Raw genomic sequence first — 72,089 nt, 5'->3', positions numbered from 1 at the left:
GAAATGGAAAATGCCCTTTATCAGATTTCTATTTGTCTAGTATCAGATGGCAAAAGCACCACAAACAAGCATTCTGAATGTGTTCAGAGTGGTCACATTCAGGTTCACATGGGAGTAGGCAATCCTTAAGGAATGCTGGTCTCAATCCAGACAGGACTTTAATAAAGGTCAAGAGCAGCACCATGAATTGGGCCTCAAAACAAATTAGTAGCCATTTTAGGTGGGACAAAAGATATGGTTGCTATGATCCCCTCCAATTAGAATTCTGGCTGCAATATTCTATAACAATTTTTGACCGTGGACATTCTTCAAAGGTACTTCCATGTAGACCACACTGCACTAGTTTAAGCAAAATATTACCAGATCAAGTGCCAGAGTGGAAAGACTGTTTTTGATCAGAAAAGACCACAGCAGGCTCACCAGCTGATCTTGTGAAAGGTACTCATGACCACCTCTGTCACTTGCTTTTCAAGCAGGAAAGGACCCCCTTTTCAAGCAAGAAGGACCCCCAAGTTACAAGCCTTTTCCTTTAGGGGGAGTTCAACCCTGATCCAGAACAATGCCTGGGTCAATCAATCATGCTGCAAGCACCTCTGTTTCATCAAGATTAAGTCTCAGCTTCAGCTGGGTGTAAGGAATTCCATAGAAGCAGAAATAAAAGGCTTTTTTGGTGTAAAAGACCGTTTATTCAGACATCCTAGAAAGCTCACTCAGCATTACCCACGGCAGGGAATAAAGTCTCCCCGCCAGGCTATTGTAGGTTATAATCTCTGGTCCATCCCATCCTCCCGGATTCCCATAGAACGGGAGTTCTCATCTCTCGCAGAGATAAGGTCTCCCGCCAGAGTCTCCTCCTCGGCCTCGCGAGATGCTGGCCCAACGCCCGGGTTAGTGGAAATGCAGTCATAGGCTATGTTGTAGCGGCAGTCCCGGCCATCAAACACCATTGAATCCTTTACACACTGCCTCCTCTTTTAAAAGACTTCTCCCCTGGTTTGTGCGTGAAAGTGGTGCGCGATGGAAAGCAGAAATTGAGGGTAGGGGCTGCCAATATTTCTCGAATAAAACTCCATTGATTATACCTGGCAGAGGAATATCCTGTTCCACCGAGATCAAGAGACTAAATATTGTGTTTCTTTATGCCACAAAACGAGAGTCCAGGATGGCGCTCAATTTCATATAATGCTTGTGGCCATCAATTATAGTCGGTGGGGGTCTTCTCCGGCGTGGTCGTGCCAGGCATCGGGAAATGGGAGCCTCCTTTGAGCAAACGTAAACTGGAATGGAAGACAGGATGTGATGGTTTACCTTAGAGAATTAGGGCAAGTCCAATCGGGCAGCACATCATTAATCACTTTAGTAATCTGGAAAAGCTGTCCCACCGAATCTTTTGCCCAGCTTTTGAAAATTTATGCATCGCCTCTGAGATTTTTGGTAGACAAATACACCCAGGCTTCCACATCGTGAAGGGAAATCCGAAAGCCGTGCTTATCCGCTTGAAGCTTTTGGGAGTCTTTAGCCTGTTGGTAAGGCTGTCTGGACCATTTTCCACCCCTTCGGCCAGAGATGAAATCCACTGTTGAAACTCCTCGAGGATTCAACGCTCAAGAGTAGTTATGCAACGGAGGGAAGCTGGATCGTAATTCTCAGACAATAATTCTCCCCCGGAAGCGGGCTCTTTTTTTTTGTACTCGCTATGAACTACCGCGATACGTATTATAGGCGATTCTGCAAACGGAATTAACTCTCGCGACCACCATTGTCTTGGTGGTGAAGCTGGTGTAACAACGCAAAATACTGCTCCAGGGTTCTGTCTTCGGCTCTCTGACTCACCGCCACTTTGAATCCGCGGTAGGGGCGCGGTGAATTGCCGGGGCGGCCCTCCTACAAAACCCGCAGAAAGCTTTCCAGAACTCTTTGAAAATGAATTGGGGCTCCAAGCTGGTCGGAGACCACCTTTTAACGGGGCGGAGTGTAGACGATAAATATGCTGAATGAACAGATGCTTAACTTCTTAGGAGCTGAGGGCGGAAGCACATGGGATGAAACAAGCTTTGTTTAGAAAATAAGTCCACCTCCTACCACCCACAAGCATCGGTAAGGTTGCCTTGATCTTCTGGCAAATCCGTAATAAACTATTATTATGGAGATGACTTCCCAGGGGCGGGAGGGCCACCGGGAGAGGCTTCAACAGCATCATGGGGTTTTCCCGGAACGGTTTTGCCTTCCGCACAAACAGAGCACCTTTTAATATATATGTCTCAATGCCCTTGCGCATCGCGCGCCACCAAAATTGACGGCGTGGCCAAATGCAGAGTTTTTTAGGAAGCCAAAATGTCCAGCCGAAGTGGGCATCATGACAGGTCCTCGAGAACCTGGCTTACGCGAGGGGGGGAGGCATCGCACCAACAATCCCCCCCGGCCACAAACACCATTCTCCAGGCTAATTGGGAGTCAGTCTCCTCCGCTGGTGGCTCACATGCTGCGAGCCCCGGCCTCCTCGAGTTCTCGTAGGCAGGAGAGCATCCAGGCTGGGAATGGGTAGAGAAGGAGGAGTGGACGCCTGAGATCGAGTGCGACAGCCAGCCCCAATTGGGAGGGGGAGAGAACACGCGCTGAATATCCCGCAAGGCAGCTCCAACTTCCCGGGCAGGCGCGAGAGCGCATCAGCCAGTTTATTGGTTTTTCCGGGGAAAAAATGGACAGTGAAAGAGAAACGAGAAAAGAAATCGGCCCAACGGAGTTGTTTTGCGGACATCTTGAGGGGGGTGGAGAGGGCGGCCAAGTTCTTGTGATCCGACCAAACTTGAAAGGGGTGTTTAGCCCCCTCCAGCCAGTGGCGCCAAGTGGAAAGTGCTACTTTGATGGCCGCAGTCTCTTTATCCCCTACAGTCCAGTTGAGCTCAGCACCGGAGAATTTCTTTGATAAATAAGCACACGGAACCAGCCTATCATCTTTATTTCTCTGCAACAGGGCTGCTCCAAGCGCTTTGTCCGAGGCATCCACGTGAACCACAAACGGAAGATCTGGGTCAGGGTGTTTCAGGATAGGTTCGGTAGTAAAAGCTGATTTTAAAAGCTGAAAGGCTGTCTGACATTCTTTAGACCAGGAAAGGGGGGCCCCGGGCTTGGCAGCCTGTGGATCTTTACCCTTAGTGCGTAAGAGGTCTGTGAGTGGGAGAGTCAGTTCAGCGAATTGGGGTATAAAGTCACGATAGAAATTAGCAAACCCTAGGAAAGATTGGAGTTCCTTTCGATTGGTAGGGGCAGGCCATTGGAGGACTGCGTCAATCTTAGCAGGATCCATTTTTAGCCCCTCGGAAGAGATCCGGTAACCCAAATAGTCGATAGAGGTTTGGTGGAAACAACATTTAGAAAGTTTGGCAAAGAGGGAGTTGTTGAGCAAGCGTTTCAATACTTCCCGAACCAATGCTTCATGCTCTTCCATGGTTTGTGAATAAATTAAAACATCATCTAAGTACACCACTACTCCCTTGTATAATAAATCATGGAGAACTTCGTTGATAAGGGCCATAAAAGCTCCGGGGGGCCCCACTTAACCCGAATGGCATTATTAAGTATTCATACTGTCCAAATTTCGTGTTAAATGCAGTCAAATGTTCATAGCCTTCCGCAATCCTGACCCTGTAGTAAGCTTCTCTTAAGTCCAACTTAGTAAAAATGCGTCCCTTGCCCAATGCATCTAAAAGGTCCTTGATTAATGGCAAAGGGTATTTATTGGACAGGGAAACCGCATTGAGTCCTCGGTAATCCGTGCAGAGCCTTAAAGACCCATCCTTTTTTTTGACAAACAATACAGGAGCAGCATGTGTGTGTTTGGTAGCCCGCCGTATGAACCCGCGAGCGAGGTTCTTGTCTAAGAAGGCACGAAGTTCCTTCTCCTCATTGGGACTCATGCGGTAGATTCTACCTTTGGGCAGTTGCGCCCCTGGCTGTAATACGATTTTGCAGTCAGTGTCTCTATGGGGTGGCAATTGATCGCATTCTTGCTCCTGAAATACTCTGGCTAAATCTTGGTAAGCCGGTGGAATGCCGGTAGAATCGGGAGCAATAAGAGCGTGCATCGCTGATGAAGCCAGGGGGGGGGTATGTCAGGAGAAGGTGAGTTTTCCCCCCCAATTCATGTGTTCTCCGCAGGGAGGGTCAGTGAATTCTAAGATCCTTTCTTTCCAAATGAATTTTGGTTCATGCAACAACAACCACGGCATGCCCAGAACTATGGAGTGTTTGGCCACCGGCGCCAGAATAAAACTAATTTTCTCCCAATGGTCAGCGCAGCGGAGGAGGACCGGTTGTGTTTTGAACTGGGCCGGTCCTTCGACCCCGAGAGGACTGCCGTCCATTTGGGTGAACGGTATGGGCTTAGCCAGGGGGACTCGGTCTAGTCCAAGTTCCTCCGCCACCTGGGGCCGCATTAAACAATGGGAGCACCCAGAATCTACAAGGGCTGAGGCTATAATACGAGTATGCTTAGCGGGGTTGGCCAGAAACGCTTGAATCGTAATGGGAGCGCTGCCTTCACTCACCGCATCTGGAGTCGAACCCATATCCATGGGGGCTGAAGAGAGGCAAACAGCTGCTTCCCCCTCCTCTGGGTCGCCTTCGGTAACTGCCTTAGACGAACCCGTTGGGGGCGGCCCGGATTTGCGTGGTGGCTTGGCAGATGGGGTGCGCGCGGCCGGAGCGGTTGGCTTCTGTTTTTTCGGGCAGTTGGCGGCTAGATGACCCGGTCCTCCGCAGTAAAGACACAATCCCAGACGGCGACGGCGCTCGGAGGTGGTCTCGGTAGAGGCTGCTGGGCTTGGCTTGGGAGTCGCAGCGGTGGTCGTAAAGCGGGTTTTGGGCGTGGGCGGCCCCCGGCACGAGCGTAATCCAAACGAGACGCCACTTGGGATCCCAAGTCGATCCAATCAGCAATAGTGCGGGGGATCCGAATTAGAAACACCGTTTCACGCAGTTTGCCGTCGACAGCATCCGAGAAGTATTCACATTTCATGCGCTCAGGCCACTCAGGAGGGAGTCGAGCAGCCGCCGCACGAAATTCACGGGCAAATTCTGCAAACGAGCGGTTGCCTTGCTGAATAGATTTGATGGTGCGGATGGCTTCATTTTCAGCACCCGGATCTTGGAAGCGAGCCCTTAAGGCTTGGAGGAACGCCGGCACCGTGCGAGTATCCTCATCTTGCAGATTCAAAAGAGTCACAAACCAGTCGGCTGCCGCTCCATCTAAGACGGAACCGATGTCCCGTATTTTTTCGCGTTCAGACCGGTACAAATCGTCATAGTCCTCCATGTGGGCATCGAGTTGTAGGATGAAGTAGGGAAGTTTGGAAGCGGTTCCATCGAAACGGGCAGGTATTGGAGGTCTGTAATATCCTCTCTCCACGGCCCTTATAATAATAATAATAATAATAATAATAATAATAATAATAATAATACCTTATATGTAATATATAACAAATGACTTAAAGGAATATCTAGATAAATGTAGTGAAATGGTATGTGACTGTAGAAGAAAAGCAAGCATTACGTTTATTTTACCATATTTACTGGCACTGATCTAAGGAATTAATATCCAAGTGAGCTTTAGTGTATTGCATTTTAGGTTATGCATATTTTTTCATCCATCCACTTGATTTCCTTTTGATAGTTGCTGAGCTACATGGTGACAGGTTGGTTTCATCTAGAATGGCAGAAAAGGAAGAAGAAAGGAAATCCATTGTTATCCCAAACATAGGCCGTTTCTGCATGGCCAGATTTGCAGGGCTGCATGGGCATGATTCATGCCAATACCATGAATGGCCCCATGGGCTGCGCAGCTGGCAGAAGAGGCTCCGCACAGCCGCGCAGCCCCCCAAACGGCTTCCTGCCTTGTCCTGGCTTCTGTTACTCTGAGGAGGCCAGGGGACATGCCCCCATGGCCAGAGCGATGGCTGCAGCAATGGAGGCCAGGAGGTGTGTCCCCTGGCCTCCTCAGAGTGACGGAAGCCCATTTGAGCCATAGTTTAAGACAGCCCTGAAAATAACATTATAGCAAAATGTCATAGGGAAGTATTCAGTCTTTAAGTATTTTGCACATCTTTGTGTAAGAATGACTGAATCCAAATATTGCCAAAAAGTCCAAAAACGTCACTATTCATAGTTTGCAAAATGGATTGTGTTTAATTTTTTTAATTGAATTGAAGCTTTGACCCAAAAATTTAACAAATATTATAGAATCAAAATGTGTTCTTTTCAATTTAATCAATGTATCTTTACTGTAAACGAATAATTGAAATTGTTCACAAAACTAACTAAATGACATTTCAGGATTAAGCCATCATATTCTAACAAATGTTGATTGGTATATAAGAAAGACAGAGAGGAAGAAACAAAATCACTCAAAAGGGAGAATGATATAGAGGTAAACTCTTTGGAAATGGAAAAATGCCCCTTTATCAGATTTCTTATCTTTGTCTAGTATCAGATGGCAAAAGCACCACAAACATGCATTCTGACTGTCTTCAGAGTGGTCATATCTGGTGGTTCACATGGGAGTAGGCAAATCCTTAAGGAATGCTGGTCTCAATCCAGACACAGGGACTTTAATAAAGGTCAAGAGCAGCAATTCAAGGAATTAAATTCTCAAAACAAATTAGTAGCCATTTTAGGGTGGGACAAAAGATATGGTTGCTATGATCCCCTCCAATTAGAATTCTGGCTGCAATATTCTATAAATAATTTTGACCGTGGACATTCTTTCAAAGGTACTTTCCATGTAGACCATAATTGCACTAGTTTAAGCAAAAATATTACTGTAGATCAAGTGCCAGGAGTGGAAAGACTGTTTTTGATCAGAAAAGACCAAGGAGCAGGCCTACCAGCTGATCTTGTGAAAGGTACTCATGACCACCTCTGTCACTTGCTTTTCAAGCAGGAAAGGACCCCCTTTTCAAGCAAGAAGGACCCCCAAGTTACAAGCCTTTTCCTTTAGGGGGAGTTCAACCCTGATCCAGAACAATGCCTGGGTCAATCAATCATGCTGCAAGCACCTCTGTTTCATCAAGATTAAGTCTCAGCTTCAGCTGGGAAGCCATTGTGAAAAGCAGGATGCTGGAATAGATGGATTCCTGATGTGATGTATCAGGGCTCCTCTTATAGATTCAGCTCCTTTTAATAAATTATTTCTCAGAAACTGCTGAGGTCTTTTTCTCTTGTTTCACTCACTGCTGCATGTCACATATTGTGAAATTATGAGTGCTCCTGCCAAATGCAATCACATGTTGACAGTTATGTTATACAGATGAGAATGCTTTTAGATGTCAAGAGCTAGATGTTGAGATACTGTCAAATAGTAACTTATACCACAGATCAGGGGTCATATACAGACCAGTAAAAATCAAATACTGTCAAATGTTAACTGCACCTGCTAATTACCATTGCATGTCAGCTGTTTAAGTACTGTCAGATGTAAACAGTAAGAAAAAGAGAAGAAGAGTTTGGATTTATACTCCATTTTTCTCATCCATAAGAAGTCTCAAAAAAGTAACTGTGACCAGCTGCTTGTACACATAAGGCTGAAAATACATATTTAATGTATTTAGAGCTCCTCCTGTTGCAGAGATTGAAATGTGATTTTCTGTACTGTTCAACTTTATTGTAATAAAACAAAAGAAAAAAAACGTCTTTTTATTCATGACCAGCTGTGGACAACTTCCTAAAGGTTTGTACTGATGCATGCCATGATAGCTTGTGGTGTAATAAACACACATTTTCTTATGAAAAAAAAGAACTCTCAAAAAAGTCCCAGTTTGCAGACTGCTTCCCTTCCCCTCCTGTGTGAGGTAGGTGGGACTGAGAGAGTTCTGAGAGAACTGTGACTAGCACAAGGTCACCCAGCAGGCTTCAAGTGTAGAAATGGGGAAACAAACCTCATTCTCCAGATTAGAGTCCACCATTCTTAATCACTATACCATGCCGACTCTTAATTAACATCATGTATAGGGATGTCACACTCTGCTACTGAAATCCAGACTCTGGCACATTCGTATAATATATGCTGTCCATATACTCGAGAATGCAAAAAACATTCTCTGTGTGAATGATGATCAGATGGGTTGGATTCAAATATAAATCCTTGAGAATGATCAATTTTTTATTACTTGTTATTAATCTGTTACAGTTAATGGCAAACCATTTGGTAAATAATTTAGTGGTTCTAGTCTTTTAAGTGAACTACAGTTTGGAGTTAAGATGATTAGTATGTTATCTGGCAATCCCCTATGGAAATGGGTTTACTGGAGATGTACCATAGGGAAATGTTTTCTGAAGTCATTTTGAATTAGCAACGAATGAGGATCTTTGTTCATTAGCCATTTTGGAGGTGGTGCAGCTGAACAAAAATCAACAGGAAGGGGAGCTCATTTAGTTTATCATTAAGTCTGACACTGATAGATTATTTCCAGATACCATAGTGGCTTCTTCAACTGCATAATGTGGAATAGATATAATCAATAGGCCTATGGCACAGTCCTGAGGGCTGCTATGGTGGTGTTAGGCAGCTGCTGACACAAAATCAGCATGACTGGTCCATTCCCTATGGACATTCTGCAAGGAGACGATAATAGCATGTGCCCACCTGCAAGGCACAGACAGCATAGCAAACACACTGGAATCTATAGCAACCCCCACAATACCAAACAATCAGGCAATCAGATGATGATGTTCCTGTAAGGCGGATTCCGCATGGGCCTCAAGAGTGGCAGTGCACTGGTGTACATGACACCGGTGCACCCCCGGGGACATTTGCACACTTCCATGCACATGGCCCTAGAGCCCCTGTGGCCCATGGAGCCGCCTTCAGATGGGGCCCAACACTTTCCCCCCATCTTACCTCTTGTTGCCTGTGTCACTCTGCAGAGATGTGGAAACACGCTCCCAAGGCCGTGGCAATGCCTCGGGGGTTGAAAGCATCTCCCCTTGGCTTTACAGAGTAATGCAGGTAACAGGAGGTAAGAGGGGTGAAAAGTGGTGTGGGGGGAAACAGCGCCTTCCACCCAGTGCCGTTTGCTCAGCTTTTCATTTTTGGAAAGACATGCTAAACTAGTGGGTCCCCCATTGTGGGTGGGGGGGGGATAGGCCATTGCAGCTGTGCTCCAGCAGTGGCAGCGGTGCACCAGCATTGCAGCAGTTTTACCAGCGGCACTCCAGTCTATATGGTCTGTGGGGAATCCACCTAAGTGGCACACACAAGGACAGGCAAGTGCCACTTACTGTTCCTGCTACTGCCCCTCGATGTTACTATACACACAAGGTGAACAAGGGGGGGAAGGCCCAGCAACAGAGGCATGTAACTTAGCACCCCCCCACACACACACACTCCATAGTAAACAACATCTGTACAATTGACTGATCACCCACTACCTTCCTGACAAGGACCTGACTGGCAGCAGAAGTGCTGCCTACACACACTGGGTCTCATGACCACCCTTCTCTTTTTGTGTTGCCATGATTGTGAGCTAATTTATTGGTTTTTATCTCACAAAACAGAAAAATATTTTCTTCTGCTATTAAAATACTGGAGTTAGGTATTACTCGTATCCCAGCGCTTGCCACCAATAATGCACCAACCACCCTTCTCAGTCTGAGGAGAAAACATAGCCTTCAGGAAAAACGGAGTGAAACTCTGTTTATGGCAGATGGATTTTCAATTGTACAGGTGCTACCCCTTTCTGACAATCAGTCACACCTGGTACTTGTTAAAGTTTGAAACAAAACTAAATTTTATTTACAGACTGGTTTAGCTTCTCAGATGGAACAAAGAGGTTTCAAAAGCATTTTAGGTTTCACAGATAGATGTTTCTTTCTTAGATGTTACAGCACAGTTTTCAGAACAGACTTATTCACCCACGGGTGCCTCTTGAGGGAAAACTTTAGGAGGGCCCCCATGTGAAGTTTCCCTATTCCAGAGATCCAGGCTATCTAGCCTATAACAAACACTGTTCCTCCCTGACTTTAGAGGAATCTGGCCTCGCTGCCACTAGACGCAATCTCAACTGAAGGAACTGTGAGCTGATATGATTTGTGTCTGACTCCTGAATCTGCGTGTCTCTCCACTCAGACTCAATTCCTCAACCAGCAACACTGACAGGCTTCTTCCTGCTTTTTTAGCAATCAGCGCACCCTATCTGTGGCTACCAGCTATAGCATTACCGCCTAGCCAATCAGGTTGCACTCTGGCTGTTACTGTGGTGTTTTGCTCTGGCTAGCTGCACCTTTGCAAATTAAACCCATAAGAGCCTTATCTGTCACACCATCCTTGGTGCCACTTGGCTAGAAGGAAAGTAAACTGAATTTTAAAGAAACTGTTCCTTTAAAGATCAGCTTACTTTCCTTCTAGCTGAGCAGTCCTGAGGCCAGCAAGAGACAGGGGGCAGGAACAAAGCCAGGGAAGGAGTGTGCTCTCCTTCGCCTTGTCTCATATCCAGTTTTTTGCTGACCTCAGCACCACTCAGCTAGAAGAAAAATGAATTTTAAATGAATTAGAGGAGCTTTTTTTGCAGGGATGGGGGGATTGCAGATGTTTGGGGGCACAATTTCACTTCCTGCTGTGGGTGCAGTTTTATTTAGGTATGTCCCTGTCTCCCCCTTAGATGTTAGCACTAACTGCTATGTTAGCTGTGCTAAATGTCCTCTCTGTGGCTCTCCTACTACCAAAATGCAACACCATGTGCTCTATGTGTGCTCTAAGTGTGCATAACAGAGTCTTCTGAGTCCTGTGTAGCACTTCCTACCTACTGAACTTGGGATGTCTTGGCTGGGGTTTATGTAGTACAGGGAGGGCTGTGATTGGGTAGGGGGGGTTGGCCATTGTTAGATAAGGGGGTGATTGATTGCAGCTGCAGTCAGCACCCTGCGCTCTGCCTGGGCTTTTGGGTATGGCAGTACCTGTGTGTGTGGGGAAGACACTTATCCTTTTGGAAACTTTCACTGAAAGTCCATTCTATATTTTCAATGCAATTGTTTTTATGCTATAATGTATTTTAATGGAGCCTTTTCAAGTCAACTGGCTTTTCTAGTTCCCATTATCTCCAATGCCTTCAAACTTCTGTCACTGCCTCTAATGGGCAATATGCATCCCCTTTAAAGTTTAATGCTCTTCCCAAACATACACACACTCCATTGAAGCATATAGGAAATCTTTTCAGAGCTCTGGAGGGAAAGCTGGATTTTAAAGTAGAGGCAAAGCAAGGCATTCAGCCACTAGATGGCTTAGGGCACTGAAACCTGGCCAGTCCTGAGCCTAATTCTGGATTAAATTGTAACCACCATTTTTATTCCAGTGGTTTTCAGACTTTCACTCTCAGCGTATCCTCTCTAGCGTATCCTCTCATTTGTTGAGATACACCTGCACAACAATGAACAACATTTTGGGGATACATTCTTGGAGTATGTTGCAATTCACTCAGGGAATTCACCAGGCTGAGAACAAACCTCCAAACACCCTGAGTCTGTTTAGTGGAAAATATTATATTTAATATCTCGCTCTTTCCCGGCACAAGGTCAGACTCAGGGAGGCTTGTCCGCTGTTACCACCATTTTAAATGAGGAGTGTTGTTTTTACTTGTAGGGATTCCCAGCATTTTTAGGATAACTTTCCTTCTTAAAACACCTAATGAAGACACTATTGACTCAGTTGATGAGTATACATGTATACATTACAGGTTTTCACAAAAGGAGTCAATATTGTCTCTGTGACATGTTTTAAGGTGAAGAAACAATGCAGAGGTAAAGGCACCTGTCACCTGCCTAAACACCCTGATCATGAAAAGGGTTCATGTGAGTTAGGGAGGCATAATACTCCCATTTAATGTCTCATGTCAAAATAGTAATGACAGCCTGACAAGAAGCCCTCAGGACTCCTGACCCCCAGGAAATGTCTGAACCTATCCTATCTGGGATTGTTTTTTTAAAGCAATGTATACCAGTCCATTTTTCTTCTCCACGTCACAGTCTCTTCCATAACTAAGAAGCAGGATAGCAGTCTTTAGCAGGGTAAGTTTTATATGATAGCAGGATAGATTTTGGTGTCCTTTCTATCTATGAAGACCCAGGTCATGCATATAGCCAAACTGGACTTTTTCCATCTTCTCCAGGCCAGACAGTTGGCCACCTTGCCACAGTGGTCCACAAAACAGTTACCTTCAGGCTAGATTACTGTAACGTGCTCTATGCTGGCCTACATTTCAGACTGCTCCAGAAACTTCAACTGGTCCAAAATGCACTGTCAAGAGCCTTCGCTGGGATCCCAGTGAGGGAACACGTTAGACATGTGCTTTGCCAGCTGCATTGGCTGCCAATTGAATTCTAGATAGTCTTCAAGGTTTTGGTATTAACCTTTAAGGCCTTGAGCTACCTGGGGCCTTCATATATTCAAGACTGCACCTCCTATACTGCCCATGCAAGACTTTTCATTCCTCTGGTGGTAATGGCCCTCAAAACATTCGGCTGGCCTCAACTAGAGCCAGGGTTTTTTTGACCCTGGCTCCTGCCTGGTGGAACTCCTTAGCAGCTGATATCCAGGTCCTGTGGAAATGCAATCAATTTTGCAGGACTTGTAAGACCGAAATGTTCCACTGGGTTTTTGGTTGAGGCAGTCATGAATCTGATAACATCATGGTGGCCTCCTATGTTTTGTTTCCTCCTCCTCCCCTTCCTAATAGGATTAAATATATAATGAGACTGGCTTGATCATTAGAATGTAGGCTGCCTGATAGTCTTGTGGATATCTAGTTTAGTTCCCAACTTTATGAATTGTTTTATTTTAAGCCTCCCTGAGCCTGGCTTAGTTTGGGGGAGGCAGGGCATAAAATAAAATAAATAAAAGAGGATTAACCCCTCTATATCTCCAAGACTTTGTACACAACTACTTGTGTTAAGTGGTAACTATGGAAACTGGAATTTTACTTGAATAGAGCAGTAAAATATTAAGTATAACAGAACCTAGCAGCCATCTCCACCTTGTTTGTTTTTTCTCCTCAACCTCTGAATTTGCATGGTGGGTTAAATACATCTGAAGGGGTCCAGTCACAATTTGCAAATCAATGAATATTCAGTGTGAATTCTTGCACTGGAATACTGGTGTGTTCCTTTTTGCTTTCGCCTTGATTTGTGAGGCTGTAAACAGCTTCAGGCTGTCATGGAAAGGTAGGCGCTTCTGAGAAAGGATTGAGTTAAGTGGTGCTTAAATATAAATGAGTTTCACCTGGAGAGTGAATAATCTCTGAGATCAGCATTTAGTAATATAATTGACTGGCTTTCATAGCAAATAACTTGGATATGGCAGCTGCTGCTGCTTTGATGGTACTGCCACCCCACTGCATTTTGTATTTTTCCTTGACTTCATGAAGAAAGTGCATGCCTGAGAGACAATTTGTAGTTTGTTGACTCAGACCAATTTTCACACTTATCATCATTTGTAAATTACAGTTCTAAAAATCTGTCTCCATGTAAATTGCATTGGGGTTTGTGAGACATCTGAAATTCAAAGAGATCAGCCTCATACATAGATGTGCTTTAGTTGAGACTTGATTTCTGAGCCTCAAGCAAGCAGATCCTTGTTCCTTTCTCCAACACTGAGAATTTGAATGTGTGAACACATGGAGTTGCCTTAAATTAGCCTTGGTCACATATTATAGTCAAGACACTTACATCTTGCATAGTGGTCCTGATTGGGCAGAAAGGTGGGATATAAATATTGTAACAGTAATAATAAGAAATACATGCATACCTCTGTTTGCAAGAATTTGTTTTTAAGTTCTCCAGAAATTCTTTTTCCTTCCATTGACACATTGGTCACATTTAGGTGCTAATCAGAATCAAACGTCCTGCCTGCATTGTGGAAGAGTAGAGTGGGGGGTGGGGATGACAAATCCACAGCGAAAATGGCAGAGGTATGTGCCTATGCATTTGCCCTCCCTGCCAAGTGGCAGGGGCAGCCTCACCTGTGCAGGGGGTAAATGTACTGGCAGCCAGCTGCCCCTTTGCTCCGTGGTGCTGAAACCTGAAAGCCTGGGGTGCCATGGAGCTGTAGTAGTGTTCTGAGCATTGCCAGGTGGAGAGCCAATGTTAGCTTTCCCCAGTGTTTCAGTTCAGGAATGCTGGCCCTGGGCTCTCAGACTTTTGTACAGCATAAGCCATTTGAGTCAATGGGGCAATTCTGACAGTGGGAGGGATTTGAAGTTTCCCTCCCTGCTGGGCTGCCCAAAAGTCCTTTTGAGGTGATGTGTGCTGCCTTCGCTTTGCTGCCTCCACCTGCCATGGATGTCTGGATTGCACTGCTAGTCTTTTCTGAATCTAGCAGGACATTTCATCAGCTCTCAAGACAAGCTCACATTCTTCACAAGTTCTCTTCTTATCTTAGGTTACATTATTTTTGTTTGGTTTAACTATGGTCCTTTCTGCATAGCACAAATAAAATATCCTGAAGATGGTGGGGGGGGAATGTTTTGGGGAGGAAGTCTACCTAGCTTTTCACCAAGACGTCTTATTTGTGCTCAACCCAGGTTTTTGTGAAAACGCTAAACTGGTGATTCCTTTTTGCCAATTTGGCTTAAAGTCATCACCTGCTTGCTGTGCAGAGCTCAAGAGATGAATTATTTCTCCTGCCCAATGAAAAAAGCTCCCACTTTCATTTTCTCCCACCGGCCATTTTCTGCTGCTTGAAACCTCCACTGTGCACACTGTTTCTTCAACTTGCCCTAGGATATTTGCACTGCATGCATTGTGCCTGTGCTTCTTGTTAGCTCAAAAATTACATGGTTCAATTCAGCTCTTCCTGCTGATTCCAGCAATATACAGTTTTTCCTTTTTATTTTCAATGAGTTGTCTTCAGAGACAGCTTCTGCTGCTTTAAATCTCCATTGCACCCACCTTTTGCAAAAGTTGCCAGGGACATTTCCTCGACATGCATCATGCCCATGCTTCTTTTTAGCTCAAAAGATACATAGTTCAACTCAGCTGTTCCTGCCAATTGTGGCAATATATAGTTTTCTCATTTTTTATTTTTTATTTAATTTTCAGTGAGCTGTTTTCAAAGACAGGAACTCATGATATGAAAATTGTGACTGAAGTGAATCTGAAGTGCCTTCAAACTAGTTTAGTGATATTTATGAATAAAAGAGAAGAATGTAAGAAGGAGGCTTTAAGATTTGTTGACAAAAGAATTATGGTGTGAACAACCCTATCATAAAAAGTTATATTCTTATTTCTAAATCAGTTTAACCCCTGGTAGTATTTCCATCTTTGCTGGACTGATTTTCAGTTTGTCTAAATCTAGTCCCTCTGTGTCTTCATGCACAAATTTAAGGTTTCCTGGGAATTATAAGGAAAGGAGATCAAAAGCTGAATGTCCTCAGACATAGATCCAGGTGTTAGATTATCTTTCCCATTGGTTTCAAGGAGCTAATTAAGATAATTGAAGAACTTCTATGCCAAGGGTCAAGAAACAGAACAGTTTCTGACTGAAATCTACCAAACAGTAGGGAATGGAATGGCACCATGGCTAGGCAATTCAGAAGGATACAACAGTCAGTTCCTTTCTTCTTCTTGTCATCTGACTGTCATATGCTGAGACAATTTCTGCTCCATACTCAGAATACTAATCTGGTAGTACCCACAAGAATCAGTGTAATGATGATTATGTCAACTTTGGTGCATAACGCTTTTATTACAATAGACAGGTAACTCTTTTAGAAAACTGATTTTGATATAGAAGCAGCAGAAAGTGAGACTTGTTCTTTCAGTTCTAGTTTTTTCTGGTTTCTTCTTACTTTGTGCTGCATGGTGTGTGCCTGTATACATACTAAACTTGGAACATTAATTATTTCATCCCTCAGAGCTCAACACTTTGTACTGCAAATGTAGACCCGACAAAAGATATCTCACTGAATATAACTTTTGACAAATCACCCTACTGTTTCTATTGAGGCAGTACAGATTCTTAAATCTGTACCAGAGAACAAAGTTAATTATGCATTAGGTAGAGATGTTCAGTAGGACCCAGAAGACTTACATTTCTCAGGAATTAAGTACCTCTTTAAAGTCTCTGCTTTTGTTCTTTGCAGACATAAGTGATAGATCTTGAATATGAAACTATTTTGAGCAGTAGTAATTCAGAAGCTCCAGAATCAGTACTTGATAGTCTTTTTAAACCATTTTCAGTTTCCTGTAAAGCTCCATAACAGTGCAACACTATGGGAGTGGTATTCACATAATTGATTATCTGAATAGTTGAAATTTCACATGACCTACTGAAATTGTTGGGGCTGTGCCCTCACTAATTATATTGTGAAGCGACAGTGTTTTCTATGCATTTTCAATTATCAGGTTCCTTGTGATTTTGATGATGCAACTTCTTACCTACTTACAGACAAATATGAAATTGCTGTAAAACTGAAATGAAAGCACATACTGCATTGCTGGTTCTTACATAAACCAGAAGAGAAGATATTGTGTAGCTTGGGGACAGGATTACTGGATTCAGGGGTGAGGCTGTCATTCAGATGCTCATATTTGCAACTAGAAGGTCCTAGGTTCAGTCCCTGGTATCTCCAGTTAAAAGGTCAGATAAGTAGTAGATGTGAAAAATTTCTGTGCCCAGAGAACCAAGAGAGCCACTACCAATCAAGACCAAAAAAAGGCAGATTTAAATAGAATGATTTACAGTATTCAAGCCTGGAAGTCACTGATGTGCTGATCAGAGCTGTCTAATAGGGTTGAGTTTCAGATAAAAGAATGCCACTTCTCATTTCTCCTGTTTCAGATCTGGATCCAAAAGTATTTTCAGGCTTCAGTCAGTCATAATCAGTCCTCTCATCGGTAAATCTAATTCTCCAGAACTACGAGATGCTTAATTACTACTTCTGCATTGTCTGGATTAAATTCAGTTTTACAGTAACTGGTTCATACTGAAGCAAAAATTCTTAATTTTGATGATTGATAGATGAAGTCAGAACTGGATATACCTGAAAAACCACCAGTTTTGCTCATATCTTTTCCCCCCTTTTTATTTTATCAATAAAAGATTACAGAAATAGAAAAGAAAGTTAACAATAATAATTATAAGAATAATATTAACTTAAAAAGCAAAAAATAAGACGGAAAAAAGGACTAATGGGGGAAAAACAAAGAGAATGGAGAAGCTGTTTCCAAGAGCACAATGGCTCACTCACATTGCTGCTTCTGAATTTTTTCAGAACTAGTGGGTCTAAAGTTCACACTCTTCCCGTCTACCTGTTAAATTCAGCTCTCCCGATATCTGGGGAGGTGATAACTAAGAAAAACTTGTTCTACAGCCAGAAAACCCCTATCAAAAAGGTGTAGTCTGGGATCACTCAGAGGCTCAATCATACGGAAGCACTATTCCACCGGAAGTCCCCAGTTGTGCTCATATCTTGTTTACCAGTCATAAACAGGAAGCCCATTTTTTCAGGTTTGTTTATCTAATCACCAAACTGTCCATGAATGTTTAGCAGGCTGCTTCATTTTATTCCATTCTAACAGTGCAGTGCTGCTTTTGAAACAAATTTTCATACAGTCCCTCTGTTTTACTTTTCTTTTCAACTTCAATCAGCAAAAAAAAAAAAGCTTAAATAGGCAGTTCATCCTATTTTTTTCCTTTAATTTTTCTGCTTAGGGTTCCTCTTAGCAATATTAACAACTGGCAGTCTATATGGACTGTCACCTTGCATGTACAGTTCTGATTAAAGCAAATACCTATTTGGCAAGCTTTCAAGCCATTCAGCGCTGAACTGAACACACAGTGTGATCAGCTCATGACTGACCAACATAGTCAAACCCTGTAAATTTAATTGTGAATGTTGAACACATTCTCAGTGAAATTCATGGAATGCATAGTCTGAAGTTACACTGACTGATTAAGAATCAGATCTTGGGTTCTTCTGAATAGTACAATGAAAATATCCACTCATTGGCAGATTCAGGTCACATAATACATAATTTATGACATCTTTTGCTACAAGACATGCTAATAGGCACCAGCTTGAATGGCTTTTAAAAGTAACTAGATAAATTTATGAAGGCCGAGTTAGAACTATTAGTCATGTTGACTAAATGAAACTTCCATGTTCAAAGGCCCCTGACTACCAATTGCTAGGGAAGGAAGAGAAATTGGGAGCAAGAAGACATCTCTGGTCTCCACAGTCCATTTCTGGAGCAACCATTGCAGGAAATAGGATTCACGTCTACATGGACCATTGGTTTGATGCAGGTAGGCCCAGGCTTTTCTTTTATTTGATTCTATTGGCATGTATCTGTCTAAGCTTATTAATGCATTTGCTATTTTAAAAATTCATTCTGCCTTATAGAGACTGTAGTGGAGTAGTGGGTTCTACTGCAAAATCACAATGTGCTTATGAATATGTTGGGCAATGGCAATTACATCAGTTGAACCCTGTACCAGGCAAACTACTTCTGCTGATCTTGTGTGACTGGTTTCTTAGGTCCTCATTATTCTGCTTATCTGCAGTCAGACGTACAAATCCTTTATTAACCAAACAGTAGAGTATAATGTGGAAATTGTTTGGAAGTGCAGCATAATAGATTTAAATTAAGCAACACAGTATGCACAAGATAAGAAAAATCATTAGCAATTACATGTTTAAGCACTCATTCTAGCATGTGCACCTTTACATTGTCAACTAATTGACTAAAAAGAGATATAAGCAGGCAGAAAGTACTTGTGCTGTCACAGCAAATGTTGTTTTGTAAAGTGCTGTGTACATTGATGGTGTTTTGATTGTGATAATGCGCTACAATAGAAACAGACAATGTCATTGAAATCCCTAGCTGTTAACTCCACTTAAATTGGCATCAATTGATTGTATTGTGGATAGGCCAACCCTCCAGACATCAATGATACAAAATTAGTAGGACATTGATGAGCTCCTATGGTGTAAATACTGTATATTTATTTCTATTTTTAAAAGCTTCTTGTGATCATATGGTAACCATTGTTACCTAAGTATGTCATAGTCATTATTTTTGTTAATAAATGAAAAAGTAAATTTCCCTATCTGCTATATTGCACTCAGGTGGATTTAGTGCAAATTAAAATAAATAATTAAAAAATGTGAGACAGGAGAATAGACCTAAAAATTGTATTTGATAGGCTTGGAGATTCGGGTGCAACAAATACTGGATTTGGCCCGAATCTGGGCGAATTCAGGCATATTCGGGCCAAAATCAGCTGAATATATTCTGCCCAAATATGAATGAATCCAAATGAAAGGTATTCAGGTGGCTGGGGGGGGGGTGTATTTGGGGTGGGTTTTTTTGCATTTCAGACTGCAGTGGGCACATTTTTAAAGCTAGCAGTACCAAATTTTCAGGGTATCATTTGGAGAGTTTCCTGATGGTGCCATCTGAGTTTGGTGAAGTTTGGTTCAGGGGGGACCAAAGTTATGGACCTCCAAAGGGGGTGCCCATCCCCATTGTTTCCAATGGGAGCTAACAGGAGAGCGTCCATAACTTTGGGCCCCCCTGAACCAAACTTCACAAAACTTGGGTGGTATCTCTGGATGATACCCTGAAATTTTGGTGAAAACAATTGTGAAAGTGGATTGAAAGTGTCACTAGCTTTAAGAATGCACCCCTGTATAATGAAAGAGGAGAATTAATACCGTTTCCAAATCTTATAGAGAAAGGAGGTAAAGAGAACTGGTTATTATTAAGAGGAATTTGGGAAAAGATAAAAGCCTCCAAGATGGAGGAAGATTGTATAATGAAAAACTGTATAAAAATATATGAGGAAAGGAAAGGACAAATGTTAGGAGTTTTATACAAATACATGATAGAAGATCAAGGATTTATGGTAAGAACTATAATGGAAAAATGGCAACAAGATGGAGTGAAAGACATAGATCTTATTAAAAGGACTATAGATAACATAAATAAGATAAAAATAGATAAATAGGCAGAACTGGAGAAAAAACTAATATTAAAATGGTATAGAACACCGAAACAGTTGGCATATATGATAAGTGGACTCAGTCCGAAATGTTGGCATTGTGGGAATAAAAATGCAATATATACCCATATGTGGCTAGAATGTACAGAAGTAAAAAAGATGTGGAAAAATGTGATAATATACATAGAAAAATATGTAAAGGTAAAAATAAAGATAAATATACATTTACTATTTATAGGCAAATCGGATTACACAATAATAGAACAAAGAAAGAGAAAGCTTTTCAAATTTATGATCAGAGTGGCCCATGCAGTAATAGCATTGGGGTGGAAAGACAAAAAAATATGGACAATGCAGAAATGGTTGGAATATATATGGGAGCAAATACAACTAGAAATTTTCGACATAATGTCAAGAAATCAAATATGGCAAGAAAAACAAAAAGATATGAAGTGGATTTGGATGGAATTCAAAGAGTGGCTAAACGAAATTGGAATTATAGAAGAACAATGGACAAGAAGATTGAAAAGAATGGACCTGCTGCTGGGCATCTAAAGAAGAGAAGAAGAGGGGGGGAGGAGGGAAAAAGGGGGAAAGGATATGGAGGATGAATACAAAATATACAATATAAATCTGTAATAATTCCAAAATATCAATAAAAATATTTTAAAAAAAGAATGCACCCCTGACAGACACCCCAGGAAATTGCCCAAGATTCTCTGCTCTGCAGTGCCTTAGCTCTATTGTAGCCAATGGGGAATTTCTGAGTGTGTAAGCAGGCTGCACATTTTTGAAGATAGAGGCACCAGATTTTCAAGGTGGCTCTAGGAGGCCCTCCTGGTAATAGCATCCAGGCTTGGTGAACTTTGCTTCTGGGGGAGGTGGGAGGGGTGTGCTAAGAGAATTCTGAGAAAACTCAACCAGCAGGCTTCACATGCAGGAGCAGGGAAACAAAATAAACCTTTTGGGGCCCCATAAAGTTGAACTTCCAGAAGCAAAGTTCACCAAGCCAAGGCATTGCAAAGCAGAGAATCTAGGCAAATTTCTTGGGATGGCTGTCAGGGGTGCATTTTTAAAGCTAGTGACACTTTCAGTCCAAACAATTTCACAATTGTTTCACAAGTTGATTTTGCACAGTAAAATCCAGCTGCAAAGTGCACTGAAAGTGGATTGAAAGTGCATTATTCTGCATGTGCAGAAGGAGCCAAAGAAATGAGGTAACATTTGGGTGCTATGTGGTTTCCGGGCTGTATGGCCGTGTTCTAGCAGCATTCTCTCCTGATGTTTCGCCTGCATCTGTGGCTGGCATCTTCAGAATAGATAGGATCCTCTGAAGATGCCAGCCACAGATGCAGGCAAAACGCAGGAGAGAATGCTGCTAGAACACGGCCATACAGCCCCCCCCCACCCCCCCCCCCCCCCCCCCCCCCCCCCCCCCAAACCCCCCCCCCCCCCCCCCCAAACCCCCGCCCCCCCCCCCCCGGGCACCCGCCCCTGCCCCCCTAACCCCCCCCCCCCACCCCCCCCGCCCCCCACCCCCCCCCCCCCCCACCCCCCCCCCCCCCCACCCCCCCCCCCCCCCACCCCCCCCCCCCCACATCCCCCCCCCCCCACCACCCCCCCCCCCCCCCACCCCCCCCCCCCCCCACCCCCCCCCCCCCCCACCCCCCCCCCCCCCCACCCCCCCCCCCCCCCACCCCCCCCCCCCCCCACCCCCCCCCCCCCCCACCCCCCCCCCCCCCCACCCCCCCCCCCCCCCACCCCCCCCCCCCCCCACCCCCCCCCCCCCCCACCCCCCCCCCCCCCCACCCCCCCCCCCCCCCACCCCCCCCCCCCCCCACCCCCCCCCCCCCCCACCCCCCCCCCCCCCCACCCCCCCCCCCCCCCACCCCCCCCCCCCCCCACCCCCCCCCCCCCCCACCCCCCCCCCCCCCCACCCCCCCCCCCCCCCACCCCCCCCCCCCCCCACCCCCCCCCCCCCCCACCCCCCCCCCCCCCCACCCCCCCCCCCCCCCACCCCCCCCCCCCCCCACCCCCCCCCCCCCCCACCCCCCCCCCCCCCCACCCCCCCCCCCCCCCACCCCCCCCCCCCCCCACCCCCCCCCCCCCCCACCCCCCCCCCCCCCCACCCCCCCCCCCCCCCACCCCCCCCCCCCCCCACCCCCCCCCCCCCCCACCCCCCCCCCCCCCCACCCCCCCCCCCCCCCACCCCCCCCCCCCCCCACCCCCCCCCCCCCCCACCCCCCCCCCCCCCCACCCCCCCCCCCCCCCACCCCCCCCCCCCCCCACCCCCCCCCCCCCCCACCCCCCCCCCCCCCCACCCCCCCCCCCCCCCACCCCCCCCCCCCCCCACCCCCCCCCCCCCCCACCCCCCCCCCCCCCCACCCCCCCCCCCCCCCACCCCCCCCCCCCCCCACCCCCCCCCCCCCCCACCCCCCCCCCCCCCCACCCCCCCCCCCCCCCACCCCCCCCCCCCCCCACCCCCCCCCCCCCCCACCCCCCCCCCCCCCCACCCCCCCCCCCCCCCACCCCCCCCCCCCCCCACCCCCCCCCCCCCCCACCCCCCCCCCCCCCCACCCCCCCCCCCCCCCACCCCCCCCCCCCCCCACCCCCCCCCCCCCCCACCCCCCCCCCCCCCCACCCCCCCCCCCCCCCACCCCCCCCCCCCCCCACCCCCCCCCCCCCCCACCCCCCCCCCCCCCCACCCCCCCCCCCCCCCACCCCCCCCCCCCCCCACCCCCCCCCCCCCCCACCCCCCCCCCCCCCCACCCCCCCCCCCCCCCACCCCCCCCCCCCCCCACCCCCCCCCCCCCCCACCCCCCCCCCCCCCCACCCCCCCCCCCCCCCACCCCCCCCCCCCCCCACCCCCCCCCCCCCCCACCCCCCCCCCCCCCCACCCCCCCCCCCCCCCACCCCCCCCCCCCCCCACCCCCCCCCCCCCCCACCCCCCCCCCCCCCCACCCCCCCCCCCCCCCACCCCCCCCCCCCCCCACCCCCCCCCCCCCCCACCCCCCCCCCCCCCCACCCCCCCCCCCCCCCACCCCCCCCCCCCCCCACCCCCCCCCCCCCCCACCCCCCCCCCCCCCCACCCCCCCCCCCCCCCACCCCCCCCCCCCCCCACCCCCCCCCCCCCCCACCCCCCCCCCCCCCCACCCCCCCCCCCCCCCACCCCCCCCCCCCCCCACCCCCCCCCCCCCCCACCCCCCCCCCCCCCCACCCCCCCCCCCCCCCACCCCCCCCCCCCCCCACCCCCCCCCCCCCCCACCCCCCCCCCCCCCCACCCCCCCCCCCCCCCACCCCCCCCCCCCCCCACCCCCCCCCCCCCCCACCCCCCCCCCCCCCCACCCCCCCCCCCCCCCACCCCCCCCCCCCCCCACCCCCCCCCCCCCCCACCCCCCCCCCCCCCCACCCCCCCCCCCCCCCACCCCCCCCCCCCCCCACCCCCCCCCCCCCCCACCCCCCCCCCCCCCCACCCCCCCCCCCCCCCACCCCCCCCCCCCCCCACCCCCCCCCCCCCCCACCCCCCCCCCCCCCCACCCCCCCCCCCCCCCACCCCCCCCCCCCCCCACCCCCCCCCCCCCCCACCCCCCCCCCCCCCCACCCCCCCCCCCCCCCACCCCCCCCCCCCCCCACCCCCCCCCCCCCCCACCCCCCCCCCCCCCCACCCCCCCCCCCCCCCACCCCCCCCCCCCCCCACCCCCCCCCCCCCCCACCCCCCCCCCCCCCCACCCCCCCCCCCCCCCACCCCCCCCCCCCCCCACCCCCCCCCCCCCCCACCCCCCCCCCCCCCCACCCCCCCCCCCCCCCACCCCCCCCCCCCCCCACCCCCCCCCCCCCCCACCCCCCCCCCCCCCCACCCCCCCCCCCCCCCACCCCCCCCCCCCCCCACCCCCCCCCCCCCCCACCCCCCCCCCCCCCCACCCCCCCCCCCCCCCACCCCCCCCCCCCCCCACCCCCCCCCCCCCCCACCCCCCCCCCCCCCCACCCCCCCCCCCCCCCACCCCCCCCCCCCCCCACCCCCCCCCCCCCCCACCCCCCCCCCCCCCCACCCCCCCCCCCCCCCACCCCCCCCCCCCCCCACCCCCCCCCCCCCCCACCCCCCCCCCCCCCCACCCCCCCCCCCCCCCACCCCCCCCCCCCCCCACCCCCCCCCCCCCCCACCCCCCCCCCCCCCCACCCCCCCCCCCCCCCACCCCCCCCCCCCCCCACCCCCCCCCCCCCCCACCCCCCCCCCCCCCCACCCCCCCCCCCCCCCACCCCCCCCCCCCCCCACCCCCCCCCCCCCCCACCCCCCCCCCCCCCCACCCCCCCCCCCCCCCACCCCCCCCCCCCCCCACCCCCCCCCCCCCCCACCCCCCCCCCCCCCCACCCCCCCCCCCCCCCACCCCCCCCCCCCCCCACCCCCCCCCCCCCCCACCCCCCCCCCCCCCCACCCCCCCCCCCCCCCACCCCCCCCCCCCCCCACCCCCCCCCCCCCCCACCCCCCCCCCCCCCCACCCCCCCCCCCCCCCACCCCCCCCCCCCCCCACCCCCCCCCCCCCCCACCCCCCCCCCCCCCCACCCCCCCCCCCCCCCACCCCCCCCCCCCCCCACCCCCCCCCCCCCCCACCCCCCCCCCCCCCCACCCCCCCCCCCCCCCACCCCCCCCCCCCCCCACCCCCCCCCCCCCCCACCCCCCCCCCCCCCCACCCCCCCCCCCCCCCACCCCCCCCCCCCCCCACCCCCCCCCCCCCCCACCCCCCCCCCCCCCCACCCCCCCCCCCCCCCACCCCCCCCCCCCCCCACCCCCCCCCCCCCCCACCCCCCCCCCCCCCCACCCCCCCCCCCCCCCACCCCCCCCCCCCCCCACCCCCCCCCCCCCCCACCCCCCCCCCCCCCCACCCCCCCCCCCCCCCACCCCCCCCCCCCCCCACCCCCCCCCCCCCCCACCCCCCCCCCCCCCCACCCCCCCCCCCCCCCACCCCCCCCCCCCCCCACCCCCCCCCCCCCCCACCCCCCCCCCCCCCCACCCCCCCCCCCCCCCACCCCCCCCCCCCCCCACCCCCCCCCCCCCCCACCCCCCCCCCCCCCCACCCCCCCCCCCCCCCACCCCCCCCCCCCCCCACCCCCCCCCCCCCCCACCCCCCCCCCCCCCCACCCCCCCCCCCCCCCACCCCCCCCCCCCCCCACCCCCCCCCCCCCCCACCCCCCCCCCCCCCCACCCCCCCCCCCCCCCACCCCCCCCCCCCCCCACCCCCCCCCCCCCCCACCCCCCCCCCCCCCCACCCCCCCCCCCCCCCACCCCCCCCCCCCCCCACCCCCCCCCCCCCCCACCCCCCCCCCCCCCCACCCCCCCCCCCCCCCACCCCCCCCCCCCCCCACCCCCCCCCCCCCCCACCCCCCCCCCCCCCCACCCCCCCCCCCCCCCACCCCCCCCCCCCCCCACCCCCCCCCCCCCCCACCCCCCCCCCCCCCCACCCCCCCCCCCCCCCACCCCCCCCCCCCCCCACCCCCCCCCCCCCCCACCCCCCCCCCCCCCCACCCCCCCCCCCCCCCACCCCCCCCCCCCCCCACCCCCCCCCCCCCCCACCCCCCCCCCCCCCCACCCCCCCCCCCCCCCACCCCCCCCCCCCCCCACCCCCCCCCCCCCCCACCCCCCCCCCCCCCCACCCCCCCCCCCCCCCACCCCCCCCCCCCCCCACCCCCCCCCCCCCCCACCCCCCCCCCCCCCCACCCCCCCCCCCCCCCACCCCCCCCCCCCCCCACCCCCCCCCCCCCCCACCCCCCCCCCCCCCCACCCCCCCCCCCCCCCACCCCCCCCCCCCCCCACCCCCCCCCCCCCCCACCCCCCCCCCCCCCCACCCCCCCCCCCCCCCACCCCCCCCCCCCCCCACCCCCCCCCCCCCCCACCCCCCCCCCCCCCCACCCCCCCCCCCCCCCACCCCCCCCCCCCCCCACCCCCCCCCCCCCCCACCCCCCCCCCCCCCCACCCCCCCCCCCCCCCACCCCCCCCCCCCCCCACCCCCCCCCCCCCCCACCCCCCCCCCCCCCCACCCCCCCCCCCCCCCACCCCCCCCCCCCCCCACCCCCCCCCCCCCCCACCCCCCCCCCCCCCCACCCCCCCCCCCCCCCACCCCCCCCCCCCCCCACCCCCCCCCCCCCCCACCCCCCCCCCCCCCCACCCCCCCCCCCCCCCACCCCCCCCCCCCCCCACCCCCCCCCCCCCCCACCCCCCCCCCCCCCCACCCCCCCCCCCCCCCACCCCCCCCCCCCCCCACCCCCCCCCCCCCCCACCCCCCCCCCCCCCCACCCCCCCCCCCCCCCACCCCCCCCCCCCCCCACCCCCCCCCCCCCCCACCCCCCCCCCCCCCCACCCCCCCCCCCCCCCACCCCCCCCCCCCCCCACCCCCCCCCCCCCCCACCCCCCCCCCCCCCCACCCCCCCCCCCCCCCACCCCCCCCCCCCCCCACCCCCCCCCCCCCCCACCCCCCCCCCCCCCCACCCCCCCCCCCCCCCACCCCCCCCCCCCCCCACCCCCCCCCCCCCCCACCCCCCCCCCCCCCCACCCCCCCCCCCCCCCACCCCCCCCCCCCCCCACCCCCCCCCCCCCCCACCCCCCCCCCCCCCCACCCCCCCCCCCCCCCACCCCCCCCCCCCCCCACCCCCCCCCCCCCCCACCCCCCCCCCCCCCCACCCCCCCCCCCCCCCACCCCCCCCCCCCCCCACCCCCCCCCCCCCCCACCCCCCCCCCCCCCCACCCCCCCCCCCCCCCACCCCCCCCCCCCCCCACCCCCCCCCCCCCCCACCCCCCCCCCCCCCCACCCCCCCCCCCCCCCACCCCCCCCCCCCCCCACCCCCCCCCCCCCCCACCCCCCCCCCCCCCCACCCCCCCCCCCCCCCACCCCCCCCCCCCCCCACCCCCCCCCCCCCCCACCCCCCCCCCCCCCCACCCCCCCCCCCCCCCACCCCCCCCCCCCCCCACCCCCCCCCCCCCCCACCCCCCCCCCCCCCCACCCCCCCCCCCCCCCACCCCCCCCCCCCCCCACCCCCCCCCCCCCCCACCCCCCCCCCCCCCCACCCCCCCCCCCCCCCACCCCCCCCCCCCCCCACCCCCCCCCCCCCCCACCCCCCCCCCCCCCCACCCCCCCCCCCCCCCACCCCCCCCCCCCCCCACCCCCCCCCCCCCCCACCCCCCCCCCCCCCCACCCCCCCCCCCCCCCACCCCCCCCCCCCCCCACCCCCCCCCCCCCCCACCCCCCCCCCCCCCCACCCCCCCCCCCCCCCACCCCCCCCCCCCCCCACCCCCCCCCCCCCCCACCCCCCCCCCCCCCCACCCCCCCCCCCCCCCACCCCCCCCCCCCCCCACCCCCCCCCCCCCCCACCCCCCCCCCCCCCCACCCCCCCCCCCCCCCACCCCCCCCCCCCCCCACCCCCCCCCCCCCCCACCCCCCCCCCCCCCCACCCCCCCCCCCCCCCACCCCCCCCCCCCCCCACCCCCCCCCCCCCCCACCCCCCCCCCCCCCCACCCCCCCCCCCCCCCACCCCCCCCCCCCCCCACCCCCCCCCCCCCCCACCCCCCCCCCCCCCCACCCCCCCCCCCCCCCACCCCCCCCCCCCCCCACCCCCCCCCCCCCCCACCCCCCCCCCCCCCCACCCCCCCCCCCCCCCACCCCCCCCCCCCCCCACCCCCCCCCCCCCCCACCCCCCCCCCCCCCCACCCCCCCCCCCCCCCACCCCCCCCCCCCCCCACCCCCCCCCCCCCCCACCCCCCCCCCCCCCCACCCCCCCCCCCCCCCACCCCCCCCCCCCCCCACCCCCCCCCCCCCCCACCCCCCCCCCCCCCCACCCCCCCCCCCCCCCACCCCCCCCCCCCCCCACCCCCCCCCCCCCCCACCCCCCCCCCCCCCCACCCCCCCCCCCCCCCACCCCCCCCCCCCCCCACCCCCCCCCCCCCCCACCCCCCCCCCCCCCCACCCCCCCCCCCCCCCACCCCCCCCCCCCCCCACCCCCCCCCCCCCCCACCCCCCCCCCCCCCCACCCCCCCCCCCCCCCACCCCCCCCCCCCCCCACCCCCCCCCCCCCCCACCCCCCCCCCCCCCCACCCCCCCCCCCCCCCACCCCCCCCCCCCCCCACCCCCCCCCCCCCCCACCCCCCCCCCCCCCCACCCCCCCCCCCCCCCACCCCCCCCCCCCCCCACCCCCCCCCCCCCCCACCCCCCCCCCCCCCCACCCCCCCCCCCCCCCACCCCCCCCCCCCCCCACCCCCCCCCCCCCCCACCCCCCCCCCCCCCCACCCCCCCCCCCCCCCACCCCCCCCCCCCCCCACCCCCCCCCCCCCCCACCCCCCCCCCCCCCCACCCCCCCCCCCCCCCACCCCCCCCCCCCCCCACCCCCCCCCCCCCCCACCCCCCCCCCCCCCCACCCCCCCCCCCCCCCACCCCCCCCCCCCCCCACCCCCCCCCCCCCCCACCCCCCCCCCCCCCCACCCCCCCCCCCCCCCACCCCCCCCCCCCCCCACCCCCCCCCCCCCCCACCCCCCCCCCCCCCCACCCCCCCCCCCCCCCACCCCCCCCCCCCCCCACCCCCCCCCCCCCCCACCCCCCCCCCCCCCCACCCCCCCCCCCCCCCACCCCCCCCCCCCCCCACCCCCCCCCCCCCCCACCCCCCCCCCCCCCCACCCCCCCCCCCCCCCACCCCCCCCCCCCCCCACCCCCCCCCCCCCCCACCCCCCCCCCCCCCCACCCCCCCCCCCCCCCACCCCCCCCCCCCCCCACCCCCCCCCCCCCCCACCCCCCCCCCCCCCCACCCCCCCCCCCCCCCACCCCCCCCCCCCCCCACCCCCCCCCCCCCCCACCCCCCCCCCCCCCCACCCCCCCCCCCCCCCACCCCCCCCCCCCCCCACCCCCCCCCCCCCCCACCCCCCCCCCCCCCCACCCCCCCCCCCCCCCACCCCCCCCCCCCCCCACCCCCCCCCCCCCCCACCCCCCCCCCCCCCCACCCCCCCCCCCCCCCACCCCCCCCCCCCCCCACCCCCCCCCCCCCCCACCCCCCCCCCCCCCCACCCCCCCCCCCCCCCACCCCCCCCCCCCCCCACCCCCCCCCCCCCCCACCCCCCCCCCCCCCCACCCCCCCCCCCCCCCACCCCCCCCCCCCCCCACCCCCCCCCCCCCCCACCCCCCCCCCCCCCCACCCCCCCCCCCCCCCACCCCCCCCCCCCCCCACCCCCCCCCCCCCCCACCCCCCCCCCCCCCCACCCCCCCCCCCCCCCACCCCCCCCCCCCCCCACCCCCCCCCCCCCCCACCCCCCCCCCCCCCCACCCCCCCCCCCCCCCACCCCCCCCCCCCCCCACCCCCCCCCCCCCCCACCCCCCCCCCCCCCCACCCCCCCCCCCCCCCACCCCCCCCCCCCCCCACCCCCCCCCCCCCCCACCCCCCCCCCCCCCCACCCCCCCCCCCCCCCACCCCCCCCCCCCCCCACCCCCCCCCCCCCCCACCCCCCCCCCCCCCCACCCCCCCCCCCCCCCACCCCCCCCCCCCCCCACCCCCCCCCCCCCCCACCCCCCCCCCCCCCCACCCCCCCCCCCCCCCACCCCCCCCCCCCCCCACCCCCCCCCCCCCCCACCCCCCCCCCCCCCCACCCCCCCCCCCCCCCACCCCCCCCCCCCCCCACCCCCCCCCCCCCCCACCCCCCCCCCCCCCCACCCCCCCCCCCCCCCACCCCCCCCCCCCCCCACCCCCCCCCCCCCCCACCCCCCCCCCCCCCCACCCCCCCCCCCCCCCACCCCCCCCCCCCCCCACCCCCCCCCCCCCCCACCCCCCCCCCCCCCCACCCCCCCCCCCCCCCACCCCCCCCCCCCCCCACCCCCCCCCCCCCCCACCCCCCCCCCCCCCCACCCCCCCCCCCCCCCACCCCCCCCCCCCCCCACCCCCCCCCCCCCCCACCCCCCCCCCCCCCCACCCCCCCCCCCCCCCACCCCCCCCCCCCCCCACCCCCCCCCCCCCCCACCCCCCCCCCCCCCCACCCCCCCCCCCCCCCACCCCCCCCCCCCCCCACCCCCCCCCCCCCCCACCCCCCCCCCCCCCCACCCCCCCCCCCCCCCACCCCCCCCCCCCCCCACCCCCCCCCCCCCCCACCCCCCCCCCCCCCCACCCCCCCCCCCCCCCACCCCCCCCCCCCCCCACCCCCCCCCCCCCCCACCCCCCCCCCCCCCCACCCCCCCCCCCCCCCACCCCCCCCCCCCCCCACCCCCCCCCCCCCCCACCCCCCCCCCCCCCCACCCCCCCCCCCCCCCACCCCCCCCCCCCCCCACCCCCCCCCCCCCCCACCCCCCCCCCCCCCCACCCCCCCCCCCCCCCACCCCCCCCCCCCCCCACCCCCCCCCCCCCCCACCCCCCCCCCCCCCCACCCCCCCCCCCCCCCACCCCCCCCCCCCCCCACCCCCCCCCCCCCCCACCCCCCCCCCCCCCCACCCCCCCCCCCCCCCACCCCCCCCCCCCCCCACCCCCCCCCCCCCCCACCCCCCCCCCCCCCCACCCCCCCCCCCCCCCACCCCCCCCCCCCCCCACCCCCCCCCCCCCCCACCCCCCCCCCCCCCCACCCCCCCCCCCCCCCACCCCCCCCCCCCCCCACCCCCCCCCCCCCCCACCCCCCCCCCCCCCCACCCCCCCCCCCCCCCACCCCCCCCCCCCCCCACCCCCCCCCCCCCCCACCCCCCCCCCCCCCCACCCCCCCCCCCCCCCACCCCCCCCCCCCCCCACCCCCCCCCCCCCCCACCCCCCCCCCCCCCCACCCCCCCCCCCCCCCACCCCCCCCCCCCCCCACCCCCCCCCCCCCCCACCCCCCCCCCCCCCCACCCCCCCCCCCCCCCACCCCCCCCCCCCCCCACCCCCCCCCCCCCCCACCCCCCCCCCCCCCCACCCCCCCCCCCCCCCACCCCCCCCCCCCCCCACCCCCCCCCCCCCCCACCCCCCCCCCCCCCCACCCCCCCCCCCCCCCACCCCCCCCCCCCCCCACCCCCCCCCCCCCCCACCCCCCCCCCCCCCCACCCCCCCCCCCCCCCACCCCCCCCCCCCCCCACCCCCCCCCCCCCCCACCCCCCCCCCCCCCCACCCCCCCCCCCCCCCACCCCCCCCCCCCCCCACCCCCCCCCCCCCCCACCCCCCCCCCCCCCCACCCCCCCCCCCCCCCACCCCCCCCCCCCCCCACCCCCCCCCCCCCCCACCCCCCCCCCCCCCCACCCCCCCCCCCCCCCACCCCCCCCGCCCCCCACCCCCCCCTTCCCCCACCCCGCCCCCGCCCGCACCCCCCCCCGCCCCCCACCCCCCCCCCCCCCCACCGCCCCCCTACCCCCCACACCCCGCCCCCCGCCACCCCCCCCACCCCGCCACCACCCCCCACCCATCCCCCCCCCCCCCCCCCCACCCCACCCAACCACCCCCACCCCCCACCCCCCCAATTTGACAAGAAAGGACAGTGAGCTGTTCAAGAGCAATGTGAGAAGTATGGTAATAGAGTCACATTGAGCACTTTATTAGTGCTTGCACAGAGAAAGCAACAACTGTAAGATGCATATAAATAAACTAAATGGGCTACCATGTGCCAGGGATGTCTGACAAGGCATCATCATTATTAATGTAAAATGGCCTGTGATTCATCCCCAGATAGATATAGATAGGACAGAGATGTGCATTTCAGTCTTCTTTCTTGGAACACACTTCAAAGAGACTGCTAATGCTCATAAAGATATGTGTGGTTTGTGAAATCGAAGATTGTTTCTTGGAAAGTCATGTGGAGTCTGGAAGCCCTTACCCATGTATGTATGTTCGAAACCACCTTGTAATGAGACCAGCCATTTAACTTAGTAGAGTCTATTCCAGTTGGGACCAGCTGTACAAGCATCTTAATGGGAAATGCTACAAACTGAATCTGGGATCTTTGGTACACAAAACATGCACTCTGTCATTAAAGTATTGCTTTTCTGACTGTAAATTATAGATCTGAACACTGTTTTCTGGGTCAAAATATTTTTTAAAATATACAATATGCTATTTATTATTTATTTACCATTTATTAGATTTTATATGCTATCCCTACTTCCCTGGGCTCGGAAGTTAGCAAAAGGTCACTGGTTTTAACTCTTTTTGTGAGACAGGTTCATTCTATGGTAAAATGGCAGACCAAGATCAGTACATGCTATGCTTCAAATCCTTCTAGATGTTTCACCCTGTCCTTTTTGAGTGAGTGATGGGAGTGGCCTCTACCACCCTAATTCATAGGGAAATACAAGATATGGGGGATAGTGTCTTTCCTTACTGCCTGGGTTCTGGAATTTTGGTTGAATATGGATCAGCCCAGCCCTGTGTGTGAGTGCAGTAAAGAAGCTCTTCCAAACAAATATATGCAAAAAAAAACCCCGTACATTTATTTCAAGTAACTTCAGATCACAAGCATTGTTCCAGGTGAAAAGTAGATAAAAAGAGATAAATTTCCCTATCACAGTAGGCTTGGAGATTTGGATGCAACAAATACCAGATTCAGCCCAAATCTGGGCAAATACAGGCATACTCGGGCAAAAATCAGCCAAATACGTCCTGCCCAAATCTGAACGAATCCGAATGCAAGGTATTCCGGGTTTTTTTGTGTGTGTTTTTTTGTGTTTCAGCCTTTACATGGGAGGGACAAATGCTGTGGACATCCATTTGAAGGTGAACCTGATGCCCACAGAGCTATTGCCCAAACATGCAAACTTCAGCAAAATTGGCTTTCTTTCAGGAGACACATCAGCACCCCTGCGGGAAATAAGTACCCCCATCAAGAGCAAGACCCCCTGCCAGAGCCCCCAATAAAATTTCCAGCACAGAGTCAGCTGGACATAACAGCAAGCCCCACTGAAGTCTATGGTGGGATAAAACAATTAATTTTTCCCACCATAGAACTTGCAGAAGAGAGCTGGGAGATTCTATGCTCTAAAGTGGCTCCATTGCAGCCAATGGGGAATTTCTGGAGGAGGGATGTGGAGTGCATATTTTTCAAGGTAGAGGCACAAAACTTTCAGAGCATCTTCAGGACACTCTCTTGATGATATCACCCAGGTTTGGTGAACTTTGCTTCAGGGTGGCAGAGGGAGATGGGCCCTACCATTTTGGGGGCCCATAACATTGAACTCCCTGAAGCAAAGGTCACCAAACCTGGGTGGTGTCATCAAGAGAGTCTCTTGAAGATACCCTGAAAGTGTTGCGGTTTTACCTTGAAAAATGTGCACGCCACAGTCCTTCCCCAAGAAATTCCGCATTGACTACAATGGAGTCAAAGCACTTCAGAGCACAGAATGTGGGGAAATTTCTTTGGGTGACTATCAGGGGGGGTATTTTTAAATCTACTGGCACTAAAATTTGGGGGTCTCATCCAGAGACTGCCCTTATGATACCCCCAAGGTTTGATTCAGTGAGGTTTGATTCAGGGGGACCAAAGTTATGGACCCTCCAAGGAGTAGCCCCCATCTCCTGTTAGCTCCCATTGGAAACAATGGGGGATGTGGGCACCCACTTTGGGGGTCCATAACTTCCCTCCAAACCAAACTTTACCAACCTTGGGGGGCATCATCAGGATAGTCTCCGGATCATACTCTGAAATTTTGGGGCCTCTAGCTTTTAAAATGCGCCCCCTGCAGGCCAAATAGACCTGAATTTTTTTGGATATACCCGAATATTCAGGTATATCCGAATATGTTATTTGCCTTATTCGGGTTTACAGATAATTTTATGCCCAAATAAATCTGAATCCAAATTTTACCAAATTTTAGGGTATTTACCAAACCTAATCACAAGTGGGCATTCTGACACACCATCATGTATGTGCAAGTGTGATATGCATCTGTGGGAAAGCCCCAGCAGGAGCAGGTAGTCATTACCATTGTGCTTGGTACAAAGGAGAAGAAAGAAAATGGCTGCAGGGTGAAGGAGGAGTTGGTGGGCAGAACCGAGACATGAAGAGCAAACAATAGAACATAGCGCCCCCCCCCCCCATTGTCCAGGCATGGAGAAGTCGCTTATTCCAACACTGGGGAGGCAATTGAAGATGCTGTGAATTTTTGAGTGAATTGGCAGACAAACCTACCTTGTTGGACTCTCATAATCAGCCCATGAGCTAATCAGGGATATGTTTGGATTGCATTGAACAACTCAGACAGCTACCAAACAGGTATGTGGCTTCTTGTTGGCCAGAAGCTGACTCACAGCTGATCAGAAGATCAACAAGGGACTAGATTCTTATCCCCTCAGCAAAACAGATACAAGTTATAAAAGGCAGCTCATTCCTTCCCTTTGCACTTTTGGTATAAACTCAGAAGAGATACCACCAAGTCTGTGTGTTTCTTTAGAATCTTAGAACATTGTACCAATACAGTGACATCACTTCCAGGTGCATGCCAGAAGTGACATAGTAGTGTTGGAGGGGTGATGATTCCCCTCCTCTTCGTTTTCGCTCCCACTGCTCCACCAAGCAGCTGTGGACTAGGGAATGGGCTCAGGACAGAGTGATTCCTGTCAGTGCCAGAAATCTGATCAGCCTATTTGAAGTTGTTGTCTTTTATCTTTAAAGCTTTAAATAGGTTGGCTACAAAACAAAGGAATATTCTCTCCTATAAATCTGTCACAGATCTTTGAATAAGGCCTTTCTGCTAAAATTGCTGAAACCCACAATATCTGAGCTAACAATGGCAAAGACTTGTGAAGGGCTTTTCCCAGTTGCTTTCACCAGGCTCTGGGCCTCCCTTTCCAGGAAGCTGGATTGAGACCAGCACTGTAGGCCTTCTGAAGGAATGAGAAGTCCTTTTTTATTCTGGAAAGTCTCAGAATGATTATTGCAGTACCAATTATTAAACACAGTAATACCGAAGAATTAGTTTTTATTACAGATATTTTATGGTTTTAAAACTATGAACCCCCTTTGTGTTCCTTGTTAAGGAAGAAGAGTGGTATGCAAATCAACCAAATGGCTATTTAAATGGGAAATGAAAACAAAGATGCACAAAAAGAGGGTGACAGTCTTTTTCTTAGTCATAGCTAATAACCACATGAGAGGTGGCTTTAACAAAAACACATTTGGTGGGAAGGTTCTCCTTTATATGTCCCCATAGTGACCTGAATAAGAGTTCTCTGCAGCTCCTATCAGCCTAGCACTGAGAGATATGATTATAGATCTGTTGAAATGATGCCCATTTTAGCTATTAGGGACTGCATCCCGAAGCCTCTATTACTCATTTTGCAAACAGGAAAGAGCATCCACGTTTCTGTTTTTTTTAAAATGTTATTATTTTATTTGTAGGAATTTCTTTATTATATATATTTTGAGACTTTTTTGAAGGTTCTTGCTAGTTAAGCATTAAATATGCTTTCCCCGCCTTCTCAGATCCTTGCATGCCTACCTTGTGCATTGTGTCCCTTTTAAATCTTTTTTCCCTCAAAATTAGGTAGCCCATTTAATCTTAAGCAACTGTGATTACCCTCGAGTAAGTAAAAGAACTAACCCATACAGCAGCATGATACTAGGTCAATAAAAGACTTTTTTTGTAGAAAGCAATCATACACTAAGTTTTCAGCCTATCAAGCCATTTCTTTCAATGCATACCACATAAGTTAAAATTATGTTCCTTCGGTGGGGTTTTCATGTGCTTCTATGATGAATGTCCTGCAGTTCCCATTAAGAATGTTCTATTTCCACAAAAATGCGTAGGAGGAATCTTTCAATTCGCACTTTTTAATTTAAAATCTCCACAGATGTATTATATTTTAATTGCACTATTTCTTATCGGAGTTGTATGGAAATAAAGCTAGAACACAGTGGCGAGAGGATAATAACAAACAAATTTGTCAGGTATTGGAAATTTTGGAAGTGATAAGAGCTATGTGATGGTGTTCAAATCAAAACCACTGACAGGGCACCTAGACCTAAAACACAGAGGAGGCCACCATGCCTGCTTCTAATGTGCATCTACTGAAGTCATGTTCCAGAGTCAAGTCTGCAATACCTTAAAACAGAATCCAGCAACCAAACCAGCATTAGAAATAGTTGGGTTGTCAACCTCCAGGTGGTGGCTGGAGATCTCCAAGATTATGACTACAGGTGACAGAGATTAGTTAATTTGGAGAAAATGGCTACTTTGGAAGCTGTACTGCATGGCATCATGCCCCACTGAAGTTCCCTTCCTCCCAAATCTTGCCCTCCTCCGACTCTATCCTCACAATCTCCAGGTATTTCTCAACCTGGAGGTAGCAAACCTATGAAATAAAGATACTATAGGGTTACCATAGACGTGTGTGTGCATGTGTAAGGTACCACCAAGTTGCAACAAATGTATGGTGACCCCAGTAAGGGGCTTCTAAGACAAGTGAGGATGAGAGGTGGTTTTCCATTGCCTTCCTCAGCTGTCTTCCTCGGAAGTCTCCCTTCCATGTACAGACCCTACGTAGGGTCTGAGATATGACAAGATAGAGCTATACCATGCTGTCTACCCTGAATAGAGTTACCATAGCTAAATACCCTAAATCCGGACAACTTAACTTGTATCTCTTATATTTTAATAGTGAAGTCAACCAGATCTTTCTGTACTTAAATCTGGTGATTGGAACTGTGAACATACAAGCCAGATCTTTCTACAAAGGAACCTAGTTCTGGTGGGTTTTCCAGGCTGTGTGGCCGTGGCCTGGTGGATCTTGTTCCTAACGTTTCACCTGCATCTGTGGCTGGCATCTTCAGAGGTGTATCACAGAGGGAAGTCTGTTACACACTGTGTCCAGAGATAAGGAAATGTTTGGGGTATATATTGTCCATGTCCCAGGGTGGGGAACCAATCAGTAAGTGTTTGGGTGGAGATTGTTATGCAAAGATGTAATTGATAGTATTGTATTGTGGGTGGGGCTTATCAGTCCAGGGAGTGATTCACATTTTCATGCCCTGCAGCAGCAGTAGTATTGGTAAATGCAAATCCTGTGTTTAAGTGGAGTCCATGAATTTAGCATGCCCTTGGGGTTTGCTTCTGATATTTTTAAGTACTGGTAGCCAAGCTTTGTTAATTCTCAGAGTCTCTTCTCTCCTGTTGAAGTTGGTGTTTGTGAATTTCAATGGCCTCCCTGTGCAGTCTGACAAAGTAACCTTCTGAATTGTCCAGAATTTCAGTGTTTTCAAATAAAATGTTATGTCCAGTTTTGATTAAGACATGTTCTGCACCTGCAGATTTTTCAGGATGGTTAAGCCAACAGCGTCTTTTGTGCTCCTTAAGATGAGTCTGAATGCTGCATTTTGTGGTTCCTATGTAGACCTTTCCACAGCTGCAGGATATGCAATAGACTCCTGCAGAAGCTACTTCAGGAGTAGCATTGGCTGATAAAGACCTCTTTGAAATGGTTTGGAGGAGTATGAGAAGGATTCCTTCTAAGAAGACCTAGAGTTGCTTGAGTCAATGAAGGCAGCAACAAAAGAGAAAATGAAAACAACAACAACTAGAAACTGTTTTCATTAACTGAATATTACAAGCATGTGCTGGATGACTGTGAGGGACCATTATTAAAGGAGTCTAAGAAGGAATGGAAGGCAGCCAAATTAAGTAAAGAAGTCATAAAGCAAGTCCATAGTGAGACTCAGCAACTTGTTAGGGAAACCAACTTATCTCTCCCCTATCACCTACCAGAAGCCAAAAAGCACCCATGAATTCTTCAAGTCAATTGGTTTTAACATAATCTGTATTTTACCACTCTTTATATGCCATTAAAGGTTTTGTATTTGTATTTGTATTTGAATTCTTCAAGTGCAAACTTCAACCTGCCTTCCAAGGAAGTGCTTTGAATTTGCTCAAACCTTCAGGTGAGTCCTGGAGATCTCCCAGGAGAGTGGGCTCTATAGCATATTACAGGTCACCAATAAGATATTTGTTACAAATTCCTAATACAGCAGAGGACTGAGTCCACTATAGTGGAGGAGTCTAGTAGGCTTAGATTAGGAAATGGAAGAAGATGGGGGAGGAATTGGGGCACCATGGTTGGGGCTGAGGATCCCAGTACTAATGGGACGGGGTAAGTATAGCGGTAGGCGGCGGCCATATGATAGACAGCGGACGAGAAGTAGATGTGCTCGTTTGCTTTCTGACCTCTGACCTATCCCTAGGAACGAGGATGGCTGGGTTCAGGGATACTCTGCTTCGTCTCTGGTGCTGATTAATGCCAGGTCCATAAACAATAAGACCGCAGTACTCCGGGATTTTCTCGGAGATCTGCAAATGGACCTGGCTTGTGTCACCGAAACCTGGGTACGTGAGGGCGAGACCGTAGCCTTAGGCGGGGTCGCGCCCCCAGGTTTCGCGTGCCTCCACCAGTCTCGAACCCAGGGCCGGGGTGGTGGTGTAGCAATGTTCATCCGCAATTCCATTCCCTTCAGGGCAGTCCCCGTCCCGGAGATCACCGGCATGGAGTGTGTCGGCCTGGAGTGGTTGGCCATGGAGAGGTTGGCGGTCCTTCTGGTGTACCGGTCGCCTAGCGCACCGGGGGACGGCCTTCTGCGGCTGCTAGAGGTGGTGGCCGACTGGGCGTTGAGGTTTCCCAGGCTTATTGTCCTGGGTGACTTCAATGTCCATGTCGACACCGCCTCATGTATGGCGGCTGCGGACCTAGTGTCATCCATGGCGACTCTAGGCCTCTCCTTAATAAATTCTGGCCCCACCCATGAGGCCGGGCACACGCTGGATTTGGTCTTTGGGTCGGGGGTTAATCTGGTCGTATCCTCTATTGATAGAGTGCCATGGTCCGACCACTATGCCCTGAAGCTGCGGCTTGACATGCTGCGCCGCCCCTGTCTAGGCGACGGGCTGATTTATGCCCGCCCACAGAGACTTATGGATCCAATTGGTTTCCTGAATGCTCTGCGGGACCCTGAACCCGCCGGCACACTCGATGAGCAAGTGGAGGATTGGAATTCCCGCCTCTCTGATGCCATCAAGACTGTTGCTCCCCGGCGTCCTCTGCGCCCCCGCTCACGGCAGGCTCCATGGTATACAGAGGAGCTGCGCCAGATGAAACGGGTGCTCAGACGTCTAGAGCGAGTGTGGAGGAAAGCTCGTGACGAAGCTGCGCGAACATCCTATAGGACGTTTATGAAAGCCTATGAGATGGCGACGAAGGAGGCGAAGAGGGCTTTCTTCTCTTCCTCTCTCGCATCTGCTAGCTCTCGCCCGGCTCAATTGTTTCGGATAATTCGATCTTTGACCTCTTTATCAGAGGGTTCTACAAATCGTGAATTGGCTATTAGCTGTGAGGCATTTATGAGCTTTTTTGCAGACAAAGTCGCGTTGCTCCACCAGGACCTTCCTGCCACCTTAACTACAATTAGTGAACTGGAGGCTCCCTTGCCATCTTCTGGCCCTTGTTTGGCCCGGTTTTCCCTGCTCTCCGAAGCTGCTGTTGACAGGATCTTGGCTGCTGTTAGACCTACTACCTGTCCTCTGGATCCGTGCCCTTCCTGGCTAATTAAAACTTGCCGGGAGGAGTTACGACCCCACCTGTTGAAAATCATCAATGACTCTCTTGAGCAAGGAGTCTTTCCAGATGGGTTGAAGGAGGCAGTGGTCCGCCCACTCTTGAAAAGACCATCGTTAGATCCTGGAGATCTGGCCAATTACCGCCCCGTCTCGAATCTTTCGTTTCTGGGGAAGGTAATTGAGAGAGTGGTGTTGGAGCAGCTTCAGGGTTTCCTGGATGAAACATCAGCTTTCGACCCCTTCCAGTCCGGCTTCCGTGCTGGGCATGGGACGGAGACGATTCTCGTCGCTGTCACAGATACGCTCCATATGCAACTTGACCAAGGCAGATCGGCGCTGCTGGTGTTGTTAGATCTCACCGCAGCGTTTGATGTGGTCGACCACGACCTTTTGGCCCACCGCCTGGCCGCCTCCGGGGTCCGGGGCACTGTCCTTCAATGGATTGTCTCGTTCCTCCGGGGGCGGAGTCAGCAAGTGTGGTGTGGGGACAAAGCTTCCCAGAGGTGCCCGCTTCATTGTGGTGTGCCTCAGGGGGCATTGTTGTCCCCACTGTTATTTAACATCTATATGCGACCCCTTGCTCAGTTGGTACGGAGCTTTGGGCTGGTCTGCCATCAGTATGCTGATGACACTCAGCTCATTCTGTCGATGGAGGCGGGAGCTGTCACCGCCCCTGCAGCTCTACAGCATTGTTTGGAGGCGGTCGCTGGTTGGTTACAACAGAGCAGGTTAAAACTGAATCCATCGAAGACGGAGATCCTCTGGCTTGGCCGGGGGGGAGAGATTGGGGAATTCCAGCCGCCGGTGTGGGAGGGGGTCACATTGGCGCCGACCTCCTCCGTTCGCAGCCTGGGGGTCCACCTGGATTCGTCTCTTTCAATGGAGACCCAGGTGGCCCATACAACCCGGGTTGCGTTTTTCCATCTTCGACAGGCCCGACGGCTGGCTCCCTTCCTCTCCAACGCTGACCTAGCCACTGTGATCCATGCAACGGTCACCTCCAGGCTAGACTATTGTAACTCGCTCTACGCGGGCCTTCCCTTGTGTCTGATTCGGAAGCTAAAACTGGTCCAAAATGCAGCTGCACGTCTGCTCACAGGCAGTGCCATCTGGGATCATATCCAGCCTGTGTTGCACCAGCTGCATTGGCTCCCAGTGGAGTTCCGAATCATCTTCAAGGTGTTGGTGTTGACCTTTAAGGCCTTACGTGGCCTGGGACCCTCGTACCTTCGGGACCGCATTACCCCATATGTCCCGAGTCGACCTCTGCGCTCAGCAGAGGCCAATTTACTGGAGATCCCTGGCCCCTCAATGATGCGGCTGGCCTCCACTCGGGCCAGGGCCTTTACGGCTCTGGCCCCTGCCTGGTGGAACACTCTACCACCAGCTGTCCGGGCCCTGCGGGACCTTGAAGAGTTCCGTAGGGCCTGCAAGACCGAATTGTTCCACCGGGCCTTCGGAGAGACCAGCCGCTGAGGGTGCCCTGCTTTCATCCTCCCCCTGCTGTATAGGGTCCCTAACATCATCGGGACCCATCACTCTTCTTGGGAGGGTTGCATATGGGTTCGTGGGATACTGTTTTAGAATGAAAATTTTAAACTTTTATATATTTATGTTTATATATGCTTTTATATTGTTCACCGCCCTGAGCCCTTTGGGGATAGGGCGGTATACGAAATCAAATAATAAATAAATAAATAAATAAATAATGATATCTTACGTCACAAAAGAAACAAAAAGACAGTGAAAAACGTATGAATACCAGACAATAAAAAGATAAAAAGAGACCATTGAAAATTCAGTTGTTAGAAATACAACAGCAATATGCTCCATTTATTTATTTTTTATTTTTTTATTATATTTGTATACCGCCCTCCCCGAAGGCTCAGGGCGGTTTCCAACAACATAAAAATTTAAAACATCATAAATATAAGTTAATTAAAATACATAAAATATTAAACTAGAGATGGCTTCAACTATTCTATTCTATTCCCCCTTTTATGAACCCACGGGAGGCCAGATGTTTACTTATTATTGCGGTTGATATCATCCCGGCTGGTCAAACGCCTGGCGGAACAGGTCCGTTTTACAGGCCCTGCGGAAACTTTGTAAATCCTGCAGGGCCCTGATCTCACCTGGAAGCCTGTTCCACCAGGTAGGGGCCAGAGCCGTAAAAGCCCTGGCCCTTGTAGAGGCCAGCCGGATCGCCTTGGGGCCAGGGATCACCAGTAGGTCCGCCTCCGATGAACGGAGGGGCCTAGAAGGGCAATATAGGGAGAGACGGTCCCTTAGATATGCAGGGCCAAGGCCGCGAATGGCTTTAAAGGTCAAAACCAAAACTTTAAACATGACCCGGTACTCGATCGGCAGCCAGTGCAGTTGGTATAGGACCGGAGTAATCCGGTCCCTTGCTGTTGCTCCGGAAAGGAGTCTGGCTGCCGCTTTCTGTACGAGTTTCAGTTTCCGGATCATGGCCAAAGGTAAGCCCGCGTAGAGCGAGTTACAGTAGTCTAATCTAGAGGTGACCGTGGCATGGATCACAGTGGCCAGATCAGAACGGGAGAGATACGGGGCCAGTTGCCGTGCCTGCCGCAGATGGTAAAAAGCTGCCTGGGCTGTCTGGGTGACCTGGGCCACCAATGATAGAGATGGATCCAGAGTCACCCCCAGGCTCTTGGCGGACGAAGTTAATTTTAACGTCTCGCCAAGAAAGGTAGGCAGGCCAAAGGCCACCGGACACTCCCCCCGACCCAGCCACAGGACCTCCGTCTTAGTGGGATTCAACTTCAGCCGACTTGCACTCAACCAACCAGCCACAGCATCAAGACAATGCTGGAGAGCATCAGGGGCCGAGGTCGGGCTGCCCTCCATTGTGAACAAGAGCTGGGTGTCATCAGCGTATTGGTGACACCGCAGCCCAAAACTCCGAACTAGACTCGCCAGGGGGTGCATGTAGATATTAAAAAGCATCGGGGAGAGTATCGCTCCTTGCGGCACCCCACACATAATGGGGCGACGCTTGGAGATCTCACCCCCCGATGCCACCTGCTGTCCCCGATCTCGGAGGAACAAGATCAGCCAATTTAAGGCTGAATCTCGAACCCCGATACCATTCAAACTTAAGCAGATGTTGAACATGTTGAGAGCTTACTATTCCATTTTGTTACACAAAAGATTCCACCTTAAACACCATTACTTGAGTCAAACTGGTGAACATGAGCATTTATTTTAAATCCTTATAGATTGAAGAGAAAGAATCAATGTCCTCGAATCAAAGACAATTAGTATACGTACTTTGGTAAATTAATTCTAATCAACATTCTCACCTCTTTTCATCTGACTTTAATCTAGAGAGGTTTCCTTAGCAACTAGGTTATCTGACCTTAATTTTCTAATACTGTTATGGTATGATCCCAAAGAGAAGCTAAGCAAAGCATCTATTTCCACCAAAGAGAGAACATTGTTCCACATAGTGAAAACAACACAGGTGGTTTCCTATGTTTAATGGGTTGCAGTTGTTACGAAGGAATGCATTTTCCTTTTTCCAGTTCATATGTATGCCCTTCACCCATTCAGGCAGCAACTGGAGCTGGGTGGCTTTCATGTGTTCACATGGAGACCCTTCTTTCTCTCTTTTGAATTTCCTGCAACACATGCTTAGCTGCACAGGCATACAGAAATGGACCCCACAGCCATGCTGATCATCCCACAATATGATTGGCTGCACCCATGTAGCTGCGCAACACACAAAAGAAAAAAGAAAATTGGAACTCTCTGCAATGACTGGACAATAACTAATGTGTTGCTGTAGATCAGTCATATTGGCTGCCACAGGGAGAAACCATGCTTGGGGGACTTTGTATCCTGTCAGGCACTCAGAGAATCTGCCCACAAACTGCTGAGCAACCTTCACAGAATGGCAGGCAGATTCACCTTGACAGTGGACAGCATGGAATTTAAAATGAATGGATGGAAGGAATGGAAATAAAGCATCTCCTACCTGTTGTGTTTGTGTGAGAGTGCCTCCAACCCGGGATTGTGCAAAAGGATATCTGATTTAGCAATCTTTGTCAATCCCAGGAAGAGGAGAACAAAACAAGCCAAACTTGTGTTGGAAACAGGACCGGTGAGAAGTCCCCTCCCCCCACAATGGTTTATATAATGTCCTACATCCATTGTATTTGGTCTGTGCCAAACAGATAACCGTTGTACAAAAAAAAATTCAGTGGCGCTACCTAAGGTCCTAACCCCATTGGGTGGCCATACTGCACTACTGAATCCGATAGGTAAACCAAAACCACACTAACCAGCTGTTTGATAGGGAGGGGAAGGATCAATGTATTACTCCTCTGCCCCCACCTTTTGACTCCCAAATAATGGATGACTAACATCCCTCCTGAGTTGATATAATTTTGCCATGGTCTATCTACATAAACGGTGCCTGAGACAAGCAGTGAAATTGCACCCCCCCCAATATTGTTGATTTTTAAATTTTTCATTATTATAATTTTGTAATTGCAGAATTACGATCATTTAAAGCTCAGAAAAGTAATAATCCCCCCCCCCCCCCCGATGGACTGATTAAGAACTAATCCAGCAGGGGATTTCTGTGAACATAGTTTCCTCGTGACCCACTTTCCACCACTAATGAGCCTAATGGCCCAAGCCAACCCAATCTTATCAGATCTTTGTAGTTCTGTTTTTGTTCCCTTTTCTATGGACCCACCAACTCCTGAGGCAAATCCTCTTCTGTCAACCAAGGAGGCAACCCAACATCATCGTTTTGCTCAAATTTTCTAACAAGTATTTTCACTTGGCACTACTGGTGTGAAAAGAGAGTCAAGCAAGAAAGAAGCAAAGACTCCCTAAGAGAAAAAGTGGAGGGCCAAAGCAAAGAAGAATTCAGCAAGATGCCAGAAGGGCAGCAGACAAACTTCATTAAGTCAGCAAAAAGTCTATCTGGAGAAAACAGGAATTTGGAGTTCTGACTTGATAGCACAGGATGCTCCCAGACAGGGCTGTTATTAGAGGCTGCACAGACAATGTACTTTCCCCCCTGAGAAAGCTATGTGGCCTTTCTCATGTAGTTTTCAGTTTCAGTTCTTCACCCCTTCACTGATCTATGGAGGGAATGGGCAGGGATAGAAATATTCCATTATGGGGGCTGGAAGAGGGTGGTTTAGGGTTTCCTTTAATTTTTCAGATCAGTCTGCAGTTTTTACTTTCCTTTTAGCTAATGCATGATGCTGTGTGCTTATGGTTTACTTCTTAGGGTTTTATGGTTTATCAACTGTTACCTTCTCCACTTTTACTCCATTCTATTTACCTTATTGTTTGGTCTCCTTAGCATTGTTATTCTAGTGACAAAGACTTTCCCCATCCACCAGCTGGGTGTTTTTCAAAATTTCTGCAGTTTTCTTACTTATTACAGAAAAAACAGGAGTACACGCCCGGCCACCTGCCTTCCACTGGCCTCCAGTTACATACATACATAAGCCTTTATTGGCATAGTCAGAAAAAAGTTACATGAATCGGGAACAATTGCATGGATACATGGTAGATAAAAGGTCCCATGGGGAGCACAACAAATACGTTCTACTGGGAACTCTCAACTATCTCCGCAATGAAATTGGCAATCTCTTCATAAAGACCGGGGTCCGAGTTGTTTAACATTAGAGATAACCTAGTCCAGTGGTGGCGAACCTTTGGCACTCCAGATTTTATGGACTACAATTCCCATCAGTCCCTGCCAGCATGGTCAATTGGCCATGCTGGCAGGGGCTGATGGGAATTGTAGTCCATAACATCTGGAGTGCCAAAGGTTCGCCACCACGGACCTAGTCAGATCAGGCAGCCCAGATTGAAAGAAAAAATGTAGGTTGGTATATTTAGATCTGACGTTATCAAATCTGGTGCAGTGCAAGAGTTGGTGAGTCAGGGTTTCAACCACATTGAGTTTGCAACTGCATAACCTTGCAGATTTATCTAAATTGCTGAACCTACCCTTTAATAGGGCAGAGGGCATAACGTTAAAACATGCAATGGTGAGGGCTCTCCTTGTGCGTGGGTTCGTTAAGGTATGGAGGTAATAGGCCATACGTCTCTGCGTAAATGGAATTAGGAGTTGTGTTGGAGAGCAGGTTCGTTTGGCTGCTTGATGCAGATTTGCAAATTCTAGATCTAAAAGCCGATCTCTGAGCCTATTGTATGCTTCTGAGTAGGACATTAGGTAGTTTCAATAGGCAGGCCGATGGAAATAATCTTTCTCTCGATTAGAGAAAACCAGGGGTTAGCCTGCGTGTCCTGTAGTGTCAATGAGACAAGGGAGCGTTCAGATGGCAGGTAGTGAAGGCAGGCCTCCAGTTACTTGGGGGGGGGGGGGCAGCAGGAAAGTCTGTTGCACCTGGTGGTGGTGGGGGATTCCCACACACTTTCCGCCTGGGGGAGAGGGAAGCCAGCTCCCAGTCCTTGTCAGAATCAGGCCTTCTAGACCAACAACCAGGGTCAGGACCACCAGGATGGCTCTGTGGACTCTGCACTTTCCAGCATGAGTGTGAGACTCTTTGATCCTCAAAACTGCTGCCCAGCCCACTGCCAACAGTTTCTCAGAAGAGCAGGAGGCTTCTGATTGGCCAGGAAGGAAAGAGGGCATGAGAGTGGCTATGTGGGCCTTTCTCCCCCCCCTTTTCAGCTCTCTTCTTTCCCTGCCTCCCTTGGTGGTGGTGCTGCTCTAGATCAATTGAAGGGTGGGTTCTGTGGCTCGACCACCTGTTTTCTCACCCACCCACTGTCTCATTCATCAGCTCACCCACCCAAGGGCCATGTTCTGGTATTTTTCCTGCACGGGGGAGGGAGGAGGTCAGCGGGGCAGCCAGCCAAATTCATCCCCATGTAACTCCGATGAATGGTGCCTGGGTCAAATGTTTCCCCTGCCCCTCCCAAAAATGTCATTGTAATTATGTATAATGATGACTGATCCCATTCATTCAGAGCTGGCTTTGGGAAACAAAGGTATCACTTCCACAAGTCAGAAAGAGGCCTTTTTCATATCAGCAGAAGCACAATGAGTTCCACATTCCTCCCTACAGCTCTCCATTGTAGAGGAAGACAAAGCCCCTTACCTTAAAAACCCTGCTGGGCTGCCATGAGCTGTCTGTGACTTGACTGCACTTTACACACACATGTATCCTGCAATAATCACATTTATTTTCTGCATAGGAAATGTTTAACATTTGAAGCGATCCCATTAAAGTATTATCATACTATAGATTTGTGCTACCAAATGAAGATGACGGAACACTATAAAAATTGAACAATTATTATTAAAAGTCACATAACAGCTGGAGCTTAATTTCTTGAAGCTGTCATATCTTTCCTATGGAGCTATTAAGTCACACAGAACTCCAATTTTCCCTTCATAACTCTTTTCAAAATCTGTTTTTTGACACAAAGACTGCAGATTGTCACTTCTGGCTTCAAGCAATGATAAGCATCACACAGTTTCAGAGCATACTAAACTATTTGGTCCTTTTGGCTTGCTCTGCTTACTTCAGATATTGAATAGTTCTCATCAATTTATGGGCTGATTAAAACAAATGAATCTCAGTCTTAAATAGATATTGGACACATCAGAGGTGACTTCATGATGAAGAACATAAGAACATAAGAACAAGCCAGCTGGATCAGACCAGAGTCCATCTAGTCCAGCTCTCTGCTACTCGCAGTGGCCCACCAGGTGCCTTTGGGAGCTCACATGCAGGATGTGAAAGCAATGGCCTTCTGCAGCTGTTGCTCCCAAACACCTGGGATATAATTAAAGAATGTTGCAATCTCGGATCAAAGAGGATCAAGATTGGTAGCCATAAAATCGACTTCTCCTCCATAAATCTGTCCAAGCCCCTTTCAAAACTATCCGGGTTAGTGGCCATCACCACCTCCTGTGGCAGCATATTCCAAACACCAATCTGCGTTAGCATTGAAGAAGTGTTTCCTTTTATTAGTCCTAATTCTTCCCCCCAGCATTTTCAATGAATGCCCCCTGGTTCTAGTATTGTGAGAAAGAGAGAAAAATTTCTCTCTGTCAACATTTTCTACCCCATGCATAATTTTATAGACTTCAATCAAATCCCCCCTCAGCCGTCTCCTCTCCAAACTAAAGAGTCCCAAACGCTGCAGCCTCTCCTCATAGGGAAGGTGCTCCAGTCCCTCAATCATCCTCGTTGCCCCTTCTCTGCGCTTTTTCTATCTATCAATATCCTTTTTTTTGAGAATCACGGCGATAGAACTGGACACAGTACTCCAAGAGTCGCGGTCGCACCAGCACTAACTATATAAGGGCATGACAAACTTTGCAGTTTTATTCTTAATTCCTTTCCTAATTATCCCCAGCATAGAGTTTTGCCTTTTTTCACAGCTGCCATGCATTGAGTTGACATTCCCATGGAACTATCAACTAAGGCGCCCAAATCCCTTTCCTGGTCTGTGACTGATAGCACTGACCCTTGAAGCACTACCATGTGAAGTTTGGATTTTTTGCCCCTATGTGTGCATCACTTTGCATTTTGCTACATTGTGCTGCATTTGCCATTTTCTTAGCCCACTCACCTGATTTATCAAGGTCCGCTTGGAGCTCTTCACAATCCTTTGTGGTTCTCACCACCCTACATAATTTGGTATCATCTGTAAATTTGGCAACCACACTACCCACCCCTACTTCCAGGTCATTTATGAATAGGTTAAAGAGCACTGGTCCCAAAAGCGGATCCCTGGGGGACACCACTCCCTACATCTCTCCATTGTGAGAACTACCCATTTTACACCCACTCTTTGCCTTCCTGTTTCTCAACCAGTCCTTAATCCATAGGAGGACTTCCCCTCTTATTCCTTGATTGCTGAGTTTTCTCAATAGTCTCTGGTGAGGGAAATTTGTCAAAGTTCAGAAATTAGTCACTCATTAATTGTTACTTGCTTCTTCATGTTCTGCAAATTAGTTAGAAGTCATAAGAGAAGGTACAACCAGCTGCTGAATGATCAAGACAACCAAATCGCCAAAATCTAACAACTGAATTTGGTAAATTGAAACATGTATCTCAAGATCACAATGGTATGAGGTTTTTTTTGGAAATTGAAACATGGCAGATTTACCTTAAAATCCACCAATAAAAAATTAGATTTAAAAACTGCAAAATATATTTGAAGTTCCATAGCAAATTTTGATCATCTTTGCAACTGAGAAATGCATTTTATATTTACTCGTTATTTTACCAGAATATTTATATCCCAGCTTTCTATTCAATGTAGATACTCAAGACATTTTGAATATATACCATTAATTGGATCTTAACTGTACAGTCTTATACAAAGTTACTGCGATCCACCAGGCACAATCCACCAATTCCCAATCACTTGCTCCTGCAAGTCTGCTGCTTCTATCTTACTCAATTCAGACCTCCTTCCATTGTCTAGAGGCATTAATCTAAAAGCTGTTTTCCCACTGCTCCACATGGCCTGATAAACAGCTGCCAGGTGATGTGAGGGAGAGAGAAAAGAAGCCATCATAGCTCGAGCAGAAGAGAGGCACTGGAAGTCCTGCCCTTATAAGGCCACAGCCCCGGCCCCTCCACCTACAACACATGCTCATGCCAGATATAGAATGACCCCACCTGCTGGGCCGGACACTGACGCCAAGGCCACCTTTCTCCCTGCCTGCTCCCAGGCAGCAACAGCGGCCAACGTAATTCTAAGCTGCGCTTTCTCTTTGCTCTCTTATAATAAAAGTATGTGTTTACCTCCTGAGTGTTTCAAACAGGGTTTACACCTTTTTCACACATCTTTGTGTATTTTTAAAGCAGCTTCCCTCATCCAAAACGCATATCACCAGCCACAGGAAATTTTAGATTATGTTTGGAAATGTGTTTAGTCAGGCTAAAAAATTGTATTTCTACTTGTACTTCTATTTATCTTTATGTTGTGCCTGAGTTAACCAACTCTCCAATTCTGACTGAACTTGTACCAAATTCCGCAGATGGTTTCTCCTTTTACCTATAAATAAACTCCTTTTGTTTAATCTGAAATAAATTGTTACCTCATTTTATTGTCGAAGGCTTTCACGGCCGGAATCACTTGGGCGCTGTGTGGTTTCCGGGCTGTATGGCCGTGTTCTAGCAGCATTCTCTCCTGATGTTTCGCCTGCATCTGTGGCTGGCATCTTCAGAATAGATAGGATCCTCTGAAGATGCCAGCCACAGATGCAGGCAAAACGTCAGGAGAGAATGCTGCTAGAACACGGCCATACAGCCCGGAAACCACACAGCGCCCAAGTGATTCCGGCCGTGAAAGCCTTCGACAATAAAATGAGGTAACAATTTATTTCAGATTAAACAAAAGGAGTTTATTTATAGGTAAAAGGAGAAACCATGTGCGGAATTTGGTACAAGTTCAGTCAGAATTGGAGAGTTGGTTAACTCAGGCACAACATAAAGATAAATAGAAGTACAAGTAGAAATACAATTTTTTAGCCTGACTAAACACATTTCCAAACATAATCTAAAATTTCCTGTGGCTGGTGATATGCGTTTTGGATGAGGGAAGCTGCTTTAAAAATACACAAAGATGTGTGAAAAAGGTGTAAACCCTGTTTGAAACACTCAGGAGGTAAACACATACTTTTATTATAAGAGAGCAAAGAGAAAGCGCAGCTTAGAATTACGTTGGCCGCTGTTGCTGCCTGGGAGCAGGCAGGGAGAAAGGTGGCCTTGGCGTCAGTGTCCGGCCCAGCAGGTGGGGTCATTCTATATCTGGCATGAGCATGTGTTGTAGGTGGAGGGGCCGGGGCTGTGGCCTTATAAGGGCAGGACTTCCAGTGCCTCTCTTCTGCTCGAGCTATGATGGCTTCTTTTCTCTCTCCCTCACATCACCTGGCAGCTGTTTATCAGGCCATGTGGAGCAGTGGGAAAACAGCTTTTAGATTAATGCCTCTAGACAATGGAAGGAGGTCTGAATTGAGTAAGATAGAAGCAGCAGACTTGCAGGAGCAAGTGATTGGGAATTGGTGGATTGTGCCTGGTGGATCGCAGTAACTTTGTATAAGACTGTACAGTTAAGATCCAATTAATGGTATATATTCAAAATGTCTTGAGTATCTACATTGAATAGAAAGCTGGGATATAAATATTCTGGTAAAATAACGAGTAAATATAAAATGCATTTCTCAGTTGCAAAGATGATCAAAATTTGCTATGGAACTTCAAATATATTTTGCAGTTTTTAAATCTAATTTTTTATTGGTGGATTTTAAGGTAAATCTGCCATGTTTCAATTTCCAAAAAAAACCTCATACCATTGTGATCTTGAGATACATGTTTCAATTTACCAAATTCAGTTGTTAGATTTTGGCGATTTGGTTGTCTTGATCATTCAGCAGCTGGTTGTACCTTCTCTTATGACTTCTAACTAATTTGCAGAACATGAAGAAGCAAGTAACAATTAATGAGTGACTACTTCTGAACTTTGACAAATTTCCTCACCAGAGACTATTGAGAAAACTCAGCAATCAAGGAATAAGAGGGGAAGTCCTCCTATGGATTAAAAACTGGTTGAGAAACAGGAAGCAAAGAGTGGGTGTAAATGGGTAGTTCTCACAATGGAGAGATGTAGGGAGTGGTGTCCCCCAGGGATCCGTTTTGGGACCAGTGCTCTTTAACCTATTCATAAATGACCTGGAAGTAGGGGTGGGTAGTGTGGTGGCCAAATTTACAGATGATACCAAATTATGTAGGGTGGTGAGAACCACAAAGGATTGTGAAGAGCTCCAAGCGGACCTTGATAAATCAGGTGAGTGGGCTAAGAAATGGCAAATGCAGTACAATGTAGCAAAATGCAAAGTGATGCACATAGGGGCAAAAAATCCAAACTTCACATGCAAGCTTCAAGGGTCAGTGCTATCAGTCACAGATCAGGAAAGGGATTTGGGCGTCTTAGTTGATAGTTCCATGGGAATGTCAACTCAATGCATGGCAGCTGTGAAAAAGGCAAACTCTATGCTGGGGATAATTAGGAAAGGAATTGAGAATAAAACTGCAAAGTTTGTCATGCCCTTATATAAAGAAGTGGTGCGACCGCACTTGGAGTACTGTGTCCAGTTCTGGTCGCCGCATCTCAAAAAGGATATTGAGGAGATAGAAAAAGGGCAGAGAAGGGCAACGAGGATGATTGAGGGACTGGAGCACCTTCCCTATGAGGAGAGGCTGCAGCGTTTGGGACTCTTTAGTTTGGAGAGGAGACGGCTGAGGGGGGATTTGATTGAAGTCTATAAAATTATGCATGGGGTAGAAAATGTTGACAGAGAGAAATTTTTCTCTCTTTCTCACAATACTAGAACCAGGGGGCATTCATTGAAAATGCTGGGGGGAAGAATTAGGACTAATAAAAGGAAACACTTCTTCACGCAACGTGTGATTGGTGTTTGGAATATGCTGCCACAGGAGGTGGTGATGGCCACTAACCTGGATAGCTTTAAAAGGGGCTTGGACAGATTTATGGAGGAGAAGTCGATTTATGGCTACCAATCTTGATCCTCTTTGATCTGAGATTGCAAATGCCTTAACAGACCAGGTGCTCGGGAGCAACAGCCGCAGAAGGCCATTGCTTTCACATCCTACATGTGAGCTCCCAAAGGCACCTGGTGGGCCACTGCGAGTAGCAGAGAGCTGGACTAGATGGACTTTGGTCTGATCCAGCTGGCTTGTTCTTATGTTCTTATGTTCTTAACTACTACCTCATTACTTTAACTGAAAATACCTGAAGTTGTTCCTGGGATCTTCTGCTAACAAAGCAGATGCTCCATTGCCAAGTCACAGATCTTCCTCAGGACAGTGCATTCTTAACAGGACAACCAACATAAGAACTTGTACTTTTGTCATCTCATCCTGCAACTCTAATAAGAACACAGTGGCATGTATCCATTAAAAGCATCAACACAGTTCACAGTTCATCTCCCCAACTAAAGGGCTCTTGTGGGTTGAGGGAATCATGTGGGATGCAGTGAAGGTGGCTGTAGCCAGAGGGAGGAATGATTAAAATCCTGCCATACTCTTATGCAAGTTTTTCTGCAAGTTCATCAACAACTTGTGTGAAGAACAATTTCTTGCTCAAGCTATAATGCCGGGGTTACATCTCACACCATTCTGAAGGCCAATCAATTCATAGGGATCAATCTGAGAGGGATTAGGAGACTACAGTGGAAAGGAAGAGATAGAAAATATCTCTTCCTCAATCCATTTTTAAGGAATATAATGGTTAAAGCTATGGCCGTTTCCGCACGGAAGCCGACGACGCTGGGACCATCCTCATGGACGGTCCTGGAAAGAGCCGGGACGCTGGCACTGCGGAGCGCTGGCACCCAGCCGACCCGGCGTGTCCCCGGACCTCCAGCACGTCGCCGAGGCCTGGGGACACGCCCCCCGGCCCTGTGCACCTGCTCCAGCGGCGCAGGGCAGGGGGGCGTGTCCCCAGGCCTCGGCGACGCGCTGGAGGCCCGGGGACAAGGTAGGTGCCGGGAGGGAGTGGGGGGGAGGCATCTTAAAGCCGCTGCCATTTGCTCGGCAGTGGCTTCAAGGCGGCGTTTCCCCAACAAGTACGCTTCTAAGCGCACTGGGGAAACGCCGGCTTTGCGGTGGTCGGGCGGTGCGAGGGCGGCGCAGCTGCGATGCAGCTGTGCCCCTTGTGCGAATGGCGGCCTGGGGACAGTGTTTTTGCCGTTCCCAGTCCGCCATATTCCACCCGTGCGGAAACAGCCTAATATTTTTGAGGTTCACCATGTTGAAACTCCTGTTCAAGGAATAAAGAAGGTTGCTGCCTCAGTTTCTTGAAATCCAAATCCAAAACCTTATGTCAGGTACTTTTGACAGTCCTGGTTGGATGAGCTATTGATTGAATGTTTTTAAAAGCTGTTTCTTAAACCCATGTTGTTTCATTAACAAAACAAAAATTCTAACCAGCCATCCTTGGAAAAGAATGTTTCTTTCGGTCTGTCATGAATCCAAAAAAGAGAAGGAACAAGACTAAAATGTATAATGTTCATGAATACCCATGCAACTTGTTTTTGTTTTCAAAATCAAGTCATTCATTTAAAGGAGTGCTTTGTTTATGGTCAAAAATAACATTAGAGAGGAAAATGAAACTGAACAAAAAAAGCCATCCTTTACCTATGCTAGCCAACCTGCTTGCTCTGACTACACAGGAAGCGACATAGAGGTAGCAGCTTACTGGTACAAAGAGAAGCTTTTATTAAAGGAAAGCATTATCACTTTATTATTGCTTCTAGAACAAATAGAAGCTATTCATCCTTACAAGTGCCATCTCTATAAATAATGAAGGATGTTCTGCAACAGATATAATAAATGGCTAGCTGTATTTTACAGCAGAGGGATACATATCAGGACAGAACTTGTGGAAATATAACCTTGCGGATATGCAGTGAATGTTGGTCTGCATATGTCTGCAGTGCATTACTCATTTTTTCTAATTGTTATATGAAGATCTGCAGAGAACACTTAATATTCAAGAACTACAGCAGGGGTCCAATGGTTAACATAGTCATGAAGATGTTAGTCATGAATAATACGAAAAAAAAACTCAGTTCCGTACCAAGGCAAGATGTAATTGGTCATGTAACTATGAGGTTTGGGGTGAAAGGTCTCTAGATTTAATGGCATAGTTGTTCAAATTTCAGAAAATTCATTAATGCAGTAGATTAAAAGTTGGACGGAAGAGGTGCTTAGTTATCATGGAGTTGCAACTGCCACTATCATACTTACTCCTGACTTTCACAAATTCTTCATCCTTTTCATAATTCAGGGGTGATTTTGAATTTTTTATTCCTGGTATTCTGAACCAAATATCAATGTTTGGATTTTTCTTCAGCCTATACAAACTGAACCTGGGATTAGAGGTGCTCAAACACCTGCCAGGTGTGATCAGGCAGTTGATTTTTGATAGTCTATTTGTCTGTTCACTGAACTGTTCATGGTTGCTTGGCAGATCATGGTGACATATTTCAAAGAGTTTCTTCCTGACAGCACAGTACACTGCAATTAGTTTTTTGTGTTTTTGGTATGGCCCTAAGGATCTCAACTTTTCTTACTGAGCTGCTGCAGACAATTCTTTAATTTGGCATTTAAATGAGACACAACTCATATAAAGCAGACATAAATAAGTGTTCGGTCTTAAAGTATGATACCCTTTAATGCTCATCTGTGTAGACCTTAGTGATATTAATGGCTGCTGGTCTGTTTGGCTCTGTCATGCCCTAGAGACCACCTCTGCTTGTCCATTAATTCTATGACAGCTTTGGAATATAATTAATTGGTCATAAACCTCTCTGCACATCCCTACAAACCTTACAACATTGTGTGCCTAGTAACAGACATAGTTCTCTCAGAAGCTGTTTAGCTTCATTGTGAAAAGTATCTTACCAGGAAATATCTCAACAAGCACGGATGGTACAGATTTTCCCTAGAAGAACAATAACGTGTAATGAGGGTGCAATGGCATATATACTATCAAATACCAGATAAATGGTATCCAAATGGTATATATATTGTCATATGTGGATATATAGAATTCCTAGGTCTTTTCCAAGATAGTTAGCCATTCTTAGATAAATTCTTAGACAAATTCAACCAGGGTGAAAGCCAGTGACTCCTTGATTGTCAGTTTTCTAGCACCAACCAAGTAACTTTGCCAGCTGGGTTCAACCATCAGATCTATTAAGGCCTCCTGTGGATCCAGATAGGGGGGCTGCCATCTTGGTTTTAAGTTTACTGATTTTACTGATTTTAATAGTATTTATACTGTATGTTTTAATGTAACAATTGGGTTTTGTTGTATACTGCCCTGAGTCATTGTATGAGTTTGATATTGTGTGAGTGGATCAACTAGTCTGGGAGACAGGAATTCTCTCCACACTGATATCTGACAATTTGGAATTATCACTATCTGAATTAATTTCTCACATAGGAAAATGGTAGTGCCTGCAAAGGATCTTATCCCTCCTTCTATGCACTTCTTATCCCTCCTTCTATGTGCTGAACTTCACACTTGGAGATCTCTGAACTGGAGAATATATACTGTTAGTATTGACTTAGATACAATCCCCGTTCTCCATGACCCTGACCTGCCCCTGACAGAAGACTTCACTTCCTAGCTTCAGATAGTATAAAATTCATGAAAGAGCATAAGGAGCTTTCTTATACTGAGTCAAACCACTAGTTTATCACAGTCAGCATTATATACTCTGAAAGAATCAATTCTCCAGAATCTCAGGCAGAGGACTTTCATATCACTCATTTTAACTGGGGGTGCTGATCATTGAATTTAGGACCTTCTACTGAGCCACATCCTCTTCCCAAAACTGATATAAACAGCTTAATTTACTTATCTGTATATATTTCCAAGACCAGATATAGAAAAGTTCCAACAATATCACTGAAATCCTATGCAGAGTTATGCTAATCTAAGCCTACCAATTTCAGTGGGCTTAGAGTGAGTAACTCTACATAGAATTGAATTGTATGTCTGTTTCTAACATTTTCATCTAGTGCTTAGAGTAAAAGACAGAAATGTGTGGGGTGAGTTTTTCAAATTATACCAATGTAACCTGTGGTCTATTTATCATTTTTAAGTACATAATTACTGTGTAAACAACCAGTACACTTGAATTAAGTCTTTACACTATGAAATAATTGTAAGCACTCATTGCTAAAAAAAAAAGTTACTATAAATGTAGGCAAATTTATTTATGAACATAGCCTAATTTTACACCTGTCATATGTTCAAAAGTTTCTACTTGGAAAGGCCAAGCCCATCTGAATTCCTTCCTTCCTTCCTTCCTGCCTTCCTGCCTGGCCTTGCTTTCTTTTTGCCTTGCCCTGCCTTGTTCTTTGATAAATACAAGAATTAAAGATTTTTCTTTGGAACTATTTACAATATTAGTATGATTATTCTCCATTCCAGAATAGTTTTCATACTTTGAAAAGATAGTGGGATCATTTTTCTCTACCTGAAAAGAAATGGGATGGCATGGCATTCCAGCCAATCCTCAATGTGAGGCCTGCTTTAATATCACAAGTAAGTACCACAGTTCTGGGCCCTACTGTTCTATACAGAGAACACTCACATGCAACCCTGTGCCACTTAATTTAAAAAGGAGGAGTAAATTTATATTTGCAAATTATACATGCTAAGGTGTAAAGAAAGTGTAACTTTTGCCCTTAAGTTCACTGGGAGATAACTCACCCAGCATGACAACCATTTGGCCTCTTTTTGACATGGCCTGGCTAGGTCATAAACAATGAGACCCCTTGCCCCCTATTAAGGCTATAAAACCATGTTTATGTTTCCACAGAAGAAATTAGATTTTCCAGGAACCTTCCAAAAACCGACCCTGCCAGATCAGCAAGATTGATCTAATGGGCCGAAAGGAGACAGAGGCCCTAAAACTCAGTTCACAGGGATTTGAAGGTCACTCTGATTCAGCCTGGAGACAGGCAGAGAGACTTGCTCAGCCTGACACTGCATGTGCTCTGTGGAAACTGGAACTGGTTGTAATTTTTATCATTTTCTTTCTTTTCTTTCTTTTTAATAAAATCTTTAAAAACTCAGCGGTTTCAGAGTAACTGGATTAAAGAACCCTGTTATCTCGGTACGTTATTGGAAAAATGGACAGCACCCACCCACCCTTTTTCCTTCACATGAGGGTACTTCCTTTTGTAACTGAACTGAGTGGCACTTGCCAACTTTGGGACCTACTGATACATTAGTGGAGGGGGAAAGTTTTTAAAATTATTTTTTAAAGTCAAACAAGAAAGATTTACTCAAAACAAAGCTCAGTCTGGAAAACTGAAGTTTATGGCTAAAATGAGTCCATTAAACTGAATTCAACTGGGCTTCATTTGGCATAGTTGCTAATGGAACAGCATGAAACTCCTTTTGAATCCCAGCCAATCAGGTCTAGACATTTTAAGTCTGACTGCAGGCCTATTAAAGTGAACAGGTATCTTGCTGACAGCGTGGGGCTGGATCAGTGTCCCGTAGTGTGTTGGTGCTTCTGGTATTATATTGAGGAGGCTGATAGTAGGCAGGAAGTCATTGTGATGGCACCTGTAACTAGACACATGGGCCATTGTGATGGAAATAAAGAATGGAGAGAATCTTCTTAGGATCTACTGAATATTTCAGAATTATAAATGTCATACTATAAAGGAAGATTCCTTTATAGAGGACAATTCCTGAACTTGATGAGAAGTTAAAATACTAATACTTGTATCTACTAATCTGTCCATTTAAAATATTTGTACCAAAAATGAATTGTCACAAACTGTATAACATAATTATTAGAACATTGGGTAGAATAAAATTATCCAACTAATCAACTGCATGAGGATAATATTTTGTATACTTACATTAAGTCATATATTGTGACTTCAGTTCAACCAGTTGAACATTATTTACAGGTTACTCAATAATTAATTCTAAAACCTTCTGTATAAAAATGTCATGTCATCACAGGTATTTCCTTTGATCCACAAACCAGAATATTTAAATCCACATGTTGCTTCAGTGCAGGAATAAGTTCATTTTCATGGACTGTGCTTCCAAGTGATTTGTATTCAGGGTACTAATTTTATGAGTTAAATTGGCTGAAATCCAAGAACTAGTATTTAACTTGGCTGTGGAGGAGGCTGCTATTTGCAGTGAAGGTGGAGTTAGGGGTGGAGCCAATAGTGTAAAGCTGGAGCCAGTGGGCTTATCTTGCTCAGTTTGATCCTGGTCTCTGCAAAGCTTGGGTCAAGCTTTAACCTGCAGGTTTAAAGCCTGAAGTTTAAAGCTGAACCCAGGTGATCTGAAGCCAGCATCAAATGTCCCCCAACCCTCCCAAACTCCACATGGAGTAGGGGGGGGGGATTTGAGCCTAGCTAGCCTCACTCCCAAACTCCATGTGGATTCAGGGCAGAGTCAGTCCCGCTGTTCAGAACTCAACTGCGCCCTTGCCCCAAACTTTGTGGTGAGTTCAAAGTGAGTGGAGTTGAGGGAGATGACAGTCCTGCAATGAGTCCCATGTGACCATAGGGAGTGCACCTGGGGATTCACGCACACCCCAGGCCTCCCAGCTATGCCACTGTGGTGCTGGTGACCTTACCAATAGCTCAAGCCAATTATGTTACCCTGTTGAAGGAGGTGTACACATGTGTTGAATTGGCTACCAGTTCTGGCTGGGTTTGGTTTTTTTATTATGTACTCTTTGTTCATGAAGGAAAAGAGATTTTACAGTTCTTGGTGACATTCTGAAATCCATTCCATGTTTTATTATCATACCAGGGTAACAGAATCTGGAGCAGTTCTTGGCTGTTTTACTAATGGCTCTCACTAGTGACTGTATCTAATCAAGCTTCTATGATGGTCTTTAATGGACCTCTTTTTTCTCTGTCTCATGTTAGTTTGTTCTGATCCTATTTATATTTTGTTAATCTAAGAAAACCACTTCTTATACCTGAGTTACTATCTTACAGCCCTGTTCAGATGTTCTGTCCAAAATCTCATGAGTTCCTATACTAATATGTCCTGACCTTATGAAGCTTCAGATGATAGCAACTCAAAATCTCACTATTGCAAGGCAGATTTGCAACTTCTTCCCTCTACCACAACAACCATCCCTTCACTTTTACATAGAGGATGTGCAGGAATTTTTTGAGCTACTACATCCTGATGTAGGTCATAGCATTTTTCAGTCTGGAGGCATTACAGGTGCAAAATCATTTATAATTTGACATTATATGCCATCGTAGCAGTAAGAAAATAGTGCTGGGTTGATTTTGCATTGAGACGATTCAATGGATTTTTCTGCTGCAACTGCCTGTTTTGGTCAGGGGAACTTAATGATCAAAATGTGTTTTCAACAAGTCCCTAGGTGCAACTTTCTGGCAAAGACAGCCTTCTTTTGAGGCACTGTACCATTTCAGTGATTTCTTGAGGTGGTACATACACATGCACACACACCGTCTATGGTAACCCTATAGTATCTTTATTTCATGGGTTTGCTACCTCAGGTTGAAATACCTGGAGATTGTGAGGATAGAGTCGGAGGAGGGCAAGATTTGGGAGGAAGGGAACTTCAGTGGGGCATGATGCCATGCAGTACAGCTTCCAAAGTAGCCATTTTCTCCAAATTAACTAATCTCTGTCACCTGTAGTCATAATCTTGGAGATCTCCAGCCACCACCTGGAGGTTGACAACCCAACTATTTCTAATGCTGGTTTGGTTGCTGGATTCTGTTTTAAGGTATTGCAGACTTGACTCTGGAACATGACTTCAGTAGATGCACATTAGAAGCAGGCATGGTGGCCTCCTCTGTGTTTTAGGTCTAGGTGCCCTGTCAGTGGTTTTGATTTGAACACCATCACATAGCTCTTATCACTTCCAAAATTTCCAATACCTGACAAATTTGTTTGTTATTATCCTCTCGCCACTGTGTTCTAGCTTATTTTACAACAACCTGGATATGAAAACAGTGTTAAATTAAAATATAATACATCTGTGGAGATTTTAAATTAAAAAGTGCGAATTGAAAGATTCCTCCTACGCATTTTTGTGGAAATAGAACATTCTTAATGGGAACTGCAGGACATTCATCATAGAAGCACATGAAAACCCCACCGAAGGAACATAATTTTAACTTATGTGGTATGCATTGAAAGAAATGGCTTGATAGGCTGAAAACTTAGTGTATGATTGCTTTCTACAAAAAAAGTCTTTTATTGACCTACACATCATGCTGCCAGGCAATAGTTCTTTTACGCCACTGAGGGTAATCACAGTTGCTTAAGATTAAATGGGCTACCTAATTTTGAGGGAAAAAAGATTTAAAAGGGACACAATGCACAAGGTAGGCATGCAAGGATCTGAGAAGGCGGGGAAAGCATATTTAATGCTTAACTAAATAAGAACCTTCAAAAGTCTCAAAATATATATAACAAAGAAATTCCTACAAATAAAATAAATATTTTTTAAAAAACAGAAAAATGTGGATGCTCTTTCCTGTTTGCAAAATGAGTAATAGAGGCTTCGGGATGCAGTCCCTAATAGCTAAAATGGGCATCATTTCAACAGATCTATAATCATATCTCTCAGTGCTAGGCTGATAGGAGCTGCAGAGAACTCTTATTCAGGTCACTATGGGGACATATAAAGGAGAACCTTCCCACCAAATGTGTTTTTGTTAAAGCCACCTCTCATGTGGTTATTAGCTATGACTAAGAAAAAGACTGTCACCCTCTTTTTGTGCATCTTTGTTTTCATTTCCCATTTAAATAGCCATTTGGTTGATTTGCATACCACCCTTCTTCCTTAACAAGGAACACAAAGGGGGTTCATAGTTTTAAAACCATAAAATATCTGTAATAAAAACTAATTCTTCGGTATTACTGTGTTTAATAATTGGTACTGCAATAATCATTCAGAGACTTTCCAGAATAAAAGGACTTCTCATTTCCTTCAAGAAGGCCTACAGTGCTGGTCTCAATCCAGCTTCCTGGAAAGGGAGGCCCAGAGCCTGGTGAAAGCAACTGGGAAAAGCCCTTCACAAGTCTTTGCCATTGTTAGCTCAGATATTGTGGGTTTCAGCAATTTTAGCAGAAAGGCCTTATTCAAAGATCTGTGACAGATTTATAGGAGAGAATATTCCTTTGTTTTGTAGCCAACCTATTTAAAGCTTTAAAGATAAAAGACAACAACTTCAAATAGGCTGATCAGATTTCTGTTTGTAGGGAATCACTCTGTCCTGAGCCCATTCCCTAGTCCACAGCTGCTTGGTGGAGCAGTGGGAGCGAAAACGAAGAGGAGGGGAATCATCACCCCTCCAACACTACTATGTCACTTCTGGCATGCACCTGGAAGTGATGTCACTGTATTGGTACAATGTTCTAAGATTCTAAAGAAACACACAGACTTGGTGGTATCTCTTCTGAGTTTATACCAAAAGTGCAAAGGGGAGGAATAGGCTGCACATAACTTGTATCTGTTTTGCTGAGGGGATAAGAATCTAGTCCCTTGTTGATCTTCTGATCAGCTGTGAGTCAGCTTCTGGCCAACAAGAAGCCACATACCTGTTTGGTAGCTGTCTGAGTTGTTCAATGCAATCCAAACATATCCCTGATTAGCTCATGGGCTGATTATGAGAGTCCAACAAGGTAGGTTTTGTCTGCCAATTCACTCAAAATTCATCTTCAATTTTCCCCAGTGTTGGAATGTGACTTCTCCATGCCTGGATAGGCTATGTTCTGTGTTTGCTTTCTTCATGTCTGTTCGCCACCAACTCCTCCTTCACCCCTGCAGCCATTTTCTTTCTTCTCCTTTGTACCAAGCACAGTAGGTAATGACTACCTGCTCACTGCTGGGGCTTTCCCACAGATGCACATCACACTCGCACATATATGATGGTGTCAGAATGCCCACTTGTGATTAGGTTTGGTAAATACCTAAATTTGGTAGAATTTGGATTCAGATTTATTTGGGCATAAAATTATCTGTAAGCCCGAATAAAGGCAAATAACATATTTGGATATACTGAATATTAGGAATATCCAAAAAAGTCAGATCTATTTGGCCTGCAGAGTACATTTTAAAAGCTAGAGGCCCCCAAAATTTACAGGCAGTCGAGGAGACTATCTGATGATGCCCCAAGGTTGGTTAGGCAGTTTGGTTTGGAGGAGGAAGTTATGGACCCCCCCCAAATTGGGTGTCCACATCCCCGTGTTTCCAATGGGGAGCTAACGGAGATGGGGGGCTACTCCTTGGAGATCATCTCAATCAAGCAGAGTGGGCAGTCTCTGGATGAGACCCCAAATTTTAGTGCCAGGCGTTTAAAGCACCCCCTGATAGTCCTGAAATTTCCCCACATTCTGTTAGCTCTGTGAAGTGCTTTGACTCCATTGTAGTCAATGCTTGAGGCCTAGCAGGGGAAGGGACTGTAAGCGTGCACATTTCAGGTAAAAAAACCTTAACACTTTCAGGGTATCTTCAAGAGACTCTCTTGATGACACCACCCAGGTTGCGTGCTGCTTCCAGGAGTTCAATGTTATGGGCCCCAAAATGGTAGGGCCCATCTCCCTCTACCACCCTGAAGCAAGTTCACTACTCAAACCTGGGAACGTCATATCAAGAGGTGTCCTGAAAGATGCTCTGAGAAAGTTTGTGCCTCTACCTTGAAAATATGCACGCTCCATCCTCAAGAAATTCCCCATTGGCTGCAATGGAGCCACTGGGAGCATAGAATCTCCCCAGCTCTCTTCTGCAAGTTCTATGGTGGGAAAAAATTAATTGTTTTATCCACCATAGACTTCAGTGGGAGCTTCTGTTATGTCCAGCTGACTCTGTGCTGGAAATTTTATTGGGGGCTCTGGCGGGGGGGGTCTTGCTCTTGATGGGGTACTTGGGAGGTGCTGATGTGTCTCCACAGAGAAAGCCAATTTTGCTGAAGTTTGCATGTTTGGGCAATAGCTCTGTGGGCATCAGGTTCACCTTCAAATGGATGTCCACAGCATTTAATCCCTCCCATGTAAAGAGAGCTTCAAACACAAAAAACACACAAAAAAGCCGAGACCTGCATTAGGATTAGTTCAGATTTGGGCGGAATGTTGGCTGATTTTTTGCCAGTATGCCTGTATTTGAATTTGGGCTGAATCTGGTATTTGTTGCATCCAAATCTCAGCTACTACTGTGATAGGAAATTTATCTTTATCTACTTTTCACTGGAACAATGCTGTGATCTGAAGTTACTTGAAATAAATATGCGGGGTTTTGCATATATTGTTGGAAGAGCTTCTTTACTGCACTCACACACAGAATTCAGGCTGATCCATATTCAACAAAATTCCAGAGACAGGCAGTAGGGAAAGACACTATCCCCCATATCTTGTACCTATGAATTAGAATTGGTAGAGGCCACTCCATCACTCCTCAAAAGGACAGAATTGAAATAGAAGGATTTGAAGCATAGCATGGCACTGATCTTGGTCTGCCGACTTACCATAGAATGAACCTGTCTCACAAAAGAGTTAAAACCAGTGACCTTTTGCTAACTTCCGAGCCCAGGGAAGTAGGGATATATAAAATCTAATAAATGGTAAATAAATAATAAATAGCATGTGTATATTTTTTTAAAAAATATTTTGACCAGAAAACAGTGTTCAGATCTATAATTTACAGTCAGAAAAGCAATACTTTAATGACAGAGTGCATGTTTGTGTACCAAAGATCCCAGATTCAGTTTGTAGCATTTCCCATTAAGATGCTTGTACAACTGGTTAACTGGAATGAACTCTACTAAGTTAAATGGCTGGTCTCATTACAAGGTGGTTTTGAACATACATGTACATGGTGGGGCTTCCAGACTCCACATGACTTTCAAGAAACAATGCTAGATTTCTAAAACCACGCATAATATCTTTATGAGCATTAGCAGTCTCTTTGAAGTGTGTTCCAAAGAAGACTGGTACATCTCTGTCCTATCTATATCTATCTGGGGATGAATCACAGGCCATTTTACATTAATAATGATGATGCCTTGTCAGACATCCCTGGCACATGGTAGCCCATTTAGTTTATTTATATGCATCTTACAGTTGTTGCTTTCTCTGTGCAAGCACTAATAAAGTGCTCAATGTGACTCTATTACCATACTTCTCACATTGCTCTTGAACAGCTCACTGTCCTTTCTTGTCAAATTGTGAGCAACGCTGAAGAACTGGAAATTATGCTTTAAAGAAATACAATATAAAGATAGCAATATAGTAGTATTGCTTAGATAGATCTCTCCCACTGCTCTTAGGTTAGGCTAATTACATTCCTTAGCAAATTACCCAGACAGGGAGCCCCCATCCCATAGGGCTAATTTACTGTTAGATATTGGAAGATAACCCTTTCCGCTATGCAGAGATAGCCATAAACAGCAGATATTTCAAACACCCGATCCCACCAGCTTCCCTGGCCTCTCAGGAACATTATTAACCTGTTGTTACAAGAGTACCATAAAACAGGTGATAGCGAGAAACCAGGATGCAATAGATAACTGTTCTCACATTCACTTGGGTTAGAGATGCACTGCTTGGGAACTTGCACCAAATGTTTGGCGTGGGATAATTTGTTTGCAACCCTAAATCTTTTGCAATGTGTAGCTTTCTGCTTTGATGTTGCCCTAAAGAGACCCTTTAAAACCCTGGACCTTCCACCAGTTGGGCAGCTCTCATTTTAGGTGGGATTGCTTTTGGCTTAGAAATAAACTCTGCTTTTATTACAGGTAAGACTATTTGTCTGTGATTGGGAACCTTTGCCTCTCTTTCTTCCCTCTGGCTTGAGGGGAGAGTTCTACCCTTGGCCTAGGTGGCTGTAGCGAGAGCTCTAGATAGAGAGGCAGCTCTATGTATTATTCATAATAACAATAATTCTAATCTGAACCTTGCCAACAAAATTGGTGCCATGACACCGGTTTAAATACAGCCCTCTGGCTCTGCCCCTTTCCTGGCCTGGTGAGGCAGCCCCTCTCTGCCTGTTTTGGCTCGGGCTCATCAGGTCCCCTAGGCCTGGGTGTCTTGCCTGCGCTGTACTGATCCGGTGGCCAGCTGATTTCAGGAGGGCTGCCCGCCCGGCTTTCCTATTTTTCCCCAACCCTTTTCTTGGGACAGCTCAGTTTTTCTGCAAAAGCTTACCTCTCCGGACGACAGAAGCCAGGTGCAGTAGAGATCTGTGTTTGTTTTGTTTCTGTCTGGTCTAAATAAAACTACGTCTTGTTTGTGTTGTGGGGGTACCCCTAGGCCACCCTTAAGATAAAAGCAGGCGTCCTGAGGTCGATGCTAGTTTGTTTTTTACAGGCGGGTTAGTGGTACCCTGGTAAGCAGGCTGATAAGAACTGTGGAAAACCCCCCCCTTTCCTCTGATTCGTCATGGTTTGGCCTAGCAAGCTCTTGAAAGGATGAGAAGGGGCCCCAGTCCTGATGACTCAGCTCTTGCCTGTGCATAGTGGAAGCTTCTCAAATGCAAGAACAAAGGGAAAAAAAGGGAGAAACTGATTGATTGGTGTGTGAAGGAATGGCCTCTCTTTTATTTGGGCGGAGGTTGCCCGATATTAGCCTTGGGAGGGACCCTGGATCTCGCCACCATTCAATCTCTCTACCAGGTCATATGACCTCGAGCAGCTCCCAGCAAGGGGCAGCTTTGAAAGCCACTTTTGGAAGTCAGTTGTGCCCGGCAACTATACCATTCCTGATAGCTCATCCCTGGTGGTTTACAGACCTCCGCCCGGCTTCAGGGGATAGCCCTCCCTTCTGCTGCTTCGGCTCGGTCTTGCCTCCTCCCGGATGAGCTATACCTCCATTCCTGCAGCCGACATGCCCGTTAATTCCCACTCCTCCGCCTACCCCAGCTCAGGATCTGGCACCAGCTCAGGATCAAGCTCAGGATCTGGCACCAGCTCAGGATCAAGCTCAGGATCTGGCTAGCCCATTTAGGCTGACCAAGAGCAGGCTTCATTAGTAACGCCGCGAGCAGGAGGGACAAGAAGAGAGCCAGAGCGGCGGCTTGCGGCAGCAGCGGCGGCTCAAACTGAGAGTGAGAAGCTAGCTAGAATTAGGGCAGCTGAGGGACTGGCGAACAGTCCCTACTGGCACTCTCCGGCTCAGAGGCGCCAGAAGCACTCGCCTGACCGGTATGTGCGGGCACTTTCCCTCTGAGGGACCAGGTTGTGCTGGATCAACAAGCCGCGCCGCACCTACGGGTTTACGTTCCGTTTTGACCTCAGTCTCTATAATTGGAGGGAACCAGCTTTGGCACCCTTATACTGATCCCCGCGAAAGGTATGACCAATCTTGTCCGTTCCATTTTCAGTACGCACTCCCCTACTTGGGCAGATGTACGCTGCTTCTTCAGGTTCTCCTGACCCATGAGGAGAATTAGTCTAGTTATGCGTGCAGCCACCACTACTGCAACCACCGCCCTGGCGCATAGGGTCCGGGATACCACTATTACTCTTGCCCGATATTTTCCAGGAAGATGACCCCGGTGGGATACTAATATGATGCTGACCGAGGAAGCGGCTAGCTACCTACGGGATTCATTCTCACTGGTTTAAGCGGCATCCCGCTTAAAACAATCTGTCAGCTCTTCATAGCCTGATGCGGGAAAAGGATGGAGTCCCCCTCTGCCTTCATGGAAAGGGATTGGGGCCACTTGCCGCAAGCACCGCCCCTGGACCCCATGCACAGGGGACAACCGGAACGCTACCTTAATGGGATCTTTATAGGAGGGTTCATGCCCGGACATCACAGGCGATTGAATAGGCTGGAGGTGGGACTTCCAAGGATCCCGGGGAATTGCTGGATGTGGCCATGAGAGTTTACCAGGAAAGGGAAATGAAGGAAAAGCAAGAGAAGAGACTTGCAGCCCTGAGACATGGGGAGCAGCTGGCCGTTACAACGAGACTTGTCGGCCCAGGAGGCCGGTTCCGAGCCTCGAGGGTTCCCACAGCCAGAACAGGCAAGGTGGGCCGAGGTGGGGCGAGGAAACCCGCCATGATGAATGTTAGGTCTGTTTCCAAACAGGCCACTGGAAAAAATTCTGCCCTTGGCTGACGGAATGGCCCAGCCCACCTACTCTCATCCACCGGACCAGCTTTGGGCGGACCCGGTTGGCAGCTTCCCTCAGTTCACAATACAGGTTCATCCCGGCGCGAAGAGGCTGAGGAGGTTATGTGAGCATACAGAATTAGCTATGTTCCCAGAGGCGGCTTGTCTGCCCAGTCCCCAGTTACCAACCTGCGCCCAGCAGGTGATGTGGCGAGGGACAGGTCGGTGACTCCCTCTGGCCCAAGTCACGCTGTTTACTTCAATTTAACCAGAGGAGCCTGTCGTCCGGTTACTGTTGGAGGCGAAGATTATGCTTGTTGACACTGGAGCAGCCTATTCTGTGCTCCAGCGGGGCCTCGATCCCTGCAACTGGCAATACTGTCCGGTGGTGGGGCTAGTGGGCATACCAGACTGTTCCCCTGGACCCCACCCGGTTGCCCTGGGGACCACTGTCACTTCTCACTCTTTTTTCTGACATTGTGAGGGACTGTCCTATTTCTCTGTTGGGGCGGGGATCTGTTGGGCAGACTAGTGCAACTATCTCCCTTAGGTGAATGGGGACTGCCTCTTGAGGTGTCCCCTGGGGTGGATGGAATTTTTTCTCCTAATTACGCGCCGAGATTCCTGTCCCCAGGTCCTCTCAGCTGTAAACCCTGTGGTATGGGACATAACCCATATCCAATGCTTCTTTTGTCCCCCCTGTTTTTGTTGCCTTGAAGCCCGGGGCTCTCCCGGTCCGTCTCCGACAGTATCCCATTGCACAGCGTAATGCCGGATTGAGCTACAACCGGTGGTGGTCGCCTCCTGCGAAATGGCATCTTGGAGGGAGTGTAGCCTCTCCCCTTTAACCTCGATCATTGGTGTGCCACAGAAGAATGACGCACCATGGTCCATGACCTCGCATCAACAAATTACGGTGGATCTCCATGCGATTAGATCCAAAATCCTTACACTTTGCTCACTTGTCCAGCTGATCATGCATATTTTGCCTTGGTGATTTGAAAGATGCATTTTTCCTGTGCCTCTCTGGATCCTGCTTGTAGGGATATTTTGCTTTTGAGTGGTCTTACCGGATGGCCGTAGAAACACAAATCCGTTGGACCAGCTTGCCTCAAGAGGTTCAGAATAGCCCCACTCTTTTGGGTCTGCTCTTGAACACAGGCTTGGGTTGGGATCCCCAGATAACCTTCTCCAGTATGTTGATGATCTTCTCCTTTCTGCTGTGATGCCCCATACATTACGCGAGGCCACTATTTCTCTCCTTAATTTTTTGGCGGAGGGTTCGGGTCGCAGGCAAAGCCATCACTCAGGAAGCGATTGCTCTATCTTGGTTATCAATTAAAAGGGAGAGCCTTGACAGCATCTAGGAAGATCGATAACCAAAATAGAAGCTGACCGAGACCGGAAGGGATTTAAGGAAGTTCTTGGGAATTACGGGTTACACCAGAAACCAGATCCCAGACTATGCTACCTTAACAAAACCTCTGTATGAGATGCTGCGAGGACCTGAACTGTAAAATAGAATGGGAAACCCTGGAGATTAGCTTTTCAGGCAGTAAAGCAGGCTCTTATCAGTGCCCGGCACTGGAGCCTCTGACTCCACCCGAAGAGTTTTCCTGTTCCTGCATGAACAGGGAATATGGGAGTCCTGACGGTTTGCTGACACTCAGAGACCTGTAGCATACTTATCAAAACAACTTGACCTGGTAGCTAGGGATGGCCAGCGTGCCTACGAGCTGTAGCTGCTACTTGTCTATTAGTAGAGGATGCTTTGAAATTCACGCTGGGGGGGACCCTGACTGTCTATATTCCCCATGCAGTTTGCCCGTGTTGGACCCGAAAGGGGGCCACTGGATTACTTGCTTAACGCAACGTATGGCAAAATGCCAGACCATCTAATTGACAGGGGTAAGATGCGCGGTCTCCACCAGGCTAAACCCAGCTACGCTTCTGCCTGATGAAGTCCTCTTCTGCATGATTGTATTGAAACAATGGGCATGACATACGCGGCCGTTACCCAGATTTACGGGATCAGCCACTAGAAACCCAGGGTAGAATTTTTTGGACAGATGGGGAGCAGCTATATGGTGGAGGCGTTTCCTGGTTTTGCAGTTGTCACCCAGGGCACCAGTCATAGAAGCCAGAACACTGCCCCCCACCATATTCTGCACAGCTGCGGAACTCATGGCTGTAATGCAGCTGGTCCTGGCAACAGGCCAGCGGGCAAGCTCTATACACGAACTCAGATATGCCTTTGGGGTTGCACATGCGTTTGGGGAACTTTGGAAACAAAGGGTTTACTAACCTCTAAGGATCAAAAATCAAACATGCCTCACTTGTGCTGAGCCTTCTGGAGAGCCATGCTTGACCTAGCGAACTTGCAATTGTACACTGCAAGGGACATGCAGCTGAGGACTCCATCCTGGCCGGGGTAACAGAAGGGCAGACTTACCGCCCGCAAAGCAGCGGCGGGGAAAGCGGGTTTACTACACTACTAAGGAAGCTGTTGCAAAAGCCCTCATTGAAAGGTTACAAGACCTAGAAAACTTTTTTGGGAGGAAATGGAGGAAGGATGAGGTATTTAGAAAGGGCAGCCTGGGCACAAGAGGTGGGAACACGAACATGCTGCCATAACAGAACTCTCATCCCAACAGTGCAGGACTTAGACCCAATATACACACAAAAAAAAGCAGTGCAGCTGAAGAGTGGACTACACTCCGGGAGACGGATGGTGGGAAACAGAGCAGGAAAATCGCATTGCCTGTGAAGGGCTGGTATTTCAGATCTTGAGGAACCTCCCGCACAGGCACCCACATTTGGATGTCAGGGTCTGATAAATTGGTTGATGTATATTTTATTGGAGCCAAAGTCAGAGCACGAGCAGAAACAATTACAAAAAACTGTGTTATCTGCCAGCGGACAAATGTTTCTAACCGTCCTGTGGTTTGTCAGGAAGGTATTTGGGGACACCCTGGCTCCAGCTGGCAGTGTGACTTCACTGAACTGCCTCGGCTGCAGGATACAGGTACCTCCCTTGTGTTTGTAGATACCATGTGGGAATGGGCCCCTAGCCTACCCTGCAGAGCGATGCAAAGCCAAAGGGTGGTCAAAGGTACTCCCTAAAGGGACATTGTCCCGGCCTATGGGTTCCGATGGGAGGGCATAGGATCCGACAATGGTGCTGCCTTCATGGCTCAGGTAGTACAGGAGGTCAGCAGAATCCTCAGGATCCCCTGGAAGCTTCACAGCTCCTGGCTGACTGGCTCCTCTGGGATGGTGAGAGAATGAACAGGTCCGTGAAGGTTTCTCTGACTAAGATTTATGCAGGAGACCTCCCTTGCAATGGCCACAACTCTTCCCTGGCCCTCACTGCGGTAGAACCCGAGGGAAAATGGAAACTCAACCCTTTACGAAATCATGTATGGAGACCCTACCCTCTATCGACTACATCCCTGGCTGGCCGAAGCCAGGGTAGATTGACTCTTTAACTTTGTCGAATATATTTCTTGCCCTATGCCTCAGTCTCACAGCTGCACCGTGACTGAAGCGAAATCCGACCAGAAGGACTGACTGCCCACTGCATCTTTTTTAGTGCGAGGAGACTGGGTCTACATCAAAGGCGCTACAAGAAGGAGCCTCTCATTCCGGTGTGGAAGGGCCTTCCAAGTCCTCCTTGCCACTCAAGCTTACGTTGAGAAGTCCGAGGAGGTAGAACCTGGGTCCATCACACTGCGCACAGAAATGCGCTGGCACCCCTTGTGGAAGCTGAAGCAGGCTGTGGCGAGGACATCTGAGTAGAAGCTGGTGGGATCTGATTTGCGCATGCTTTTCGCAGAAAGCCAGCCCACTGTAGAAACACCCTCCGGCACCCTGAAGCTGAAGAAGGGCCGAAACTGGCTAGCAGCCCTAACCTTGCGGGAGAAAGCGGAACATCTAAACTACCTGTTGGAGTATTTTTTCCCTGATACAGTCTTCCAGTCTTTAGTAGAGGCATAAGTCGGGTTCTTCCCTTTCCGAGGACCCGGTGTCCATGTTACTAGACTATATTTTGTGTTGAATCCAACCCAATACGGAACTCTCGGTTGAAACCTTCGCTGGAAAGGACCTGCTTGAGCACAGAGCGAACTGCATTAATACTTAAAGTTTTGTTTTTTACTTTGTGCTTTGATCAGTTCTTAGCTGCCCTTATGTATGCTCCCTACCCCTTCTGAACTCCGTTTCACAGTTGTTAGGACTGCACCCTACTTAGCTCCTGCCTGTGGCCCCTGTCCCCACTATTCTTTACAAGTGCCATGGTATTGCTGTAGAAAACATTACTGTAGAATGCCAACAATCTTTGAGCGTCTCCCAGTGGCCTTCCACGGTGGGGTCCTAAGATTGTCTCTCTACCCTCTGGGGAATTGGATCTTACTGGGATCATCGAGAGATAGAGGGCTGACCCGCATTATACAGAAATATAACCCTTGGTTCCCTAGGTTATACTCCTGTGTGGGTTTGTGTGGTGTACCCGGTAAGCAGCCCACCTCTTTCTGTCCCTAAGGCCTATCTCCCACCCGTGCCAATGCAGCCCTGGACACCTTGGGTATCCTCAATTCCCCTATTGCCTTTAGGTTTTGCTCCTTGGACTCCTTATGCCATGGAGCTAGCCCTCTGGAACACCTGCGGGAACCTCTGCAGAGGTATTTATACTCACATAGCCAAGACCCTAGCCCATGGTGGTTTGATTTTTCCAGAAGACCAGCTGATGTATACGATCATCATGGATAGCCCTGAAGGTCCAAACAGGTGGAGTGGGTCAATGTTCCCTAGGAATGGAAACGACACCATTCACCGCCCTGAAGTGTGTAGAGATCTATCGACCTCCATCGGACTGACAAGGTCCGTCGTTTCCTATCTGTTTGCAGAGACAGGAGGTGGAATTTGAC

The 72,089-nt window shown here is 51.0% G+C and overlaps 1 protein-coding gene across 1 annotated transcript; it reads left to right on the top strand.

Annotated features, from left to right (window-relative positions):
* Window positions 1-21,506: 21,506 nt before the first annotated feature.
* Window positions 21,507-62,463, top strand: LOC125437726 (basic proline-rich protein-like; the record flags this gene model as incomplete). The annotated part of the gene is made up of 2 exons (XM_048505604.1): window positions 21,507-22,514; window positions 62,317-62,463. Coding segments are annotated over 2 exons (1,155 nt in total), but the record flags the coding sequence as incomplete, so codon positions are not given.
* Between the last annotated feature and the right edge of the window lie 9,626 nt (window positions 62,464-72,089).

Source organism: Sphaerodactylus townsendi, linkage group LG01, assembly GCF_021028975.2.
Source record: "Sphaerodactylus townsendi isolate TG3544 linkage group LG01, MPM_Stown_v2.3, whole genome shotgun sequence".
Classification (NCBI taxonomy): Eukaryota; Metazoa; Chordata; class Lepidosauria; order Squamata; family Sphaerodactylidae; genus Sphaerodactylus; species Sphaerodactylus townsendi.
This window is presented reverse-complemented; position numbering and strand designations above follow the sequence as displayed.